Raw genomic sequence first — 72,089 nt, 5'->3', positions numbered from 1 at the left:
CCTAGGCCTATTTAGGTACACTTGCCCCATTAGGCACCACCTTAGGCCCACTTAGGCACCCTAGGTCCATTTAGGTACTCTTGGACCATTAGGCCCACTTTGGCACACCTTGGCCCACTTAGGTTTACCTAGTCTTGCTTAGGTCACCTTTTTGGCACATCTTGCATGTCTCACGTGGCTTGCATGACTTGCATGGCTTGTTTCTGTAAAATCACATGACTTGACTTTTTATTATTGTGGACCCCGCATTTTCTCGATGCGTTCCCACTCGATGGCGAAACTCGCTTTTTATTTTGTTTGGTGAAAATTTGATTTTTAGAAAAATACTTGGAGTTGCCACTTATTTTTGTTTTATTTTTAAAGGGATAAACAAAATAAGAAAGAAAAACCCTAAGTGTGACTTCTGAAGAAAAAAACGGGTCTGTGAAAAACCGAGTCTGGGTCCGGGGGTCAGGTTACTCATTGGGAAGGTACGGTGGTGAGCCGTAGCACCCCTCTAAACCCGTATACGTACGACCTCTAGTAAACGAATTGAGGAAATTGTGGCAATTAATTAATTAATTATGGATACCAAGAAAAATAATCAATATACAAGTCATGGTGAAAATTAATATGCACAAAAACGATGATGAAATCTAATTACAAAAATACACAAAATAAATAATAAGAGGATTATGCAAAATGATTTATTGAATTAAATAAATAAAAGGTATTTAAAAAAAAAAGTTTTAAAGAAATTTCAAAGGATTCTATTAAATATGATTTTGAATTAGTGATTTCCATTTATTTACTTATAAAAAAGAATCAATTTATTTTCTCAATTTCAATTGTATTCAATTTTCAAAAAAACTATTTACACTTATTGTATCAAAAGAATTTATTACAAAATTTCAATTTGGGGACAAAAATTATTTTTACTTGCTTTTACTAGAAAATAATGAATTTTTACAATTTTATTTACAAAAGTATTTAGATTCATTTTCATTTAAAAGAGTGATTTTTATAAATTATTTAAAATGACACAACTTTATTTGCAAAAGAAATTTTAATTAAAAGGAAAAACAAAGATTTAAATTCTCTATTTCTGAAAAACACTTTTAATCTCGTTTTAATTAAGGAAAAAAAAGAATTCGTTAAAAAAAATATTTTTAGACAATTTTACTAAAAATTAATTTTTGGGACAACTTTATTTACAAAACAATTTTTGGGCAATTTTTATTAAACAAAGAAATTTTTTAACAGTGTCATTAAAAACAATTTTTCGAATTCTATTAAAAACAATTTTTTTTTTTGGATTTTTCTAAATGCATTTTTCTGAATTTTCATAAATGGATAAAAATAATAATAAAAAAAATAAAAAAACTTTCTTTTATTAAAAAGGATATTTTGAAATTAGTATTTTATTAGAACATATTTATTGAATTCTTCCTCTCATTTAAACAAAATTTCTAATTTGTTCGATGTTCAATTCTGTACACACTCAATAAATATAAACGAACAAATATTTACAAGAGTTAATTAAAATAAAACCAAATAAAAGTGGTAAATAAAATATGTGCCCAAATAAACTTACAACAAGCTCCACGTGTCATCAATTCGTACTCAGCCAACAAGATTGCAGAATGGGTCTATGCAAAAACAAAAACAGCGCAAATGTAAATATCCAGAGATGTATAAAATCCCAAACAAATATTCAAACCCAAATCTCAATTTCAAATTAGTCCCATAAATTTTGTCAATTTAAAATGAGCCCAAATTACTATAGGTCTTAACCCAGAACATCCAAATTAATAATCAAAAATACAAACACAATCAACCAAACCTAAAATTGGATAAATTAAAATAAATTCTACTAGACCTAAACTTAATATTTTATAATATAAGCCTAGTTTAATATACACCACAATTGTCCTATGTCCAAATTAAACAATTTAAATTGGCCAAGCCCATATCAAATATTCAAATAATCCAACAAATCCCACCCACATTATGGGCCCCAAAATCCACATCAATTAACAAGCCCACATAAAATAAAACACATGGTCAAGAGAAACAATATTTCAAACCCAATCCAATAAGCCCAAACAAATAACAATTTAACAATAGGCCCAAGTCCCAATAAACAATATGCAATTGATATTATCTAAATATCCTCAAATTAATCACCAAATACAATATGCCCACAAACCCAAATTAACAAATTTCAAATTAATTCACCAACAATAAATTAAATCAAATTATGTATTAATCTACCAACAACAAATTAACCCCAAATTTCATATTAATTCAACAATCTAAATTTCATAAACAACAATTACTACTAAAATAAATTAAAATAAAAACAATAATAATAATAATAATAATGGGAACGGATGAGATGGGAAGGGGGTCACCGGCTGGCGGTGGCTCGCCGGCGGTCTTGCCGGCAGTATTGGATGATTTTTTTTAAGAATCACAAATAAAATAAAATAAAATAAACTGAAATAAAAATAATAAAATAAAAAATAAAAATGGAAGAGGAATGGGGGAGCTGGCTGTTGGGTGCTTTTGGGGAAAGAAGAAAAATGAAAAAATAAAAAATAAAAATAAAAATAAAATAAAAATGGGGGTCGGCTCTCTTGGGAAAACAGGAGGAGAAAAACTAAAAAAGAAAAAAATGGAGAAAGAGAAGAAAAAAATGGGGGCTGGTTGTGGGAAGAAGAAGAGGAATGGAGGAAGAAAAGAAAAAAAAAACCGGTTCGTTCCCCGTTTCCAGAGGGAGTAGCAGCCAAAAAAAGAAAAAAAGAAAACCACCCCCCCCCCCCCCAAAAAAACTCTTCAATGGCCGGTCGCGGCCAAAGAAGGAAAAAAAAATCAGAGTCAGGGGGTTCGGCGTGTTTCGGTGAGGGAAAAAGAGGAAAAATGAGAGAGAAGAGAAAAAAAAAAAAAAAAATGGGGCCAAAATGGGGAGAAAAACAAAAATGGGGGGAAAGGAAAGTGGGGGGGCGTGGGAAGAATGGGAAGAGAGAGAAGAAAAGGGTGGGATGGTTGGGGAGTAGGAAGGAGAGAGGAGAGAGGAGAGAGAAAAGAAAGAAAAAAAATAAAAAATAAAAATAAAATAGATATAATAATAATAATAATAATAAAATAAAAGTATTAGTAATAAAATAAAATAAAATGATATACAAAATAATAAAAGTTATTAAATGGTGAGTGGGCCAAAAAATATATGTAATTGGAAATCAAAACTATGTTCAAAATTAATGTAAAGATAAAATTGGGACAAATTTTGGGGTCTACAATTATATTTTTGTTTATTTTATTTATTATCTTGTCTATTTCCTTCTTGATTTTATTTTCATATCATTTTTTCACTTTTCCATTATATTTGTCTTTACTTATTTATTTTAATTTAATAATTTTGTTTAAATGTTTTTATTTTTATTTTTATTTTATTATTATTATTATTATTATTGCTTTTACTCATTGTTATTATTATTATTATTATTATTTTGTTTAATGTATTAACTTTGAAATTTTGTAGGAAGGTGATCTTAGGAGAAATATTCGGTATGCTTTTAGGAAAGGAACGAAGGTTGGTCAAAGGGAGGATTTGGAGCACATTTTGGAAAGGAGTTGGGTTGACATTCTGGAGGATTCTGAGCATGTTTTTGTGAAGTTTTGGGAGCTGACCTTTGAACGACATAGAGGTCATGGATAAGGAATATGAAGATTTTTTTTTGGAAAGGTGGATCATTCAGCAGTAAAGAGGAGGATAATTTTATTTATTTATTCCTTTTGGGAGATGAGATTCCGGGCGAGGAGGAGCAGAAATTGGGAGGATTGACAGGATATTTTTTGGTTGAATGAGGCTGACTTTCGAGGAAGATACATGGAGCGCTTTATTCAAAATGGGAAGCAACTGAAGAGAAGGGAAACGGGAAGAAAGGCGGAGACGGACCAAGAAGAATCGGGTGAAATGAGCAAAATGAATTTTTGGAGTAGGAGAAAGTGCAGTTGCACCATTGAGAGGATTTCCGAAGGAGTCGCACCATTTGAAAGACAAGAAAAAATACAGCAGCCCCATTGAGGGGAACTCTCGCCAGTCACACCGAGATGATGAGGGATCTACACCTCCAATTCCAACCACCATCCTTGTTTCAAATACCATTCTCTGTATCCGTTTGTGGTTTTTTCATGTTTGCTCTTCGTGTGTCTCCATTGGTGTTTTTGAAAGTGGGAAGAGTGTGAATTCATCTGGTTCATCTTTGTTTCTCTCGCAACCTGATTGGAATATGGGTTTTTCATGGTTTTGAGGGAGCCCATCATGGAATTGGAACGAGTAATGTAAAACGATGGGACCAAGAGGGAATCATGGAGAACGGTGTTGACCCTGGCTTATCAAAGCTTGGATGTTGTTTATGGAGATTTAAGTCTCCTCTCTATGTGTACAAAAACACTTTTGCAGAGGATATTCATCATTCAGAGACAAATGAGGATATTATGGGGTGTTGTCTTTCGTATTCTGGAGATTAACATTGATACCACTCCTTAAATATGTGTTTATTGTGCTCAAATTAGATGACAATGGTGAAGGTGGGATTTTTGCTTCGTATTCATTGCTCTGTCGGCGTGCCCGGGTGAACTCAATACCCAATTGCCAGCTTGCTGATGAGGAACTGTCTGAATACACAAGGGACGATTTTGTATTGCTCGGTAAAAATTTCGGTTCAAGCCCAAAATTGAAATTGGAGAAGTATAAAGCGTTGTAGAAGTGTTGGGTTTGGAGCTTTCAATGTCAAAAAAACATCACCTATATGTACAAGTTCCAGTTGCTTGTATAATACTGTGCAATTGGTTTGTACACCATCTTCCATTGGAATCCCTATGTTTATCAAGTTCTCTCCTCATACTACATGTAGAAATTTTTTAAGAAAACCCAAAGTGGAGGTTGGACGTCACTGAGTAGAATTCTCTTATGCACAACAGGGTCGCTTGGGACAACAATTCATGGCCCTTCATTGCATTCTTCAGCAAAAACTCAAGTTTGTGCTAGATGGGGACGACAATGGAAGACATCATGGCAGTGCTTTAATATCTGGATTTCTTCTTCATGGGGGTCCAACGAGTGGCCTTGTCTATTGCTGCAGATATGTGCAAGAAACTCCCTCAAGATGCAGCTAACTTTGTGATGGAAGTTGTCCCTCTATTGACAAACCTTCTACAGTATCATGATGCTAAGGTGTTAGAACATGTTTCTGTTTGCTTGACTCGAATTGCTGAAGCGTTTGCTTTATCTCCGGATAAATTGGATGAACTGTGCAATCATGGACTAGTTGACCAAGCTGCCTTTCTCACTTCCACCAGTAATTCTGGGATGGGCAGGCATCCCTTAGCACACTGACGTACACGGGGTTAATCCAACTTCTTTCTACATGTGCAAGTGGGTCTTCTTTGGGAACCAAAACTCTATTTCTCCTAGGTATCAGTGGCATTCTTAAAGATATATTATCAGGTTCTGGTCTTGTTGCAAGCATATCTGTTTCACCTGCTATAAGTCGACCACCTGAGCAGATTTTTAAGATCGTTAACCTTGCAAATGAGTTGTTGCCTCTACTTCCAAAAGGAATCATTTTTCTTCCAGTTAGCTCCAATCTTCTTGTTAAAGGGACTCTTGTGAAGAAGTTTCCATCTAGCAGTTCTGGAAAATAGGAAGATGTCAATGGAAATGTGCCTAAAGTTTCTGCTCATGAAAAACTATTAAATGATCAGCCCGAGCTTCTACAGCAATTTGGAATGGACCTTCTTCCTGTTCTAATACAGATCTATGGATCCAGTGTGAATGGCCCTGTTCGCCATAAATGTTTCAGTTATTGGAAAATTAATGTACTTCAACACTGCAGATATGATCCAGTCTTTGATCAATGTGACGAACATATCACGCATGGAAAGATCCTCAAGTCTTGGTTCCTATCCTCCAAATAGCTGAAATCCTGATGGAAAAACTTCCTAGGATGTTTTCCAAGAAGTTTGTGAGAGAAGGTGTTGTTAATGCTATAGATACATTAATTTTGGTCGGGTCTCAAAATGCAGTTTCTGTTCAACCATCTTCCAATGAGAATGACAATTAATGATTCTATAACTAGAACATCATGGTCTAGGCGTTATAAAAAACGTGATGGTAACCCAAATCCAGATGTAAATTCCTTGGAAGAACCCAAAACTTCTATTTTTGCAACTATTGGTCCACCTCAAGTCTGCGCATCAATTCTTTATCCACGCGGCTACCACTTTTAGAGAGACTCATTCACGCACCATAAGAAGGGCATTTTCTTACACGCAATGGGATTTTCCTTTCCACACACTGCCATAAGCAAAGTGACAACATCCTTGAAATAGTTGGTACACAAACGAGTCTCCACAACTGCATGAGAGAACACACACACATCCGCATAGAAGAATAACCCCCCGGAATATCACGCTGCTTTGAGGGAGATAAGGTGTAACGACCCACACCCAACCGTGTAGATATTGTCTGTTTTGGGCCTAATGGGGCCCTCACGGCTTTAAAACGCGTCTACTTGGTTGAGAGGAGTCTCTACATATATAGTGTCAGGAACATTCTCCCCTATCCGATGTGGGACATCACAAACACCCCCCCCCCCTCTCCATGCAGACACAACGTCCTCGTTGTGTCCCATGGGATTACGGGGCCAAACAGACAAACACCCCTTACGGGGTCAAACAAACCCCCACACCGGGGTCGGGGATCGGCTCTGATACCATTTGTAACGACCCACACCCAACCGTGTAGATATTGTCCGCTTTGGGCCTAATGAGGCCCTCACGGCTTTAAAATGCGTCTACTTGGTTGAGAGGAGTTTCTACATATATAGCGCTAGGAACATTCTCCCCTATCCGATGTGGGACATCACGACCATCACACCCTTAGAGTGGGTCTTGGGGCGTTACAAATGGTATCAAAGTCGATCCCCAACCCCGATGTGGAGGTTGGTTTGGCTTTGTTTGTTTGGCCTCGCAATCCCATGGGACACAACAAGGACGTTGTGTCTGCATGAGGGGGTGTTTGTGATGTCCCGCATCGGATAGGGGAGAATGTTTCTGGCTCTATATATATAGAGGCTCCTCTTAACCAAGTAGATGCGTTTTAAAGCCGTGAGGGCCCCATTAGGCCCAAAGCGGACAATATCTACACGGTTAGGTGTAGGTCGTTACACAAGGACTAGCCGCATGATTCTCCAAGCAGGGAAGAAGTCTTCTCCATGCAGCCGCACACTTCTCCATGCAGTCACAGTCACATTCCCAGCCGCATGAAGGACCACAGAGAACCACTCACCATGAAACAAGGAGAATGAAGGTTCAATGAATGATAATGGGGGCCCATTCATTAATCATGCACCATGGGAATAGAGAGATCAATGCTGCTATTCTTGAATCTCCACACATTGATAAATGGTCCACTTTAGGAGCAATCAGCTTCATGAAGGAAGATATCAAAATATAAAATTCTCCAACAGCACACCACTTTGGAGAAGAAAGCAGCCCACACCTTTGGGCTTTGAAACCACCCCCATGCATTGCTCTAAAATGTGAGTTCACATTCTTGAACTCGTTTTATTTTAGTTTAAATTTATCCATTCGATTCAAATTTATTTTCTCTTGTTATTTCAATCCATTGATAAAATTGCTTTTGTGCTAAAGTTTTTTTCTATTTTTTAAACCTGTTTTCATCCATTTTAATTAGTTTGGAATTTTTGTTTTCGATTTGGTTTTGGTTCATTTTGTTAGTTAGGAAAGCTTAAATTTTATTTAATTTCATTTGGATTTTTCATGTTAGTTTGAAAATTTGAAATTTTGTTTTGATCTAGTTTTGATTTTTTATGATAGTTTGGGAAGTTATGACCTTTGTTTTAATTTAATGTTGATCCATTATTTTACTTTGAAAGTTATGATTTTGTTTAATTTAGTTATGATTTATTATTTTTAGTTTGAAAAGTTAGAATTTTTAAATATTTGTTTGGATAATTCTTGATGATAATGAAAAAGTTAGAATTTTTAAGTGTTTGGATTTTTTTTTTTTTTATGATAGTGGAAAAGTTAGAATTCTTAAATATATATATTTTTAAATAATTCTTGATGATAGTTTAAAAATTAGAATTTTGATTAGTATTAGTTTTGCTTCGTTCTTAGTTGGGAAATTCGTAATTTCATTTAGTTTAGTATCAATTCATCTTTTAGTTTAGATGCTATCAAAATTCTAGTTTATTAGTTCAATTGGTTCCATGCTACTATTTTCATATCCTAAGTTTGTTAATTTTAATTCATGATTCATCCTTTTTAGTTTATAAATTTTAAAATTTAAGTTGGTTAATTTATTTCATTTTGCGTTGATATATTCATATTTAAAAAAAAAATTATTGACTCTAGTTTTGATTGATCCTGTTTTAGTTGATAGTTTTTTTTTTTTTAGAATTTTAATTAGTTTGATTGGTCTCATACTATTTGGTTCATGTTTGAAGATTGTTAATTTCAATTTTCTATTAATTCTATGCTTTAGAATTGTAGTCAATTAGTTTAATTTATCCCCATGTTATCATTTCATGTTTAAAAACAATTAATTTTAGTTTTTGACTGATTTTATTTAGTTTATGTGTTTGTTTTCTTTTATTTAATTGATTAGTTTAGTCGATTGTATCTTGTTAGATTTATGACTTAAAATCGTCAATATTAGTTGATATGTGTTGTTAGTTTGTTTTAAAAGTCAAATAATATTTGCGCTTGATTGATTTTATCTTAAGTTTAAATGTTTTTGAAAGTTCCAATGCTTGTAAGACCTAAAAGGTTTTGGTTTATCACTTTGGTCATCCTTTGTCAAATTCAATTTCTAGAGGCCATAAGAAAATAATGAAGATTGACCTCCATTCTCACTACTTTAGTTTGCTTGGTTGTCAAAAATTCTACTTTGTGATTTTGTTTCTTTTATTTTGCTTGTTTTTTATGTTTGTGGTTTTCAAATTAATTTCTTTTATTTTAAAATAAAATACTTTTCTCAAAAGATCCCTTTGAAAATCTATTTTAAAAATTCATTTAGAGTCCTTGGAATCAAAATCTCTTTTTCTTAAATAATGTGCAACCATGTTTTGATCGGTTCACATCTTTTTCAGTTTTCAATAAAAGCTACGGTTTTGAGCAAGACATGAATCCAAGCTTGTGGTCCCAAACAAATGGGATAATTCTATGCTAGATTCGTGTATATCAATTAGGGAATTGGTGAAACCCCTACATAAGAAAGTTTTTCAAAACTCATCTTTATTGCCACTTTTGCCATTTGTTGAAATCATATCTATCTATTTTTTTAGGAGTTATATGCAAGATGTATGTGGTAATTGATGATTTCGTACACTTTGATCATTTTTGATATGCTAATTAAATAACAAGCATGCTAGGATTTCTATATTTTATTATTTATTATTTATTATTTAACCCCTCATGTCTCACGGAAGCACGTTACGAGTTATCTATGCTATCCAGGTACACCCCCTATCACCCACCTTTTAAATTTTGTGAATATGCTTGTCACTATGAACTACACCTATATTTAATAGTGCTTAGGTGTCTTGATATATATCTTTCATTGTTCTATTATTTCTAATAAATTGTATGTTGAATGATATATTATTTGAACTAACTTTGATGTCTTGTGATAGCGCTTAAGAAGCAATCCAGGTACGCACCCTAAATCTTCTTTATGATTTGTGATTGGTTTTCTTGTTTAGCATGTTATTTTTTTGGAAATCACCTTAATCTACCTAGGTACCCTCAATCAACCAATTAATTACTACATTCCCCTCAACTTAATCAGTAGAAACCTCTTTAGGGTTTTCTTTCTTATTTTATTTTTCCTTAAAAAAATAAAATAAGTGGTGACTCCGACTTTTTCCAAAACTAATTTTTCACCAATAAAAAGCGAGTCTCGCCGATTGAGTGGAGGAGCACGTGAAAAATGCGGGTCCACAAACATCATCACTGCTCGTTGTTTCATCATAATTTGTGGGATAAATCTCATGTTCCTTCATAATTGCCTCAAAAGATTCTCCCAAATACATGAACATATCTAGTTGTACAACGCCCATTACAATGAGGCTCTCATGTACTAGAATTGAATGGAAAAGTAGGTAATAGGTAGAAGAACCTTTGGACCCTCAGTCCCTTATACTAATGTGGGAGTGTCTTAAAGTGTTTTCCAATCTATATCATGTTTTGCCCTATTACTCATCATATAGTTTTCTTCTAGAAATCTGACATTTGTGCTAACAAATACCTTCTAGTTGACCTGACTATAAAATTTATACCTTCTCATTCCTTTTAGATAGCCCACAAAATGATGCACCTCAAACCTTGCTTCCCATTTTTCTACCTTTGGTTTCAACACGTGTTGGGCACCCCCAAATGTGAATGTGTTGCAAACTAGGTTTGCGACCTTCCCACTTCTCCATGGGAGTTCAAGGTATTGACTTGGAAGGTACTAGGTTGAGAAGGTAAGTCATAGTATCCAAGGAATATCCCCAAAAGGATATAGGAAGTGATGAGAAACTCATCATAGATCTCACCATGTTCATCAATGTTTGATTTCTTTTTTCCGCTACTCATTTTGTCGTTGAGTTCTAGGTGCACTCAACTAGGATATAACCCCATGATCCTTAAGGAAATAATCAAATTGAGTAAACATGTACTCACCACCTAGATCAAATCGAAGTGTCTTAATACATTTACCCAAACAATTTTTTTATTGTGCCTTGAATTCAATAAATTTGTCCAAGGCATTGGATTTCATATGTATTAAGCAAACATGACTAAACCTTGATTAATCATTTATAAATGTGACGAAATACTCATACCCTCCCCGTGCATGAACATTAAAAGGCCCACACACATCAGTATGCACTAACTCTAAACACGTTTTGCCTTTATATCATTCAGTAGTAAAAAGTCTCTTAGTTAATTACTTTCTTTACAAGATTTGCAGACTAGAAGATCTTCTCAAAACAAAGAGTATAAAATTTCAAATTTAACCAATCTTTGGATCCTATTTAGATTAATATGACCTTGGCACAAGTACCAAAGCTATGTTTGATTAATGCTAGGTTTTATTCTTTTAAGTGAGATAAGATAATTCTTATTACTTAGCAAAATAGATAATGGAGCGACATGATTAAGAATATCTATTAGTGATCTTAAACATATAAATGAATCATTCAATTTAATAAAAAACCTATTTATTATATATATATATATATATATATATATATATATATATATATATATCAATGAATTTATTTACATAAATTAGAAACTAAAATTAAATTCTTTCTAGATTTAAAAGAATAAAGACAATCTTTGAGTTCTCAAAGACAACTATCATCTAAGATCAAGGTAGTGTCTTTCACTGCCTGCACAACAATCCTCACTTTAAAAACTAATGTTGAGTACATTTCCCTATCATGCAGGCTTCTCCTTAAATGAAATTCATATAAAGAATTATAGACATGATTAATGGCCCTAGAATCTATCCACCAAGAATTAGTGGAATCCACCACTAAACATGATTCAATTAAAAATAAATGATGAATAGCTGATTGTTTCTTTAGGAAAACTAAGCACTCATTTTTCTAGTAGCCTTTCTTTCCATAAATGAAGTAGTTGCCCTAATCCTTACTCTTCTTCTTCTTACTCTTGCTCTTGAACTTTTTCTTTTTCTTGGTAGCCTTAAAAGTGTTTTTCTTTTTTTGGCTAGAAGAACCTGAAGAACCCTTGACCGTTATATGAATGCCCCTCTAGTCCTTGAGAATTCCCTCAGGCGTTTAAAGTTATCTTATCAATTCAAGTAAGCTCATCATCAACTTATCCATAGTATAGTTGAGCTTAAACTGCCTAAAAGAATCTAAAAATGTCTCTAAAACCATGTCAACCTCAATTTGTCCATCGATATCAACTCCAAGGATTTTCATCTCGTTAAAAAGTCTAATCATATTAATCATATGATCTCTAATGAGAGTTCCTTATGACATCTTAGCATTCACAATAGTCTTATTGACAACTTATCTAGCTAACATACCTTTGCCACCAAACATCTCATGGAAACCAAGAAAATTTTCACAAGTCGTTGGCATAGACACATACTGATGTTGCAACACATTCTCCAAAGATTGAAGTATGATACACTTAGCCTTTTGATGAGCATTATGCCAACTATGATATTTATCCTCCTTTTCTTAAGTTGAATGTTCATTAGGGGTAGATGGAGCAAGTTCTTGAGTTACCTACTTTAGCTCTTTTGAAGTGAGTACAATGTCCAAATTCCTTTTCTAATCCACATAGTTTGGATCAGTCAATTTATTAGCAGTGAGTATGAGATTAAGCGGATTGTACAACATGATAATTATAATATAAAAGTAAACCATACATTAATTAAAAGAACACACACAACATAAATAAATTTAGCAAAATATGTAGAGTTTTGAAGACTACATGTCTATTTGCAAGGTATCCTAGTATCATAAGAATCAAGCTCATGTGAGGTGGGTCATGACCTTATTACTAGTTAGAGACCCTCTTGGATTGATCTCATTGCCTTAACCATGAAGATACCTAAGGCAAGATCAACGTACCTTTTTCTTTGGCCCATGGACTATGTAAGTGAGACCACGTGGGGTAATTCGACCACTTCATATCGAATGTTAAATTAGAATCTTATACATAAAAAGAAAAATCATATTTTATAAAGACTTGGAAATTTATGAGCTCTTCCTTAAAAGGAAAAAAAATTTATTTATAAAGATCTCAAATTGTGAGAAGATTAACAAATATTTTGGTAACCTTCGTAAACATAAATTATTTATTATGGATTTTTCAAAATTAACTTATTTCTTTAAATTATAGCCTTGTGCATAAAAGGAAAAGTCTTATTTTATGAAGATTTGGAAATTTAGGAAATCTTTCTGAAAAAGAAAAAATTTTATTCTTAGAGATCTCAAAGTTTGAGAAGATTTTAAATGAAATTAAAATCTCTAAGAATCAATTTTGAAAAAACAAAGAAAGCTCTTATTACCTTTTTCAACTTGTCTTTTCCTACAATAAAAGATTTTCTAATCAAGCACATTCCAATTTAATAAGTTATCTAATTTAGAAAAATCACATGAAAATTTATTTTTTAAGAATACCAAAATATTGAATTTATGCTTATCACATGCCATAGAACATATATAACATAATAAAAGGAAATAAAATAAAATATTTTCCATGGCCTAAGGGATCCTATTGTATATTTATTAATTAAATTTGGATAAAATTCAATTTAATAAAATTACCATAATAATCCTATAATAAAAATTAGGGTTAGAAATTAGAAAAGCAATCCCTAAAATTTAGAGAGAGGAAACCCTAAACTACAAAAATAAAATAAAATAAATGCACATGGATTGTATGTAGACTACTACACACAAATTCTTACCCTACCCCCATTCTTTTAAGGGTCTTTCTCCATGAATGACTTCTTTCTTCTCTTGGGTTACATAGATACCAAAACTTGATTTTTACAAAAAAATAAAAATAAAAATCCTATGCTCCTTTTGAATTCGGAGCATACAACCATCTATGAAAAAGAAAACTTTTTACAATAAAAAGTAATATATGCTCCTAAACGCAGAGCTTACAACCCATTCTAAACAACAAAATGGTTTTTCATCAAAAATAACAATCACATATGAATGAATAAAAATCATTCGTTCATCCTTGAGGCCATGGGATGAATTAAATAATCTTGCAAAACCAAATTAGCACATCTAAGAGCAAACCTAACATGGAAGAACTAACTTAGGGCTCTAATACCTATTTCTAGGAATGTCATATTGTTCTATTCCCTAGCCCTGAATCTAGTAAGGTGTATAAAATCCACCTTGGGCTTCTTTAAACCTAAAATAGCGAAATATATGACATCAAAAAACCATTATATTAATTAGATCTAGAGAATAAAAATAATATACATTCAATTTGGATATCCACATATTGTTTTCAAGTTGATAAAATAGTATAAGAAGAATCTAAAATCGTAGAAAGCATTGTGTTGCTCATCTACCCGGTGTTCTTCCACTCAATCTATCCTCACTCGGATCTAGACATGAGAAAAGAGTGGACTTTTCTCTCTAGAAACTCTTTGGAAAATGATAGAAAAGTGTGTAGGAAACCTTAATCCCAAGGGGTTTTTATAGGGCTCCTAATTGACTTAAGTGATTAGGTCACCTAATCCAACTCACCTAGGTCCTAATTAATTAATTAGCTCTATTGGGCATCAATTAATTCAATAGCTTGGTCTAAAAAGGCAATTCATAATGTCTAGTGCAACCTTACGTTTTTACCAAAACGCTTTTATATACACTTATGAACTTGAAACCTAAAATTTTCAAAACAAACAGGCTACCATAATCTATGAGCTCTAATGGGGACCATTAAGACTCATAGAAAAATACCAACTCTCTCATAATCCAATTTTGAAATTAATTCAACATTTCATTAAAGAGAAGAAACTACAATTTAGTATCCTATGTAATTACAATGAGGCAAAGTTCAAATCCATGACTTGCTATCCACTACATGTAGACTCCCCATGAACTAGTGTCCATAATCTAACAAGATAGTGTTATCACCTATCAAGATTACCACTTCAGTTATTGAGTTACAAATCCACCTATTTATATGATCAATTGACATACTCTAACTCCAATGAACATATGTCAAATTCCACTAAGTGAAATGCTACGATCGTAGTCTTGTAATCACATGTTCTTTAGATCACCCAAGATGATACATTTTCTTAATTCCATGAGATATCATAGTGTCCCTATTGAAAATATTTATTGCCACTAGCCTCTATCAATAGTAACTCAATCCATAAGAATATGACCACATTTGGATCTTGCGCACAAGTTGAAGTTTTTTCATGACTTTGGCATAGGATCAATATCCCTTAAAATTAAGAGTCCATGTTGTATAATAACTTAGTGAATTATGACTATTGATAACCTTACATTTGATTCACCATAGATCTAATCCAATGCATATGCACTTCCCACTAAAGTGTCATCAAGAAACAATTTTAAAAAATTCTAAGCTACCTAAAAGCCATCCCAAGTGAGGGTTTGTTTTTTAAGAAGAATGATTATCTTCTTATAAAAGCTTATACTATGTAAACCAGCCTGGTTCAATTCATAGATCAATTACAAGTTATTGTACTTTTGTGGGATGTAACTTGGTTACTTGAGAAGCAAGAAGCACCCTATTGTTACATAATCAAGCATTGAAGCTAAGTTCCATATATTAGCCCAAGGAATTTGTAAAGTATTATGGATTAAAAATCTTCTCAAAGAGCTACAACTAGAGCCTAAATGATCAACAACTAACCACATATGACAATAAGGTTACTATCAATATTGCTCACAACCCAATCTAACATGAGAGAATAAGCTTGTGAAAGTGGACAAATACTTCATAAAAGGAGAAAATTGAGAGTGACCAAATTGTAACTCCTTTTGTGTCTACTAAATAACAATTGGCCAATGTATTTACAAAAGGAGTCATAAACGCTATACCTAATTCTGCAAAACAAAAGCTTGGAATGCATAATATCCATGCACCAACTTGAAGGGGAGTTTTGAAAAATATGAAATATTCTTTCTAATTTGATCATGAGCTAAAATCGCATAATTTTAAAATAAAATAAAATCAGATCTATATACTTAATAGTAAGATGGAAAAGTTAGAGCAATTGTAAGAATTTTCTTTTATTTCCTTAGTGACTTTCCCTTTTTTTTCCTTCTTTCTCCTCTAGCAATATAGTTTGTATAAATAAGTTACAACTCAGTCAAATCAATGACAACAAATTATTCTGAATTCTAATTCCAACTCTCAACAACACATTTTAGGTTCATGCTAAAGCTTTCAACAACAGGCCCGTGCAAAGAAATGTGTGTAAATGAGTGATGCTGTAATTGACAAGGTGTTGTTAAACATCAAAGAACTAAACAAAGCAGTTATAAAATGTGGCAGCACAAAATGTGGAGACCATAGTTGTAATGCAACAGAGCAGCAGCATGTTACAAATTTGATTGGCCATTTACAACTGCATCCTGTTATATAAGTCCCCTAACAGAATGGTTCCTTGCCTCTAACCTGATCCTCTTCCAGGAGGACAATGTGCCACCTTAAAATGTGCGATTCGACTTCCAAGAAACTGCACCTACAGCTTTGACAAATTGTACATGGTGTCCTGATTGATGGGCTCAATGTACCAATTACGTTGTGTACTGTTAGGATCTGCTGCAGATATATGTAAGCGCCTATTGTGGTAACCATAAAGGGTTCTTCGATGGCCAATGCTAACATATGTTATACCTGCAGCTTCAATTTGCTGGTATAAGTGAGCCTGCAAAATACGCACAACCATTAGAAAAAAAAAATGTGAAGAGCTGCTATGCTAACATTACTTAAAAAGACTCGGTCTTTTTGGCCTAATGGAGGCAAAACTAGCAAGGAGGCAGTTATGGTCATTACTTGAAATGAAGTGCACAAGAAGAAAGCATCCATATAAACCAGGTATTGTTTGGAACTTGTGGCTTGAATTCTAGCAATAATTTCTGGACTCAATTGTCATTTCTCCATTTACAAACATTTCATCCAACATAATACCTTGTCTATGGTCTGCAGCACTCTCCAGAGTTCTTATCTTACATCTTGTAAACAATCTAAACCAAGTCTTGTTTATCTGTTAATTTCATCCTTTGCCACCTACAAAAATATTTCTTTCTGATGTAGTAAATTAGCATTTTCCCTGTCTGAAATGTTCAATGTTGTGGGCTTCGCTACGAGTAGGAGTTAACCATATTTATGCATAGTGCCTGGAAATCTATTTTGATGTCCATAGTTCATACTTCAATAAACTGGGAAGGTACTTTACCTGAACAAATACACTTTGACCTTCTAAAATAAAGGACAATAAAATCAGCTGCATTTGTCAGTCCATGGACCAATTTGGTCACAAGACATGCATAGTAGGATGAGAGGATAAGAAAAAAACGTCTGTTCATACCTCATTAGCTTCATCCAAGGCGCTGGTGGATTCATCTAGTAGAACCAAATTTGGTTTTGAAAGCAGGAGACGTGCAAATGCAAGGCGTTGCTGCTCACCAAGGGAAAGAACACTGGACCACTCATATGTGGAATCTAAACTATTAAAACGAGAAAGTATATAGCCAAGGCGAACGTCCTCTAGAACCCGTATTATATCATCTGTTGTGGGCTTCCTAGGATTTTCTCCCTCATTTTCCAAGGTAGATACCCCCATCAAGAAAGGAAGAGTGCCTGTGGAAAAGTTAGCAAGCACTATATATCTTAAAATAAGAAACTTGAACAATGAAAAAGTTAAGCAGCCAACATCATGGAACGGTTCCCATGGCTTGAAGAGAGCAATCAATCTGCCCATAATAGTATATCTTATGTAAACTAACTTCAGGACTAGCATGCTGTATAACATAAAAGATAGGGGCAAGCCTCATGTGCATCCTAAATACCAACCAAAAGAAAACAAGCTTTGCAAACTGGAAGTAAACATATAGAAAGCAATAATGCCCTGCCACCAGTACCTCAAGAATGTTGCCACTCAAAAAAACACCCTAAAAGTTTATTATAGAGAGATAGGTATCTCAAGTTCCAGACCTTGGAACCACCCATTTCACGCAAGTGATGGAGAAGTAATGTATGTATGACTTCCAAGCTACTAAACAATGAATAGGCAGAAGCCTGAGGTTCTCCTCCTTGCTTTTGCATTACAACACCAATCAGGAATCGTTGTCCTTATGCGAACCATGAGGTTAATGGTACCAATTTTGTCTTCTCCTGCAGTCCAAGGGATAAATGCCACTCTAGATGCAGCCACCTTCCATACTTTGCTTCACCAGAAGCAACTTTCACTACCTTCCACTATGGCGTGGAGTTTTCACCACAAAATTACAATTACAACTTCTCCAAATAAAAAATTTTCCCCTCCTCACCCACCCACATCCTTCACCACCAAACTCCCAAGCATCACCTCTCCAAAGAAGGATGTTTCCGAAGGTATTCCTATTTCTTCTGCACAAAATTCCGCCAAGTTAAGGCCACCTGGAAGAAGCAATAGGAAAGAGACCTGGAAATTGTTTGCGAAGGGGAAACCCTCACACCATTTATCATGCCATAAAGGCACTTTTCTCCACACCACAAATGCACTCACTTTGAAATCTTCCAAACCTCTTATTGTGACTTTCCACATCTTCATCCCATACAGATTCTTCACCTCACAACTTCACCAACCAGGATCAAACTATCCATTTTTGCATTTCACAACATTCCTATAGAATACTCCTTCCTTTCAGAAGAGACAAAGTTGCTTCAATAAAGTCTTATTTGCTCCACCAAATGCTGGATCTCTAAATCATCATTTCTTATGTTTATCAACATTATCCTGATCAACTAAATGGATCTAGGCTCCTTTAAACCTCCCTACCATAAGTTCATTGAGGTTTTAAGCTCACTACCACCAAACTAGGCTGGGAAACAAATAGAAATGAAATAGGTACAACAAATTTATCAGGTTGAAATCAACAGAAACCTAAGAAATAGGTGGAAAAATATTGACTAGGCCAGAATCTTTGCAACCACGTAAGGTTCATGATTACTTTTTACAGCATAATACGCACAAGAAAACTGCATGTGTTAGTTAGATTCAAGTTCATTTCTTTAGTGACAGAATTCTTTTTAATAACCCTGACAAGTTTTGGTAGTAGTTTAGAATCTATTAGAGCAAATCTTTCCTATTGGAGCTTTGTTTGAGCCTGAAAGGTCATTCACATCCACATTAACAGTTCTGCAATCTTCAGTTGATTGAAATAAGAAACCTTTTTATATAGAGAGAGTCAGGAGTTATAAATCAAAAGATTTTTCTTCTTTCAAACTTCTATTTATAAGAAACTAACCATCAACTGTCCCTTCTCTCTAAAATTAAATTTAAAACTACATACCATCTGGTTCATCACCATCTGTCACGGGAATTACATCTTCTGCCCATGTAGGATATAGCAATTGTTGCCGAAGTGTTCCCAAAACCATATATGGTCTCTGAGGAAGGAAAAATATGCCTCTAGAATCTTTGTTTTTGGGTTGTTCAACTCCCGGATATGTATCTTGTGAAGGAGTTGCTTCAAGAGGAGCCGCTCCCAGCAGAGGATCTTCATCACCTTTCACAGAAAATGTGATTTTTCCTCTTCCAGTACTCCAAAGACCAGCCAGAGCTCGTAACAAAGAAGTCTTACCACTCCCACTAGGTCCTGTTACCTGTTAATGCAGCTATACACAAGTGAATAACTGCTTCATTGACAAGTTTACCAACCTAGGATGGAAAATGTAAACAGAACCACTAACCAGCAAATGATCCTTTTCATATATCTCCAACGATAAATCCCAAATAAGTGCAGTTTTACTTTTTGGTGTCAGGAGAGTCAAATTCTCAATGTCAAGTAACTTTTGACACTTATCCATGGCCATAGATCCATTAGACTCCAACAAGGTCAAACTTTTTACATCATCGTACACAAGATTAATTTCTTCTGAAGGGTCAGAGAGATCTTTAGAGCTGCTGTTATCCAGAATATCATCAAATTCACCTGCATACATGGGAGGTATCAAAACAGTAATCATGGTAGGTATTTATTCAATTCACCTGCATACATGGGAGATATCAAAACAGTAATCATGGTAGGTACTTATTCAATTCAAAGACATCTAACCAACAAAGCATTAAAAGTCATGTAGGATTACTAAACCAGGAACTGGTACTGACTACATCAAAATGCTAGTGTGCAGAAACAAAGCCAGTAAACCATGAAATACACACATACATAGTGTAATATGTACTTAAAATTCTTGAGGATTTGGATTGGCAGGAAAGCAGAACAAACATTGTACATGGCCAAAGTTTACACAGAAGAGCTCCGATTCATGACATAATAAAAATATCAGGATATAGGGTTTCTGAACTAGCTTGAGAAACCTGATAAACTTTATTGGTCCTAATGGTTTAACCTTTTGGGTCAAACATAGTTATAAAAGGCACACTTAAAGCGCACCTAGGCTCAAGGTACAACCACTCCTTAGTTATAGCACCTCGCTTGCCAAGACATGCTGCGCCTTATTGAAGAGGTATGCCTTATCTACTTTGCTCTTCCTTTTTAAACACTTTTATTCTTGAAATTTCAAATTATATATTGAAATTTATATAATTTCATTACTTTTTTATTGAATATTTCTTTTAAATGTTTGGAATCTTAAATTTTTTACTTATTGGATTAGATTTTGAATCATATTTTATAAAATTAATATGCATCACAGGTTGCATTTCACTTCACTTAGGCGTGTGCCTTGTGTTGCTCCTTGCACCTAAGTTGTAGGAGACTTTTGCACCTTAGGTGCACCTTGCGCCTTTTAAAACTTTGTCAAATTGGTAGAGCTTAACATGGGGAACATAAATTATTTTGGAGAACAATGATATAAAAGGCAAGGACAAACAAGTCATTGCAGAAAGAAGAAAAGCCACATGAAAACTACAAATACAATGAAAGCAATAACATAGTGGCATTACAAAGAAACAAGATCAAGAAGGATAAAATGTTTAAATTCCTACACAGCCAAAGCCCTCTTTAGTCTACAAATCCATTTGAGTTAACCAACTATGAATCCCCATGAAAGTAGTGGCCATTAAAAGGAAAATATCTAATAGTTCCTAAAAAAACACATGTAAACAATAGGCTGCCTTATGGTATTCCGTTTATAAACTAACCTTTAATATTTAGTATTTTTTAAAGGACCCAACTCTATTCAAAGCTCCAGAACTAATACTTTCTATAACTAACTATATAACAATATTTCAAGAGATTTTTTCATTTAATTATATTACATATTGTGCATATCATCAAATAATAGTTCAACAGTCAATCACAAACCTACAAAAGTCAAACATCATTATTGTGAAAGAAAAAAAGAAGATGAAAAAACCTTTCTCTGCTTATTTGGATGCAAGAGGATCCTAAGCTCTATAAGAAATGAATTTTCAGGTAGCCAACCTAGAGCTCAAGCTTAAGTAAAAGTTTTTTTTATCTCCATTAGAGTTATTATCGAGAATACTAGTTCCTTTTTCCTTTTTGCTCCTTCCAATTGCAATCAGCGCTTTCCATACCAAGCCCAGCCCTGAGAAGTAGTTAAAGCTTCTAGATTGCTGTGTGAAATTCCTATAAAACTAAAATAAAAGAAATAATACAACAGCTATAAAGCTCACCATGCTTTATGGCACAAAAGTCTCTACAGTGAACAAAAAACATCTCTACAAAATGAGCATAATGTACTTATTCATGAGAAGGTATAGGTAACCCCCATGGAGGACAACAGGAGATATACTCACCTAAGATGTTCAGTTCATGTTCAACTAACTGCTCTAGTAAAGAAGAATAATATGAGTCAAGTTGGAGGAGCAACAAGGAAAAGAGTAAGGCCTAAAAAATGTTGGCCAAGGTGGGTAAGAAGAAAAAATCATGGCCTATGATCTAATTGAAGATATGACAACAATAGAGCTAAGCAGCAAAATAGGATTCACGTCATGAATCAGGTAGTTAAGACATGAAGCTTTTAACTTGTTGCTACCCCCTTTATATGTATAATCATTTGAACATCTATATTCACAGGTCAATAATAAAGTGAACATGGCCTAATAGTTCCTTGATCCATAATGACTCATGGTAAAGGCCAAGCATGTGGTGGTGACCAAGAGGCCTTTGGAAAGATGAAAAATGATAATGTAAAGATCACTATGCAATTTGACATGACAGAAACTATTGAAGTGGGGTCCACTGGGCAATATGCATGAACTGCATCAGGCCCCACCAGACACTGTATATAAAATGAGTCTAATAACACCTTCATCCTTTTCTTATATTCAAAAATAATATATTTAAAGGAGCATAATAAAAAGGGGACCCAACCCACATGCATTAGCCACTTGCACAAGAAGTATACAAGGACTACCAAAAGAACATAATCAAAGAAGAAATCCTAGAGCACAATGTATTTTCTCAATTGAGCTGTTGGAAAATTTCCACCTCAATCAAAGGTGGGATGGCTTGAGAGTCTTGATTTCATGGTCAAATCTAAAGCTAATGGAACTAGTTATGTGTCCATTACACAACCAGTGGAAGCCACCTTTATGGTCTCAGTGTTTTAAGAAGAATCGATGAATGAATCAAATTGTAACATGTGAGTAATGTACTCATAATCTGCCATGAATATGCATAAGGTGTTTGTTGATTGATAATATTCATCCTAATCCTAACAGAAAAAAAGAATCTTGTAAAAGAACACCTAGTACTAACCTTCTTCAAAGAAAGGCCTAACCTCACAAAGAAAAGAACTCCCATAGATTTTTTATTTTATTTTACTTTTTGGTTGGGAACTTCTGGAGATTTATTTGTAGAACCTCAAGAAAAACTTTAGAAGAAGAAATTTTTGCAGACCCCGATAGAGATTTCCCCCAAGGAAATACTAAGTTAAAGATCCAGAACATGTTCAGAACTATCCTTCAAGGGAGGCAGCTATAAAGTATAGACTCAAAAGTGTTGTCTATAGGGCTCTTCGTGACCCTGTCACTTCTATGACCCTCAATGTGCTCCCCTCAGTTGCCCACACTCCCTTAAGCCAAGTATCTTCATTCAGACCTCACTGGTAAAGGGATATGTTCTCACTATAATGCTAGATAATCATCTTGACAGTGCAGCTTACAATGATTTTCTATATTAGATTCCCCAAACAAAGAACCTAAACAATCTAAAACTATATCTTTTATAAGGAAAATATACTAAAAAAAGGGGTGTATATCACATGTATTTGCAAAGTATATGAGTTGCATCTAGAGAAGAGACAAAAGAAAAGAAAGCCATGAAAGCCTCATCTCAACTTCCCTCCAATTTATCAATTAAATCCAAAAGGGACTCTCTTATCCATCACAGATTTAGCCATCCATACAAATAGAGATTGTAAAAGAGTCCTCCATTTTTAGTCTCAAATTTTCTTTCACCTCAAAGATTCATCCATTCTTTCAAGGGGTTTTCCTTCATCCACTTTTCCTATTCCACCTCACAAGCTTGCTATACCTGATAAGAAAAAGCCTACTTCAATTATATATATATATATATATATATATATATATATATATAATTAAAACATGCAGATGGACTTGGCTTCTCCAATTTAAACAGGTTGGCTTCAGAACTGGATCTAAGAGAAGATTCATTTTTGGGTCAAACAGATAATTATTGTGTCTATAAGTTGTATTGAGTCAACTTAGAGTGCAATCCAAATATTGACCAATTACCATGACTCTTGAGGTGGCTTCTGCAACTAGTTTGAAACCCAGACTTGCCCTAATCTATGTTGCATGGGTTTGGGTATGAGTGTTGGATGTGGGCATGTATCTAGGTGTCTAATCCTTTACAACTCAAATTTTAGGATATGGCGACTTGACTAAAAAGGATCCAAAAAATAGGCACAGGTAATGGGACACAAAAAATTTTAATTAAAAATAAACTGGAAGTGAATATATCCTATTTAAAAGCCCTCATCTTTTCCCTCTATTCCCTTTTTTTCCTCTGATTCCTAAATATTCCAACAAAAATTCACTTTTCAGCTAACTCTTCTTTTTCTTTAATGTAATTATTAGTAAGAAAGTTCAAAGAATAAAAGAATATTAATGAAAAAATCAAATAGCCACACCCAAAAATAAAATAGGAGTGCCCAAGAAGAATCCCATAAAATAAAGAGTTTGCTTGTTTTTACTTTGTATTTTCTTATATTTGATTCCTTGTAGTTTTGTTTTTCTTTGGTGGGAGGATTCCTCATCCTTCTCTTGTACATCCTTTTTATCAATATATTCCTTTGTCGTTTCCTATCAAAAAAAAAAAAAGAAGAATCCCATACCCACCCCCGTGTCATCTCATGTCAACAAGCATATGTTGGGTGAAATTGAAGGATCCGGGTATCACAGGTCCTGATTCATCTACCTTACTGGAAATGAAGTCAATGTTCTTTTACTTTTCTCTTTTATACTACTAGTGAGTGTGAAATTAAAGAGCATGGAAAAGAATAACATGGAAATATAAACCATAAGGCATATGTGCGATGATAACAAAGATGCATTAGTTACATCCAATATTAAAAGGTCAAGAAGCTCAAGCAGAAAAAGCAGTATTTTTCCTGTTAAATATAGATATTGATACAAGCAAGACACTTCCACTCATGTAATACTGCTAAGCATCAAAAAGGAAAATCAATCTTTCATTTAGAATTCACATAACATCAGATCATTCACTGACTGCAAAAGTGCATACTCGTTATTGGAGATAATTTTTTCCTGCACTACAGCTATTATCAACAAATGAGAGCTAAGAGAAACAGCTTTCTCCTTCACTATATTGCAGACAGCTAGCTAGTATGGATGAGCAAAATGGAATAAGAAAATTGACAACTCAAAAAACATTAACTGAAGTAAGTTTGTCCCAGGACAATATTAATGCAATTTAATGTTCAGAATGATAAGTATCTCAATTATCCAGTGAAAAACAGATCCATGTTTTCTGTATATGTTGTACTTGATTTTATGTTTCAACCTTCTCCACAAAGATCACTTATAGGATGGACCTAGAAAATCTGTTCACTTAGTAGCAAGTTAAGGAACTAACCAATCTCCTTTCAAGTTTATTTGGTTAAATTCAAACAAAACATGCAGGAGATAAAGGAAAAACCAAATACCAAGTCGATCAATGACAGCTGAGAAGGCACTTATCGCCTGAAACTGGTATACAATGAGGGAAAAATCACCAAGGATGTGATTGAAAGCAGATACAGACTGATTTATGACACCAAACTCAATTTTTCCTGAGAAATACATCGGAGCAACAACTGCAGCTGGAAGAATCTGAATAAGGTAGCGGTAGCCACTGGTAAAGAATTCTAGATTTCTAGAAGAAATCAACAATTGCTGCAAAATAGAAAATTTGAAGTCAGATGGATCATATAAAGATATAAAGGTATGTTGAGATAGAAGCCTTGTGACATTGGACCCAGAAAATGTGTCCAGTAACATAACCTATGCATACCAAAATAACAAAGTTATTAAAGACAAACAAGAAATCAAGTCTGACCTCTATATTAACAGGCAGGTACATGCAACCAAAAAAAAGTGCAATTTAACAATCTTCAAGTGTCAAAATGCCCAAAAGAAGACGTCAAGGCTGTATACTCTTTGGTACTTTCATTATTCTGAAAAATGATAATTACCCTTGTTTATTTTGGTTGTACATACATATGTGAGTAGGTGGGTTGGGGGGTGGCAGTGGTGGTTGATGTTGGGGGTGGGAGGATGACAAACCTTTTCTTGCCATTCTTTGGGACTTCATATTAGGACAATTAAGAAAGCAACAGGTGATTATGCAATCAATTTATGAGAGTAGATGTTCATCAAATATCTTTCCCTTGCCAATTTACAAAAATCTTAACTTTATTAATTTCTCACATTCTCTGCATGCCATGTGTCTAGTTTAAAGCATGTGGGTGGCTCAGACAAGCAAGGAGCAATGCAACTGCACTGGATGAACTGTTCCTCAAATTAAACTAAGCAGCACCAACAATAAAATCTAAGAGAAGCCAGAAAGATGTTCAGCATGGCCAAAAAACCACAACAACCAGATCCTATGTGCTGAAACCTTATGCCTATCCATCTCGACAACATAGTGTCACATAGACAAAGCAGTTCTCTGCTAGCATGACACCAAGTGTCTTCCATATCCACAAGGAAGCACCACGTTGCCATCTCCATACCTTCTTCCATACCAACATATTGCAGCACTGAGGCAAGGATGCCCACCCACCATGCATGCCAAGGGAATTCCCCTACTTCCAACTCCAAGTACAGGTCACACCTTGTGGATCTAAGGGGAAGGCTACTTCGCTTCCATTATTGGGAATCAAAATTCCTCTAAAGAGATTGCCTCCTAATGATCACATGCACCCCCTCAAATGTTATTCATCTTTCTGCATTTAGAGTTGGACTTAAGAACAGAGGTTTGAGTCTGTGGGCAGGGGAGGGTGAATGGGCATAGTACATCTAGGTGGTAAAATCAGCCCTTCACCACCGAGTGCATAGGAACTGGTTTGAAGATCTTGGTATGTCAGCTTGATGTGAAGGCTCACCAGGGCTGAAACACATTAAACTTGTTTTGACTAGAATGATATGTAGGGGGGATCTGCCAATCACTGGCAGATTCAAGTGGGGCTTAGAGGGGGCACAAGCCCCCCCAAAAAATAAAAAATTCACCATGCAAAACTAAGTTTTGATCCTATGACCTCAGTTTTGGAGAGAAATTACCTCCCACCCCCCGAAATGCAATCTCTTTCATTTTGCCCCCTCTGGATCCTATTTGTAGCTCCACCCCTGCCACCAATGTTTGTGAGGCACATGTTAGCATAAAAAACATCCACATCATCACATGATGAGTATTGAGACTACTTCATGTTCCAATTTTTTCAGCAAGAAGAAGACAAAAAATGCTTATGCTCCCTGGTTCTCAAGATTCTCTCTAAATCTAGGACTCTCGATATGTAAGCTGTCGTTCTCCAACCCACCCCCTTCTCAAACTTGGACATCTCATCATTCCATCTTACTAACCTCCCCTCACTAAGAACTATATGGGACAAACTTACATTCCTTGTCATACAAATGTTCATGGTCCAAACCATAAATAAGAAGAACAGAACTCCAATTTTACTTCACCACTCTTAAATCAATGTATCGCACAAGAAGGGCAGGGTTGGTCAGCTCTTTGAGCAAACTCTTGGGTTTGTAAGTTTTGTTATGGTCTCCATGCATATTTCCTACACGCCAAGGCTGCACCATATTTAGTGGGGTTTTTAATATATTTTCTCTAGTCTTAAATGACTGGACTTCGTGGAGAGGGCACGGATAGTTAGCACTTTGTGTGGGATTGTATTTTTTTTTTAGCTTTATTAAAGGTCTCCATATATGCTTCCTATATGCCAAGGTTAGTGGAATTCTTATTATATTTTCTGTTACTTGCCTACTAGAAAAGTCATGTAAATGATGGGACCTATCTCTGGCCCATTGTGTATGGATTCATCAAAGGGGTACCAAATGGGAAACTGCCACCAAAGACAACCAACCATGTACCAAATCACATATTGCAAACACATTCAACCAGTCATGCTGAAACATTTTAACCCATTTCTCGTAAATGGAGAATAAAGCTTCAAAAAATGACTTGATGATCACAAAACATCTGTGTTCCCAAAAGTATCCAGTTTCTCAGGTCATAACATCCATATGGATATTGAAGTTAGCCAGAAGAACTCCCACATCACTGATGTTTCCAGTCACACAGAAGAACTCATTTACTGTTCCCAAGATTGCAAACAAAGATAAAATCAGTCAAATATCATCACAATATGACATTGAAAATAAAAATAATGAGAGAAAAATTTGAGAATGAAACAACCAGAAGAGTGTTAAAATACAATGTAATACTATTACCATGTTAAAATGACCCTCAAATAAGAAATGGGATTGAAGTGCTTGCAATCGAATTGAAAGGAAATATGAAAACTAAAATAAAGGACTTAAGAGAAAATGACATCCTCAAGGAAAAAGCCTTTGACTGCAAACAGTGAAATCATAATCATGGGAATGCATATAGAAGAAATATAAGGGATCCATACGGTTAAATTTTCAAAAGCACTCCTGAAACGCTGAATCAGAAGTTGCATTTCACTTTCCTCGCCACTATAGAACGCAATTGATTCAGCATTTTCACGAATACGCACAAGTCCATAACGAAAATCTGCTTCTTTCTTCTCTTGCAAGAAATTTAGGTTTACCAGTCCCTGAAATCACAGATGAAATATTTCCTATTGACTGGAGTAAGAATATGTTCTATTGCATAATGTTTCACTGCAAATTCAAAATAATGATTTCAAAAAGGTAGGAAAATTACCCTTCCAAGAAAAACACTAATAGCTGTTCCACCAATTGAATATACAAGAAGTACAACAAAAAGCGGTGGGTAGATGCCATACAGGATGTTACTAAATGATATCAAGTCTACAGCAGCATTAAAAAATGCCAGAGAGAATGAAAGCGCTGTTCCTGTGAAGGAACTTAAATCGTCAACAATCCGCTGATCTGGATTATCAATTATGGATTGGGACTGTATTTTGTAGAATGTCCAATTCTTTAGATAGCGTTCCATGTAATAGCTTGTCATCCAAGATCTCCATCTTAAAGCAAGAATTTCTCTGGCATAATCCCTCAACACAAAGAACTGCAAGACAAAGATAATGCAGCAAGCAATATACAAATTAGAAAGATCAAAAGCACATGAAACTGAATATGAACCCAATGATACTATGAAAATCGCCTAGAGCCGTCATGACGCTATGAAGCAAAGGAAAAGTAACAGAACTAATATGGTCCCGTATATTCATTAAAAAAAAGTAACAAAATATTTATGCATATAATCAGCACTTGCAAAAGAAATGCCCTCCAAAAATATGTTAAGACCCCACTTGGACCTTGGAAAGAATAATGGAAAATGGAAATGCTAAAAAAACCTAATAAAACTAGATTCCTTTCTCAAGCAATTAAGAGCATGTTTGGAATGCTAGAATTGGGGACGGGCATGGGAAATCCATTTCGTTTAAAATCTATTACTGTCTTTGAATGACTTATTAGAAATGTGAAATAGGAATAAAAAATTCATTCTCATGAAACCAAAACTAACTCATGTCAAGACTTGAATTTCTCTCTCCCACATGGTTTTGTGATTCATCTCCCTTTCTCATTTCTATTCTCTTACACCTAGTGCACCCTTTCAGTATTGTCTTTTCCTGATTGTTTCCAGAATCCAAAGATTGCCTAAAAGAGACAAGCATCATCTGCTCAGGATCTGATAGCATCGAAGATGTGCTTCAAATTAGGCTGCTGTCACCGCTAAGACAAGCAGACACGTGGTGTTGACTTGCATACTCCCGGATTTAAACATCATTTAACAGAATCATGAGTGGTCACAGACAGGTGCCAAGTTTCATTACATTAACCTTGTAAGAATGACAACATGAACAAATTTTTGGAAAAAAATGAAATAATCAATTAAAAAATCCAGATAGAAGCTTTACACACCTTGAGTTCAGTTGTTCAATTTTTTTTCATATTTTCTCATGTATTGAAAAAAGTTGAAAGCCAAAAATGAAAGGATAGAAAAAAGTCATTTGCTCAGCAAATATGGCACGGCCGGCAGCAGTTAGTAATGAAGGAAAGACTCAGCGAGCAATACCTAAGAAAGTGCAGCAATATATGCTCACCGGAATTCCTCCAGCAAAAGCGCCAAGATAGTACAAGAGTTGCTTGGTGAACTGTTCTTGGTCCTTATCTTGCATTGGCCAAACAAGTAGATGCAATTTACTACCAAATCAACATGTATCAATAAATAAAGCGAAGGAGAGAATTCAGAAATCTCACTGGCGAGGGCATTGTAGAAGTCGCGGCCCAGGAAATTGAAACCGACACTGATCCCAGTGGTTCCTAGAGTGAGCGCAAACACAGCCGCCAGCTGCAATCTGGCTTGTACCTTGTCGTCTGACCACCAGTACGGAGCCGCTACTTTCCAGAATCTCCTGAAAAGCGTGGGAATGTCAGGGGCCTTTCTCTTTACATCATCCTCCTCCTCCTGAGACAAAAACCCATCCAAATTAAACAATGCCAAGAAGCAGGAACAACATCAAAGGAAAAAATAGAAGATGAAAGAGACCTTTTCGGGCTGCGGAGGTGGTGAAGACGGGGAAGAAGCGGTGACAGCAGCGGAAGAAGACGTGATATTGAAGTTGTCATCAAGAGATAAGGATGAGGATAGGAATGTGGATGGGTTTTTGGAACTCCTCCTCCTCCTCTTCCGGGGAACGGGGGACATGGCCACAGCTGGAAACGAATGGGAGAATGCGAATCTGAGTGGTTTGGTGAAGTGGCTCAGACTCACGCTATGGTGACTGGAGAGAGGGTGTGGAATTTTTCCCACTCCCACTGCCTGTGTTCGAATCATTTTTCTTCGTCCCCTTGTTTTTTAAACTTCCTTCTTCTTGTTGTTTTGTTGCCACGTCTTCTCGAATCTCCTTCCGAATTCGGAATAGCGCGTCTAAAAAAATTAATACTTCTGCCTCTGGAGCCTGCAGCCTGGAGCTGCTACCTCTGATTCAGGTTCAGCGGCTTCTCAAATCTCAACCACGCTTCTTCCCAGTTATCCCCAAGGCAAGAGGCTTAGCGAACCCAATCATGCCACGCCAGGTCGCCTCTTCGTCTTCGTTTTTCTACTGACCAGCTCACCTCCTCTCTCTTAAATTCCTCGTTTTCAGGTTTGAAAATGAAATAAAATGTAAAACAAACTGCACCACACCTTTTCATTTGAAGAACTTGGCCTAATCTAATTCAATTCCATTCAGTGACCAAAAAAAACATACTAATTAATAGTAATTACAATAATATCACTATTCCACGTCTCACACCACACAATACCATCCTCTTATTGTGCATGCCTGGGAGGGGGACTCTCGTTGCATATTTTTTACTTTTCCCTTTAAAAATAAATAAATCGAATTAGATGCTGGCACATTTCATGTCCCTTCTGTGTAGTGTGTACAACCAGAAGATTTGATTGCCGCCTGAGTATAGACTATAGACTATAGTAAAGAAGATAAAACCATCGCTATTTAGGGCAGGCTCACATGCATAAAAAAGGAAAAAATAAATGCAACTTCTGTAATTTATCAAAGATATTAAATAATGCAGTAAAACAATCCACATACCGTAAACTGAAATTTTGTATAACGCTTTCGCTTCATATCTTGGTTTTCTGGTTCAAGTGCTAGTTGCCATTACCAAAATCCTCATAGTTTGGCATATTAAATAAAACACATATAGAATAATTTATGTGTATACAAAAATGCCTTTCTGTTATTTCAAAAACATAAATTCCGAAGCTCATCCTTATGATATTGGAAAAATACCATGAGATCAAATATGAATCTACTCCAAAAATCTTTTTACTCTCATAAGACCCCCACACATCCTTCAAAGAAAAACACTAAAATTATTACAATGTGACAATAAAGCTTCTACAAGGCTGATTAGAAAAAACTTGGCCACAAATTTACGTAAAACACGCCATACATGATCATTCATCCTGAAACATCAAGCATACACTACCCAATTAGTAACAACAAAATCTACTTCCCATCATTCATCCCAACAACCTCACTGTTCTTCTTCTTTAGCAGTTTCATCCTCTTTTTCGTCCCCATTTGCTTCCTCTCCAGCAGATGTGGATGCTCCCTGTGATGTTGCCATGGCCATGACCTCTCCAGGGGGTGGGTGATCAAATTTGCATGTTACCCCATACTTGCAGGTGCCAGTCTTCAAGTAGAAAGGGCAGATAATTGTACCCTGTCAAAATGTTGCACCATGATTAGTGCTTTTGTGCTTGTTTATCACAAGAAAACAAATATAAGAAAGTAGACAGTGGAAATAGATCTGCCATTCATAATAATAAAAACAAAAAATAAGTAAAAACAAAAAACAAAATATGGATGGTTTATATTTCCTCTCATTGCTGAAGAGTCAAAGCAAAAGGCATCCTTGACACTCCAGGGCCCTTTAGCCTCAAGGGAACTGATCTGATCTCAGTCTATTGAAGTTGAAATATGGATGCATGTGTAAAAGACATCTAAATGGTTCAAAGATTTGAAAGACCAACTTTGTTAACAATGCACAAGAAAGATTTATTCATTTATTTATTTATTTATTTATTTCAAGTTCACCTTTGTTATATCCATTCTTCCATTTCCTCCCTCTTCATCATAAAGGGCCAATTAGATACCAACACGGCAGCCTAGAGAATCTTTCTTGCTGACACAAAATACTTCTCATGGGATATCTCAAAACAGAAAAAGACTACTCTTTGTAAACTCTTCGATGCAGTACTAGTTCTCTGACAAATTACAGAAAAGGTGATCATACTATGGGAATTGAAAAGAAAGGAGTACTTGGTGTTCCAAATTGTTCAAATAATTAACTACTAAAAATTGGGCTTCTATAAAAAATTCTACTACTTCTTCAGCAAAGCACACATTATTTTTTTTTATAGGATCTGTTAAAATTCTACATTACATACATTGAAGACAGAACACCTGCTAGTTCTCCAATAGCAAACCCACTTGAGCAAAATACACTGTACAGAAATTTATTAAAAGAAAAAAAAAACTATAAATCAAGAAGAATGGGATATCCTTTGTGTTATAAATAATAGAAATCCAAACCCCTGATATACTCCCAAATGTAAGACCCCAAGATGGGCTAAAGCTAAGGGAAGCCTATTAAGCAACTTCACAATCAAACAGGTGAGTTGGTCAAGTCCTCTGTCACAGATACTAATAAGAAGGTCAAAGAACAAATACATCCACACAACTTTATAAAGCTTGTTTCTCGAAAATACAAGCCTTCCTATCACTCCATATCACACAAAAAGTGGCTAGTTGTGCGTAGCACCACAGAACCTGTGCCTTTAGTCCCTCCGGCTGAATAAATGAAAAGCCATAAGCAGCACATTTGGGATTTATATTGGGGCTGGCCACTGAATGCCCACCATGGCAAAGAGAAACTGCCAAAGGTCACAAGCAAGGGGATGATGGAGAAACAAATTACCAGTAATGTCTCCAAGAGGTCTCTGAATCTGAAGCATACTATTGGTCTACCGTCTTGTAAGCAAATCAACAAACTCCTCTTGATTAGATTTTTATAGAAATCAAAGGGCTAAGATACCCACAAGGTAGCCCAATTGGTCAGGGCAAACACTGGGAAGTGTGGTCCCAATAAGTGCATATGGTCCTGGGTTCAAATCCTACCACTAATGATACCCTGAATTTACCTGGTATTGTGGGGAGGTCAACACCCCGAGGTTTGGGTCCCCATGGAGAGTCCCAAGGGCTTGGCCATGGAAGGCTCCTCGATTATAAAAAAAAAAGGGCTAAGATGGACAGTTACAGCAATGAGATTAAGAAGTCACTCCTTCCAAAAAGAGTTACACCAACTTAGAGGAGAAGAAGGCCAGGAATGGTCCTCCTAGAATATGATTTTATATCCATTCCCAATAACATACAAAATATGAGGAAGAAGGCTAGAGACCTCAGGGAGATAGTTTCCACTAGCTTTGTTGAGTAGTCTTAACCTTAGAGTGGGTCTAAGACAACCAAACCTAGTTTCCTAAATCAAGGAAGAAAAAAAGGCTTCTAGGCAATCATCCCTAGAGTTTGATAAGCAAGCACATTTAAAGAAGACAATCGCACACCCTTAAATTCTTCTTTTTTTGTTCTTTGTGTGTGTGTGTGTGATAAGAAATGTGTGGAGTGTTGCAAGGATCTCCTTGTATTTGCCATAGTTACATCGAAAGAGGCGTTGGTGGTGAATTAGTGGAATCAATCCAACGAAGGGTGTTTCTGGAATCATTACTTCTCTGTACAAATGATCGATTGAGAGATTGAAGATGTGGAGCTTTTCGAGACTCCAAGGCAAGGCAGTGAATAGGGGAGGAGATGATATGATTTGGTTGGAGTCAAAGAGCGGAATTTTTTTCCATCAAATCCCTTTAGTTGACCTAGAGCAGTTCCATCGGAAAGATCATTGCCTTCCCAATGGGTGTTGTTTGGAATTCCCTGGTTCCACCTAAAGTGAGTGTTTTTGCTTGGAAGGCAACTTGAGGAGGGGTGGACATTGGCCAAGATGTTTCCTATGTCATATCCAAGAGGAATTGATTGACCACATCCTTTTGCATTGTAGCAAGACGAGGGTTTTGTGGTAGGTATTGTTTTCTCTTTTTGGAGTGTCTTAGGTGCTATCTTCCTTGGTTAGAGGGGTCATCTTAGCATGGCACAGCTCCTTTGTCAAGAAGAAATGAAAAAAAGGAAAGGAATAGAAAATCTTATGAAAATGAGGAGTTTTCTGATCAAAGATTGAAAAACACTTCCCTTAGTAATTTGTTGTCTTGGACTAAGTTGTATATAGATGAAGACCCAACATCCTTAATTGACTTTGTTCATCACTTGGGTTCTTATTGAGGCACAGAGTACCTTTTTTGTTGTCCCACTTTCTTCTTGCTTATGCCTTTTGGCAAACGTTGCATATGTCTTGTGTACTCTAGTGCACTCATTTTGGTGCTCTTTGTATATAATACTCTCTTTATTTACCTATAAAAAATATATAAAAAATAAATAAATAATTGGACCTCCTTGTTACACACCATCTAGGTGCCCTAATATGGCTTCCCCTTGCACTATAACACCATCTCTTTTGCCATTAAGGCACATGGTCAAGCATCTTCTAGGTTGAACAAACAAACAACCTCCATTCCATCCTTAATTGATGGCTTCAAACCTCTAGGTAGTAAGAAACACTAACCAATTGGCTACCATAAGTTTCAGTTATATTTCAAATTTTTCTAACTTCTAAAAAATTTTTGTCTCGCACAACCTGGACTACATTCAATTTGAGCAGCAGTTGAGCCTGTAAACCAAGCCATCACAAACAGTTGATGCCCAGTTTGGTTCTGATGACCAAGCTTTATTTAGTAGTGGAAAAAAATTTCAAAAACTAATGGTTAGATGTCTAATCTGCCTTAACATGCTTTTCTTATGCTGTATAAAGATTACCAGTTAACTGTAAGAAAACACATTGTAAATGTCAATTTAATAAAAATAAATAAATAAAAAGGAGTACAGACGTTTAAGAAACATTAACAAGCTTTATGATACTTGTATAAATAGTACAATTTAAAAAGTGATCATACACAAGAAATAATTCATGTAAAGGAAAACACAAAAATACATTCAAATCTAGGCAAAAGCGGAATAAGAAAAGAAACTATAGATTTATTAGAAAATAACATATTTCCTTTGCTTTAAAAAAATGATTCAACCTTTCTGTGCATAAGATGTGGATATCCTCTTCCCACAATTTATGTATCAGAGAGAGAGAGAGAGAGACTCCAAGTATAATGCATACCTCTCTCCTAGGAAAACCTGCAAGAGTGAGCCTAATATTTTGTTGTAACTTTGTAGCTGTTGGTGCAGATCGATCAATAGGGTGATGAAATTTGCATCTTTCCCCAAACTTACATTCTCCAGTTTTCATATAAAACTACAAGAGAAGATGCAAATGCAGAAGACATAAGACCAATTGCCCAAGTAGATTGATCATAAATAAAAACAGATGTCATCACAAAGTAAAAAAATAATCCCACAAGAGAGGAAGCAAAGGCTTAACTATATAAAGGTTTTAGATAGCCATTTAATATTACAATTGAACAATAAAAAAGTTGAAGCCGTTTAAATAGGTCAAGAAGAAGCCTTGAATGTTAGAGAATCCTTTCCATAAAACTCAGACTTCCGTAAAAATAATAATAGCTTTTCTGACTGAATATTGACATTCAGATTTTCAATAGAAAAGAAAGGAAATTATAGCAATTAATTTACCATTTTTTTAATAGGCATCAATTGCATTATCAACGCCTAACAAAAGGATGCACAGAAACATACATGATGTATATAAGGACGCCAAAAGGCAAAAAAAATAAAATAAAAAAGCAAGGGGATACACACAAAACACCATCCACGCCTTACTTAGGGCTGAACCACTCTACAAAGTTCACCATGGACGAGGACCAATCTCCCATATACACTATGACCCACTCCAAAAAAGTCCATATCAACATGTGGCAAAATTGGTGATCAACCACAAATTTTCCAAATAATAATAATAATAACAATAAGAACTAAAAGCTCTCTCCAAATGGACTCTTCAAATTACTTCTCTAATAAACATTATGGCATGCCTTGTAGAGTTACATATTACAGGAGAGTTCATTCCAAGATAATACCAATAATATGATAATATAATCACATTTAGGAGTATTCAAATGAAAACAAAGGGCAAGATGTGACCATTTGCACATATGCCAACCTGTTCTTCCAGATAAAGATTAAAATCCAACTTGCTGGTTTTCTATAAGAACTATTTAAAGTGAACTACAGATAAATTCAGGAGTGAGAATCCAGAGGAAAACATTAGGCATTCCAGACTCACTTCATCCATAAAAGTAGCATCAGTTGGAATAAAATTAGAAAGTAAATGAAGGCATACATCACATTCCATCTGTCCAGGTCTTTGAGGGTAAATAGTGGGGCCCACCCCCATCTGCAAGAGACAAACAAATAACATGCATCAGTAACTGAAAAAAAAGTACCAGAGAACTTTTTTTTTTTTTTTTTGATAGGTAAAAAGTGCCTAAGAACATTGAAAAAGAGAATTCCAGAAACCAAAATACATAGAACAAAATAAATAATAACATAGTCTATAAAACCAAGACAGAATTACATAGAACAATTGATAAACATAATACAAAACACTAATTACAATGCCATTGTGATTCAGAAACTTTGACCCCACAAAGAGTTCAACAGATGCAATGCAATAATCTCTTCTCATGCATCAGCAAAGAAAGAGGGAAGTGCTTATATGATGTCTGTCCGATATAGTTTTGTTACCGTTTGCGAAAGCCTGGGGTCAATAGGATGAAGAATAGATGTGACTGGATTAACCACTCCAACATTCAGATTAGCTGCAGGAGAGGCTACAATAGCATGGCCTATTGCAGCAGCTGGTGGATTGATTGCTGCACAACAATGAAGCAATGAAGCATGAGTATTGAACAACTTTTGTTTGAACAGTATCAAATCATGTATCTGAAGTAGAAAAAAACGAGAAATGAGACATACCATTCCTGTCTGGATGATTGTAGCGGCAAGTGGCACCATATTTGCAACTAATTTACAGAAGTCAAAAAAATTTAGGAATGTTAGATCATTCTTGTTTTCTCTCTCTCTCTCTCTTTTTTTTTTGTCTTTTTGAGATAATAAAATCCTGTATTAAATATCCAAAAATTCACCTGCCAGTTTTCAGGTAGAACGGACAGTCAACTTCACCCTGCAGGACGCAAATGGCAAGTGATTACAACAGATGAAAAATGGAAGCCAAGAATATGATTATGAATTTAAAACTAAAAATAATAATAATAATGATAGTAATAATATAGTAATTATTATTTATTGCTATAACAACAAAAACAATAACAAAGTCACTTAGCATTATGAAGGTCAAAACCTCTCACAAGAACATGTTGTAGTCTTAGTAAGAGGGGAAAGGGTTAAGGATTTACTCAGTGTGAGATATCACATCATTCAAGGAACCTAGATGCTACAAGTTTGAGAAGGAAAGAACCAAGATAGATATCAAGCAGTGAAGGAAGAAAATAATATGTTCTTGAAAGAGGCAGAAAACAAACTGAGGTTGCTTCTCATAAAGTATGGATATATCAGAGCTCTAACATTTAATAAGCTATTAGCACAGCAGCAAACAATGTCAGATGAAGCTGATCAATCCAGAATACAGCAGATTAACCTGATTCAGTCTATTGCTCAATCAAGAAAATACCATGTATAAAAGCATCATATTTCTTGAAGCTAGTCGATTCAGAGTACATCTAACAAAGCATTGTTCACATTAGGAAATATCATGGTTCAAAGATACTCCCAAGTGGGCTTCCTCAAGAAGGAGAGCACCATGGAGGTATGGTCAAAGGATGCAACAAATACAAGACTTATCAAAGAAACTTGGGCTCTACTTCATCTCGAAGCAGAGATCAATTAATTAAGAGGCGAATAGCCTGGTTGAGAAACGTGACCCTTCTTTTGTTAAGAATGTAGAGGAATTCCTCCACCTTGATTTCCTGGTGGTTAGGTTGTTTAGTGGTTTTATGTTCTGGTGTATATATTGATTAGGTATCAATTTTACACCATTCCCTTGCTTTCAAAAAATCTCCCCTGCTTTATATTTCTTTCTTTCTGCTAATACTCAGAATTCCTACTTCCCATCCAAAAATAAAAACAATAATACGGACAAATCATTAATTTCTTATAACCTAGTCGTGTTCAAACTACCCTAAAAGGAATAAGTGACAATAGAATAACAGATAGTGAGAAATACAAGAACCAAGGAAAAATCGACGAGACAATTATTTTTTTTATAAATTGTGAACATTTCTCAGAAAAAAAATAATAATAATACTAATGCTGGAATTTTAATACATATGTAAATAAACTAATGCATATGATCCTTAGAAATTCCTCCCTGTTACAAGGGGTATGCAATGGACAGCCCTGAGAAAGATCCCAAATATGCTGCTCATAGCTTCTGGCCCTATAAGTAAAAGAATCCGGCTAATAGCCACTTTTTGGGTGACCAGAAAGGAAAGCCAATACTTTCAAGCAGAGACGGAATTCCCCTATAGAGTTGGGGGATCATAATTCATTTCTTGACATATTTATGCATGTCTATGACCAAGGAGTTTGCTGGCACTTCAATTAGTTTGCTTTTGCTGGATTAGGAAGCTGTCTGATAGAGACTCCCCCTAGGATAGCTCCATTTGGATCTGACTTTTGCCCTTCTTTGAGTGTTTTAGGTTCTGGTCACTACGGTTGTTGTGCAAAGGATATGTTATCCTTCTTTATTTTCTCTGTATTTGACTTTAACAAATTCCTTTTCATATCAAAAGTAATCTGAAACCAATACTAAAAGGAGCGTCAACAATCTCATCTATTCATGAATTAGCCAAAGTTAGCTCACCAGTCTCATAGGGAGTCCTTTGGAGTTATGTACTAGCGCTGGAGTGACTGAAACAGGTAGCTTCACATCCCCAGTTGTTCCAGCACCCTTGGCTCCTGTTTCAGCCTGTTCACCATCAGCATTATTTTTTCCAGTTGATGCTATTTGTATATCTTTTGGGTGATGAAACTTGCAGGTGGCACCAAATTTACATTTCCCAGTCTTCACATAGAACTGTTTAAGTTTAGACCATCCAGAATACCCAAATTAGCAAGGGAAGTAGATAAACCTGTCCTGCAAGTGAAAGGAAAAGGGTATTACCGCACATGGGAGCTCAGAGGGCCTCTCAGGTAAAACAAAAACATCAGTATTTTCTGGAGCACCCTGACATCAGAGTAAGCCATCAGGTTATCACAATTAAGGAGAAAAACCCACATAATCTTAACAGAAATCTCATGCCAATAGCACCTACCAAAGAAATTATTTGATCTTTTGGATGGTTAAACTTGCACTTATGACCGAACTTGCATTTTTGTGTCTTCATAAAGTACTGGAACACATCAACAAGGAAATTAAGTATAGAAGCTAATGAACTCACAGGGGCATTTAAAGAAATTGGCACAAAAACCACTAGTTTGCACTAAAGCTTACTGGACAATCTGGCTCTCCCGGCCTCTGGGGAAGGAATTCATTTGCAGCAACAATTGGAACCTAAACGAACAGAAATAGATCATGTCTCTGTCATAACAATAGAATGATTATATTTGTAGAATTGAAATACAAATAGAAAATAAAATTAAAACAAGAAAAGACTGGTAAAGATACCGTACAGTGAAATTACAATTTCAGAAACATAGATGTTAAAAAAGTCATTCTTTCTTACAAAGTACTTTTTTTTATAAATAAACGAAACAAATATATTAAAAGCATAATCTGAAGGCACACCAAAGTACACAGGTTGTATACAAAGGAAGCCTACATTCGTCCTTATAAAGTACACAGGCAGACTCTTACATTATAGGCATAAAGTACAGAAATAGATTCCTAACAAAAGAATCATTTTTTTATAGGTAAATAAGGAAAAATATAGTAAAGGCGCAGAAAAGTACACATGACCAACCTACACCAACAGACACACAACCTAGAGAGGACACAAACTCCCCCCTAAACCCAACTGCAACCAAAAAATTCCCTCAAACAAACTGGCAAAGAAAAAGCAGCCTCACAAAATAAGTGTTGAATCCCAAAAGTTCCTCCCTCTTCCCCTTACTGTGAGCAAAGAACTATTGTAATTAACCAAGCGCTCTAGTTTTAGAATTTCTCTCTTTTCCTCTTTCCCCTAGAGACCATAACCCCACATCCTCTTCTTGCCTCCATTTTCCTTAGAAGGGAGTTGATTTCCTTTTCAAAACCCTCAACTGACATCCCCATAATGGTATTGAAGTTGTCAATTAAACTGAGAAGGCTATCAAGGTTACACTCCTCCCCCAACCAAACGCATCCAGACTCCACAACCTTAGAGAGCTCCAACTCCTTAGCCCTGACCGCCATCTCCTTACCTGAAAGACGTTTTGCAACACTCCCTAGAAAATCCAACAAACTGCCATCTTGAAGCATTATCCTTAGCAACCGACATCCAAAGCCCAAAGGCCCCAAGGAGTGCCCTGCCTTTCACTAAAACTCTAGATCACCACCAAAATCGAGCGACGTAGCAAAAGGAAGGGGATGAGGGGGAAAAGATGGCCTACCTTCAAAGCATGTCACTTTTGCCAAGAGGGTCTTGTCGACTCTCGAAACCCATACTGCTTGACCTTGAAGTGTCTCCTTTATAAGGGGATCAACGAAGGTTGCCATGGAGATCAAAGCACCTCCCACAGAAGGATACCACTGACTACCCTCTTGGGCCTTTAAACCCACAACACTATTCAAGGGGTTGCATAAAAGACCTTTAGGCTGGTCTTCTAAGCATGGCCCAATCTCAACAGGCCCGCCATAGTTCCCTCCAACAGGACTTAAGAGTTCTGTTATGGGCTAGCCCAATAAGTACTTGCAAGGGCTCCCGACACCCACATCTAAGATTTTAGAAGACCTGGGACCCAACAGCCCACTAAGTTCACAAACTTCTCCAAAACAGACTCCCTCTGCCATTGTGTGCGCTACAAGACTTGGCTCTAACTCCAACCCCTACAACTCTTCCACAGCACATTTCCTTTCGTCTCTCTTCACTCTCCCTATCACATGTGCACTTCCCACTCTTTCATTCCTAACCTCTAGATTTTGCAACTCCCTTTAGAGACCACTCTTGTCACCATGGCAAAATTTCCCACCAAAGTTGGGCGGCATAGACAACTTCTCTATCCACAACAAACAACTGGCTTGACGTCTTCCTCACACTAGATTTGATGAGGGTCCTAGCCCATTTCAAGTTACGTCTCTCTGTCGTCTCCTCATCCACTGCCACAAAACCTCCACAAGCATCGCCAAGCCTCTTGAAAAACTCTCTTCCCCACAGATGCACCGGTAGACCTAACACCCTTACCCATAATTTACCCACACAAGCATCTTCTCTAAAGCGACCAACATCTAGCCTCCGCCATTCCAAAAGAAGTCTTCTTCCCTCAAATAAACTAAGCCCTAAACGCAATATCCTTTCAGCTTCTGAAACAACTTCAAACTCAAATAAAATGAAAGAGCCTCACAACAAAGACAAGTGTAAATCACCTTTCAATTCCCAAGAACGCAAAGCCCACAATTTCAACAAATCCAACACTGGCACACGGTCTGAAGAAACGTCCCACTTCCCCACCAGACTCTTTTTGAGAGGCACCAAATTGCACAAAACCTCTATCTTGCTCTCAATCCAAACTGCCTCACCAACCTCCCCCTTGCCTTTGATCAAACCCTCTACAAAGGAACCATTCTCTAAAATGGTATCATCTCCTTTATCCTCCACACGTTGAACCAACTCCTTAGAAACCTCCCAAGTAGGCACAGGGAGAACCTTGATGCTCCTTAGTTTGATGGCAAGGATCTTCCAACCCCCAAAAAGAACTTTTCCTTCTGGGAAAACTAAGGAGAACCTTTTCTCCTCTATAGACAAAACTGTAGTAAACAAGAATCTTCCAGCTTTGTTGTTGTCCATCTCCAGCTTATAGCCCCTTCCACCTTCATACCACACCCTTCTAAATGGCTACCTAAACTTCCCCTCATAGCAAGCTTCCAACCCTTCCAGTAGCCAAGCAAGAACCCTCTCCCCAAATCTGATCCAAGAAGAAAACCCCCAACCCCTCTCCACAATCTTCTCAACCTGCTTACCTTTTATTGACTCCATTGAAATCTCAAAAAGATTTCCATTCCACTCCAAACCAGCATTTTCCTCCAAGAGGATCCAAACCAGCATTTTCCTTCATTCTCTCTACATTTTCCTAGCGTAAAGACTTGTCTTCTTCCCAGTTTTCAACTATTTTTATGAAACATTAAAATCTAGCAAAAGAATCACAACTGACGGCAGAAGAGCAGAATGCTTACAAGAAAACATGCTAGTACAAGTACAGAGTTAAAAGTTTTTGGCCTCTACCTAAAGTGGTTGAATCCAGTAAATATGCAAATTTATTTTGCAAGTAGTTTCCTTGGATATAAATGCAAAAAGGGATGTCGCCATGTAGTACAGTAGATAATTTATGGCATTCACGTGATAATATATATCTAAACAAATTGTTAGAAGCAAAGAACTCAGCAAAAGGCCATGATATTGAGGGGAATGGATAATTTCCATGTATAGATGTAAGACCAAATCAACCCACACTGACCTGGACAAGATTATAAAATAAAATCTACCCAGATTAGAAACTCCTGACTACTACCAAGAGTTTCATAAGAACTTCAACTTACCAACAGGGTATTCCAAATAACAAAGAATGTTGTCATTAGCATAACTAAACCTAATAGACATTATACAATTCATATTAGATAATCCAATTCAGAAATTCTGAATCAAGTCCTATTAGAATGTAACACTGAAAATATTGGCATGTATAGGCCCAAATCCATCAATGTGCTAGTTCACTCTTGGACATATTTCAGGGTGTTTTACAGGATTTGTGCACCAGGAAAATCCTAATGAACAATACATCATGTCTTTATGTAAGCTCAACATGCCATACTGCCTACTAAGTATTCAAGCCACACTTATAATTTGTGCACAGTGAAATTCTAATGAACAAATCAACAGCAGCAAATTTTATTTCCAAAAACCCCATCATGCTGATGTTTCAAATATATTGACACCATGGCATTGTGATGTAACAGTTTATGCCAAGATATTGAAATTCTAATGAACTAGTGACTATGCAGCTACACACCAAGTGAGTATCATAAATTGACAGTCCCATGCATGGATAAGGAATCCATTCAGTGGACAATTGTTGAAAAGTCTTCTAATCTATGTTACATGAAATTGGGTGCAACATGCAAGTGCATTAATTGGTATCTCAACCACCATATACTGGAATACAAGGATATCACAAATGTTTTTTAAGTATCAAAAACTGGGTAACCATCTTGCAAAGGTAGTTGTTCAAATACAAGGATTAATTTGTTGAACACTGATATCATTTTTTTTTCTCGGATAGGCAAAGAAAATTTTATCAGAATATTGCCTAACAAAGAGCAGTGAAGAGGAGGGGCGGCACAACCCACTTATGTGGAGGGTATAAGATAGAGCATCAAGAGGCGAGAAAAACAAGACCTACAAGGCCCTAAAACACCGAGGAGTCCCCAACGGGTATATAAAATAAAACAAGGAGCTAGCATCAATGAACCGATGGCACCATAGGAACATGGTTGAAACAAGAAAAAAGATTGAACCAAACACTCCACCCCTTCAAACTGCCAAATAGTCCAAAAATGGAATAACAAGGTGATTCTCCAAGCTTTATGCCTTTAATTCCCATGCTAACCCAAAAAGATTTCTTTCACAATGTTAAGAAGCACTCAAGAAACCCCAAATATAGAGTATAATAGAACCCACAAATTCTATGGTTTCCCACAATGGGTAAGAAGATGGTTAGTTAATTCCTTCTTTTCATCTGCACAAAAAACAAATATGTCGAAGGTCATCCTCTTCTTTGAGTTGATCCAAAGTCAAAATTTCACCCCACACAACTCATTGAATAATTTTTTTTTTTGATAAGTAAGAGATTGTATTAATAAAAGCACAGAAAGTGCGCAAGAGTATATAGGTCATATACAAGTAAACCAAGCAAAAAATAGAAAAGAGGGTACAAAAATTACTCCGTCCCTTACCCAATACCCAATCAATCTATGAAATCAATCAAATGCGTATATCCACCACCTATATGCACCCTAACCCACATAGAGAAATTGTTTAGGAATAAATTTTTTAGCCTTTGATCAGACAATTCCTCACTATCAAAGTATCTCCCGTTTCTTTCCTTCTAGATTGTCCAGAAAATGCAAGAAGGAGCAACTCTCCAAACCTTAATACGCCTTTTCTCTATAAAAGACCCATGCCACCCTATGAGAGCTTCCCTAACTGACTTAGAAATAACCCACTATACACCAAAAATTGAGAACACTAGCTGCCATAATAATTTCGCTTTGTCACAATGAAGAAGGATATGATCTATGGATTCTAACTCCTCTTTGCACAAAGCACACCTATTGGCCAAAATCCAACCTCTTCTTTGAGGCTGATCCAAAGTCAAAATCTTTTCCCAACAAGCCTCCCAAGTAAAGAAACTCACCTTTGAAGGAATCCAAGGGTTCCAAACAATCTTTAAAGGGAAAGGGATAGTACCACCAATCTCTAGCTAAGAAACTCACCAGTCTCAAGAGGGAGGCTTCATTACGGGCTTCAAAGTAGTGGGGAGAGGTGGAGAAGGGGTTCATGTCTCTCACTTATTGTTTGTAGACAACACTCTTCTCTTTTGCAAGGATATTTAGGATCAGCTAAAGTTTTGAAAGTGGATTGTGACTTGATTTGAATTGGTGTCAAGTCTTAAAATAAACTTGCAGAAAAGTGAAATTATTACAGTGGAGGGCATGGACGACGCAGCTGCTCTATTTGGATGTAAAGTAGAGAAGCTCCTAACTTCTTATCTAGGCTTATATGTTTGAAAATAGAACCAAATTTCTGAAATAATAAATCTTGGTAAATCTTTTCCTAAATTATCATACATAAGTTTTTTCTTTTCTTTATTTATTTATTTATTAAATTATTTATTTGATAGGCAAACAAGTATATCATTAACAGAACTAAATTCTGGTTGTACATTAGCCCCTTTTTTTTTAATAGGCAAACACAGAAATATATTAGAAAATGGCACCTTGAGGCTGACCCAAAAGCATACAGGGGGGTATACAAGAGGCACCTTAAGGCACAAACAAAAGAAGAGAAGATACAAAACCATCCCTCAACTAGCACCTAGCCAATCAAAAAAACTGAGTAAAGGAAGAGGACCTTCATTTACAACCGACTTAGTCCACGACCAAAGATTACATACAAAATAATTTTTCAACCTATGAATCGAAAACTCCTCATTATCAAAAGCAATCCTATTTCTTTCCTTCCAAACCGCCCAAAAAAGACACAAAGGGGCTGCCTTCCACACCTTTCTACGCTTCTTGCCCAAGTTAAAGCCACACCATCCAATAACGGTATCTCTAACCGAAAAAGGAAGGACCCAAGTAACTCCAAAAAGAGCAAACAATAACTCCCATATAACTCTTGCCCTGGTGCAATCAATAAGAATATGATCAATTGACTCTTCTTCCTCACAGCAAAGGAAGCATCTATTAGCAAGAATCCGGCTCCTCTTTTTAAGCTGATCCAGAGTAAGCACCTTACCCCAAGATGCCTCATAAACGAAAAAGCTCACTTTAGTAGGCACACAAGGACTCCAGATCATACTATTAGGGAATTGATCAACTCTTCTTGAAGCTAGAACATTATAAAGAGATTTAACTGAGAAAATCTCATTCGTAGTCTCTTTCCACAGCATTCTATCTTCCAAAAGAGGATTAAGCCTCCTTCCCTGGATTGTCAAAAGTAATCTCTCCACCTCCCAATCGTTGAAGGGCCTAGAGAAACTAGGACTCCGGACCCCTTCCTCTCCCGAAGGATCCCATAACTCCACTACCCAAGCCTCTTTAGAGTAAGCAAAAGCATACAATGAGGGAAAAGAATTACAGAGGGCGAAGTTCCCATACCAATTATTTTTCCAAAATTTCACACTTCTACCATTCCCCACAGAAAAAACGACTTTGTTTTGCAAACGAGCACCTTCCTTCCTTATTTCCTTCCAAAAGCCTACTCCAAAACCCTCCCTAACTTCTCTAGTATACCAACCCCCTTCTTCCTCCCCGAACTTCCTACTAATGACATGCCTCCAAAGATTCTCCCTTTCATTTGCAAAGTGTCAGTTCCACTTACATAAAAGGGCCCTATTGAGAGTAGACAGACGTCTAACTCCCAAGCCACCCTTCCTTTTGTCCAAACAAACGGTATTCCAATTAACTAGATGAGGCTTCCTCTCCAAAGCTCCCCCTCCCCACAAAAAATCCCTTTGAATTTTTTCCAACCTTAAACTAACCACTCTTGGCATTCGAAGTAAAGACATCAAGTATATGGGCATAGTTGACAATGTACTACGAATTAGAGTGATTCTCCCTCCTTTGGATATAAATTGCCTTTTCCACATGGCAAGCCTTTTCCGAAATCTCTCTTCCACCCAATCCCAAACGGCCACAGAGTTGTGATTCGCCCCTAAAGGGATCCCCAAGTAAGAAGATGGCAGCCTTCCCACTTTACATCCAACCTCGAGAGCCAAAGCCTCCAGATTCTCCACTCTTCCAATCGGCAAAATTTCACTTTTGTCCAAATTGATTCTCAAACCTGATATGGCTTCAAACCACATCAACAACCAGTTTAAGTAAACCATCTGATATTCGGAAGCTTCACAAAACACTAAGGTATCGTCGGCGAACAGCAAATGAGAGACCAAAGCCCCATCTCCACTTCTTCCATTTACTCTATAGCCTGAAAGGAAACCCCCCCCCCCCCCCCCCCCTCCCACACAGCGCTCTAAGGATGAGCCTACTAAGAGCCTCCATCCCGATCACAAAAAGATAGGGAGAAAGGGGGTCCCCCTGACGCAGCCCCCTTGAACTGTTGAAGAAACCTGCCGGAGTGCCATTGACCAAGACAGAAAACGACGCTGTGGAGATGCACCAGGAAATCCACCTGGTCCACTTCTCCCCAAAACCCATACTTTGCATTACAAACAGCAAAAAATTCCAGTTTAAGTGATCGTATGTCATCTCTCAATCCAGCTTGCATAACACCCTACTCTCATTTCGTTTCAACAAGGAATCTATTGCCTCATTGGCAATAAGGGCAGCATCGAGAATCTGTCTTCCTTCAACAAAGGTGTTTTGAGCTGAAAACACCACCTTTCCCACTACCTTCTTAAGCCTGTTAGCTAACACTTTTGTCAACAGTTTATACAATCCTCCCACAAAACTGATCGGTCTGAAGTCTCTAAGGTCCTCGGCGCCTGCTTTTTTTGGGATTAGGACCAAGAAGGTTGAATTCAAGCTCCTTACAAATCCACCATGCTCGTGGAATTCTTTCAAAAAACCCATAACCTCTTCTTTGACAAAATCGCAGCAAAACTACTAGAAACTAAGGGGGAAACCATCTGGACTAGGAGCCTTGTCCCCGTTCAGATCTGAGAGTGCAGAGCAAACCTCTTTCTCTGAAAATACCTCATCCAGTCTAGCTGCTTCCTCAACATCAATCCTATTAAAGTCCAAACCTTCCATAGATGGGTGCCAATCACCCAGATCAGTCAGAAGGTCCTTAAAAGCTCCAACCACACCCCCCCTTAATTTCCTGCTCCTCAGTTAACCAGGTTCCATTTATTTTAATCTTAGACAAACAGTTTCTCCTTCTATGGGAATTGGTCATCTTATGAAAGAAGCTTGTGTTTCTGTCACCCTCCCTCAGCCACACTTCTCTTTATTTGTGTCTCCAAGAAACCTCCTCCATTAGAGCCCATTTCTCGAAATCCCCCTTTGCTTCCTTTCTAGCTTCCAATTCCTCCATTGATAATGGACGCAGCTTCTCCTGAGCATCCCAGAAAGCCACTTTGTCCAAAGCCAATTTCTTATTCACTCCCACCTTCCCAAAAACATCCTTGTTCTAAGACTTTAAGATAGCCTTCAAAGCCTTCAATTTCTCTGCAAGAATGAAACTAAAGGATCCATTGAATCTTAGACTTTGCCACCACCCCTTCAGTAGATCCTTAAAACCCTCCTCCTTTAGCCACATGTTTTCAAACCGGAAGGGGACAGGCCCCCTTCTAACCCCTCCCTCATCCAATAGGATAGGAAAGTGATCGGACACTGGCCTAGGAAGAGTACACTGCACTACCCCGTTAAAGTGGCCCTCCCAATCCTCCGACACCAAGAAACGATCTAGTCTGGACATAGCTTGACGGTTCAACCCTCCGCTCCAGGTGAATGGACCCCCCTGTAGAGGGAGATCCCTCAAGTCCAGGTCATCAATCACTTCCGAAAATCTTCTCATTGAAGGAGACACCCTCCCTCCTCTTCTACGCTCATTCGGAAATCTGATCATATTGAAATCTCCGCCGATACACCATGGATCATTCCAAAGCCCACGGATGGCCCCTAACTCTTCCCAAAACAGTTCTCTATATCTTTTCATAGTAGGACCATACACTCCTGAGAAAATCCATCTGAAACCATCTTCGCAATTCTTGAACCGACAGGAAATGGAGAAGAGACCCACCTCCATCCCTACCAGCTCCAACACTCTGTTATCCCAGAAAACTACCACCCCTCCAGCTGCACCCCTAGCATTCAAAGATCCCCATTCTAAAAATCTCCCCACTCCTAGGCTTCGCACCACCCCTAAAGACATCTCTGTCATTTTAGTCTCCTACAGGCAGGCCAAGTCCACTTTTTGGGAACTAATTAAGGCCTTAGTTAATTTCCTCTTATTTCTGTCATTTACCCCCCGGACATTCCAAGATAAAATCTTAATCTTCATTTAAAACACTTAACTTTGATTCAACATTAGTTTCTGACCATCAGAAGAAAGTATTTATCAAAATACATTTTAGGCTATCTCTACATCTAAAAAGAGCTGCTATTTTTAGTGCTAATGCAGGATACTTTATTTCAATTTTAACAAGCTTTATTGTATTCCCAAACACTTAAAATCTTTATAAAATTTAACCAGTTAAATTGCATTTCTAAGACATTTTCAAACCAACCAAAACTTACCTTGACAATGAAACTTTGAATCATTACCATAAATATTGGATTTACTAAAATAATTGTTAAATACATATCTCTTCACAAAGGAACCCTCTATAATTATACTCGCAGAAAAAACCCCTATATTTATTTAAAATTAAACAATCAGAAAAGTAATTTGTGAAAAGTAATCAAATAAATGCTCCTTGCATTTTTGCAGGACAATTGTCATACTACTTTATTTTAAAGATAAACAATCAATTGCTATGCAATTGAATTTTCAGAGAAAAAATATTTGTCAATGTCAAAGAGTAGAACTAATATAACTTATAAGAAAGAAAATATTTATAACCAAATTACGAACTTGATTAGTATGAAACAATAAATTAGCAGGAGGAATAGACAAAAAATAATGCCTTCTAAAACTTAATACAAACCAAACTTTCTCTAGCCTTAGTGGCCTTATTGACCATTTGTCCCAAAGCATGTCAAGCTAAACATTGATCACAAAGTATGCAAGCTGTAAGAAACAAAATTTTCAAAAACATAGGGAAAAAAAAAAAAAAACTCAAAGCACAAATAAATGATACACCAAAACCATTCACACAAGAGTTGCATAACTTAATCCGAATGCATACTTGATATTATAGGATTGATTCACTAATCACTAAAATGCATAAACCCATCATAATATTGAATTTAGAGACCTGTTGTATAAAAAAATAATATTTGTATCTATAATATAATAAGATATCACTATTGTAGAGATAATAAAATAGCAATAAACCTTCACCTCTTTCCAATCTGGGATTCCACCCTCAGGAACCCAAATAGGATGGTCAAATTTGCAGCTATCTCCAAATTTACAGGTTCTTGTGAGCATATAGTGTGCACAATCCTTTTCTCCTGGCCTTTGTGGATAAATAGGTAAATTGCTGGCACTCTCGAATCTGGGGCGCTTGGCTAGAGAATTGGTAGAAAACCAAGCTTCACTTTGCCCAATCGTGTTATGGGCACCCAGAACAGATGGATGGTAGAGCGCTATAGTAGATAGTAGACCAAACATATGTGTTATTATATAAGTATAACTTAAATATAATTTTAAATTGGTGTAATAGATTTACTACAAATCCATAAATACAATTAAATATCATAGCAACCATATATGGAACTAAATGAAGATTAAAAATTACAAGTTTACAGGTTTAGGCAAGACATATGATAAATAAATATGTAACTGGATCAATAGGTTCTAAAGTAAATTAAATAGTATAACTGAAAATGGGACAATTTCACTTATACACTAAAATTAACAAAATTTGTTCTAATTATTAATATTTGACAAATCCACACAATTATAAGACATAGGTATAACACATTAACATATATTAACAATATTTATAATGCAATTAAGGATGGAATCCACCGGGTTAGCAAGAAAAGCTAGATCATTGTCTTCCTGTGCTCCCATGCAAAAGGTTGGATGTGCCAGTAACACCAAGTTAAGAGGACACCTGGCTGTTTGACAATAATGGTGTTTGAATAATTATTTCATTTTCAATATATCTCTCAAAGCTGCTGGCTAGTCTGTATCTCATCAAGCTTTGTTTTGTAGTAACATAGCAAACATCAATTTTTTCCTTTTTGGAGCAAACGTTGCTTTCTAGAACAAACTGCATTTCACTAGTAAAAGCCTTTGGCTTTGATATAAAAATAACTATCAGTAATAACAGTGATGGATAATCTCCGGTCATGCACCCCGTTCAATTTTGATCCAGGGACATCTGGGTTCTCATAGATCCAAAATGTGGGAACAAAACAGAAACTCGCCTGAGATATCACTATGCCCTACTTACCTCAAATAAATTGCATTTCCAAAATGAGAAATGTTGAGTTGTAAGACGAAAGCAATAGACAATAGAGCAGAACGATGAAACAAGGAATTGAATAGACCTAGGAAAAGAAAATATATATATATCAAACCTTCAGAAGACCGCTTGAGGCCAGCAACGAGGGGGTCGACAGAAGCACCAACATCAACACCGTGCGTCGACACAGAGGCACCAATTCCGCCAGGAATTCTTGAAGAGAAAGCACCGGCGCCACCGATATCGGAAGCAGAGAAGCGGAGGCCGTCGAACATGGAAGAATGACGCTCGGTAACGGAATAGTAAGAGGGATCGGAAGAGAGATGATCGGAGGAGAGATATCTGGAAGAGGAAAGAAGGGAAGAATCGGACAGAAACGGATCTGTGACAGATCGAGAAGGATATACGGAGGAGAGATTGGATGCTGCAGCTCCGTAGCTAGGGTTGTAGCCGTAGAGTTGATTCGCCATTGCCAAATCACAAGTGAGAAGCCCTAGAGAATGAGACCAACCACTCCTCGTAGTTGGTACTCGGGAGCAGTGGCGGATGATGGGAAATGATTATGAAAGCAGTTGATGATTCCTTGATGGCGGTCCGACTTGTTCGGATCGGTTTCAAACCCAGCCCGAGCCGGTTATAAAGGTCACCCTTCGATATAATGATAAATCTTTTGCGGATCAAAAGAGAACAGGCATGTAACAATTTCGAAGTAGTTGTTAAAAATCTCAAGGTTTTTTAAGTGAGCTTAGGGTTGATTTTTATTGTAAAATAAGAGAGTGAATATTTTCAAAGATAATAACATTTAAAAACAGGATCGAGAGAGACAGAATATTAAATTTGTTGATATTTAAGCCTTAATCCAAAAATGTCATAGTTATTTTTAATTTTACATTGAGACAAGTCATCTAGGATACATTCAAACTATCTTTTCTAGATCGTTTTCTTTTTTAAGAGACTAACAATCTATCACCTCTTAAAGATTGCTTTCTTTTTTGAAAGAACAATAATAGATTATCTCTCAAATATTACTTTCTTTTTCAAGAGAACAACAATTGATTCTTAACATAAAAATGCATTTATCAAATAATATACAAAATTTATTGAAATTTAATTTTTAATCCAAAAGTATCAAAAGTTGTTTTTTATTATACATTTTCAAACTTCATCATTTTTAAAAAGCCAGAAGTAAGATGATATTTTTCATAAAATAGTAGTCACTCTCCTTGAAAAAAATGATTCTATAATTTTTATTTTTATTTATAAAATAATAAAACACCTTACATCGAGGATCATGTTAGAAAGATAATTAACTATTTTTAAAGATAATATCTAATCATACCACACGATAGAATCAATATTTCATCTTATTTTAAATGGTATTATGAATCAATATTCCATCTTATTTTAAATGGTATTTCAATCCTTTATTTGATGCACTAAAATAAAGGAGAGAAAGAAAAACAATCTTATAAGATAATATAACCAAACCATTTTGCATACAATTTAAATGCACACAAACTTACCAACTATTTCTTTCACCTTTTAAAATGAATTTTCTTAATAATATTAAGAGTGTGTTTGACAGTGATTTTAGGAAGTGTTTTTAGTTTTTGTAATACTTTAAAATTTTTATTTTTCAAGTATTAGAAATGTTAGAAACACTTTTCAAAATCACTATCAAACACATTCTAAATTTCAAGTTTTCATTTGAAATTTATCAAATGAGATGTCCCGGCAAGTTTTTATTATTAGAACCAACTTAGAAAGTGTGGTAATTGCATATACATGCCATAACAAGTGATAATCAAATATGTTTGTTCAATTTCTTTAAAGAAGGTAAATATTGACCAGGAAAAATGACCATCAACATATACAAGAACTAATATAAGTGAGCTCAATTCCAACTTTTTATACAATTGAACATCCAAGATCAGTATCTTGCTCGATTTAAACCCTCTTTTACACCTACAGGAAAAAAGACAATTTCCAAAATGAATTGGATAATGCTACTTAATTCAATTAAACTAAATAAAGTATCTCTCTCATTTTCAATCCCACATGTTATATTAAATTATACTTCATTGATAAATTAGTGGCATGTCATGTACATAATGTAAAATGAAAGACATTTGTGTAAAGTGCTTTTAGGGAAGCACTACAACATCTAAGATGATGGTTATGGTATTATTTCTTTAATAATTATTGAAAGTTATATGATGTAGTTTAAGTAACACCTAGAAGGAGTGGATTATTTGTCAACACAAAAACACGAGAACATAAGATCTTTAATGTGGAAAACCATTCACACAACATGTAATGTAAAAGGTATAAGGTTAAAGACTTTAAATCATCATTCTACTGTTTGAAAGTACAATAGACAATGTTGTCTAGTGGAAACTATTCTTAAGTCTTACTCTCCAACACCTACATTGTACTTCACTTCCACTACATAGTACTACGTGTGCTCCTAATGGATCTAACCTCAATGTAAATTTCCTTTTCAACCTAGCAAAAACAAAAACAATTGTCTTTAAGAGTTTTAGGAATAGGAAGATAAATTAGGTTTTTCCAAACATTTGCATCAAACATAAAAAAAAAAAAAAAATCAGGTTAAGTATTTATAAGCCTCAGAATCTAGTAAACCAAACCTAGAAATTTCTTTAAAAAAAAATAAAGCCTTTTAAAATTGAAAAAACGAATCTCCACAAATTTGGAGAATTTTATCATGACTGTTGGAGTGATTGAGCAAATTTTTAAGACCATTTTGAAAATCTATTAGCTCATTTATAAAATCATTGGCCTACACCTTACCTTAATTATATCAGATTTGTTTTTCTTACACCTTTCTATACTCCTGTGTCATCCCAATTGATTATGCAACAACCTCAAGTCTTCAATAGAGAGTAAAATACAATCTAGAAAGATCTTAAGCCAAAATGAATGGAACAAAATTATCAATCTTAAACCATATAGCTTAATGTATTAACAATATCCCATTTTTGGCAATTTTATGGCAAAATACAGATTACATAAACCCTTAGATACTCTCAAATGGAGTTTACAAATCTCTTAAAAATCACTCATCTAAATCAATCATTCCTTACCAATCATATGACGATCCAAGACACATCCAAGAGTGAACAATCTAAGCATACTTGTGACCTACACACTTATCAACAAAATACTAAGGTAAAACAATGTGAAAATAAAAATATAACAATAATTGAATCAGAACATGATAATAATGAATGGATGTGATACAAATAATGCACATAAAAGATACTTAGCAATCATCATATTTTCTCCCCATTTTTGTTGCAAAATAACAAAGACATGTAGGATATAGCAGTGAATGCAAGCAAGAGAGAGACAAGTAAGCAAATAAACTTCATATATATATATAAAGTTCTAGATATAAAAGAAACAACGAAAGTACATCCAAAACAAAAACATAGTACAAAAGAAAGTGGGTCAATCAGTTTTAGCAACAATCCAAAAAGAACATATCCAAAACAAAAAGAAGCAAAGTCTTGGGATCAAAAGAAGTCAATGGAGCAAAACTAGAAGCATCATGTAACCTCACCTAAGAAAAAATGGGTAAGAGATCCCTTATGACATAATCCTCAAACTGGAATTGGTAGGTGTTCATATCATCCATTTGGATTTGCAATCAATCAAGAAAAGTAAGGATTTGTTGCATATTAGTCTCAAGAGTGGGGTTCGTGGGGGCTGCAAGGTGAGACGTGGTGAGCTTGCTCTCCCACAACTATTGTGCCTTCTAGGTGTGGGCATTGGGAACTCATCACCTTACTCCAAATGTGGATCCTACTCCATCACACAAATATCCTCCTCCTCTTAAATATCTTTTGTAGGAATTGACCAAAAATGTGGCTCACATGCTTAGATCACAAGCTCACATCGATGAAAGCATGTCTAACTATCGATCAATCTTGAGTCTAATATCCACCAAAATCTGAGAGATAATAAGTGCAAATGGAAGGCTATCGTTGTGAGTTGGCTCATTGATCACCTAGGTGATATTAATCAGTAGCCTAAAGAGAATGGGATGGATAAAACGGGCAACCTACCGAGGAATTTAAGTTTGGTGGGATGACATGAAAAAAAGATGAAAAAAAAAAACATGGTGAGGACCCAAGTTGGCTTGGTAAAGTCAACCATTAAGATATAAACTAGGAGATGACATGGTTTGGCAAAGAGAGTAAAGGGAATGGTAGCAAGCTTAAATCACATGAAGGCTTGAATCTCAACAAAGAAATAAGGAAGGTCTACCTTAAGAGGTGGTAATTTGAGGGCCCAACAGATAAACTAAGAGTGATCAAAAGAGTATGACCATACTTAGTCACACAAAAGGCAAACCTGAGCATCACAAAGTGGATGTTCACATAGAACATTCAAACAATGTGGTGATAAGCAACCCTAAATAGGGATGTGAAAGACTCCCACATTTTTTCTTGTAAAATACAAGGAAAAACAGTGTTCCTAAAGGAGTTTAGGGTAATACCTTGCTTGATCTTAACCCAATGATTAAGCAAGTAAATTACTGTTCTTGAGTGTCTTGGGAATGAAAATACCCGACGAGAATATCAAAAAAGTCAAAGTGGCCTTGCAAAGTGAACCCCATAGCAAACTCACGAGATTGAGGCGCTAGAGGTGACTGTCAAGGATGCCTACGACTAGATATACTGACCCTAAGATAAGAATATGAAGAAACACAAGAATCGAAGGGCCACCTAAAAAAAACTTAACCACTGGAAATGCTCAGAATGTGGTTGGGAAAACTCCTACAAACTCAAAATGGAAGAAAATCGACTGAAAAACTTCTATAAGACAAATAGACAAGAAATGAAAGCATGGGATAGAGCTTAGGCAAAATAAATGGGGAAAAATGAGCATTTGAAGGCCTTTCAAGGTCGTTGACATGCAAAGAACCACTAGATACCAAATTACCTCTTAAGCACTTAGAGCACTTAAAGGGTACTTGAATGACTTTGAGCACTTAAGCACTTGAAGGGCCCTCAAACCTAAGAGTGCTTAAATGCTCCAAAGAGCACTTGAGTGCTTCAAGGAGTGCTTAAGTGTTAGATGTAGTTTACTAAGCATAAATCACAATGAGAGCACTCCTTTGAGTGTCCAAAAAAATCCTTTTTGATGTGAATAGCCCAAGACTTCAACCATTAGTCACAAATCTTTATTTCAATTTAAAAACTAAAGTCTAAATCCATGATAACTCTGGAGGGGGAAAAAACTAGAGATAGAATTATCATGACTTTGTTATATTCCAAAGATTAGCTCTAACATGTTTAGTTGTTTTTAGATTAGAAGGATTAATTATTTGTTAAAGGCAGTAAAACTCAGTTAGAATAAATAAAAATAAAATATGGATAGAAGTTTCCTAAAAGATTTAATGAAATAAATCAAACATGAAGAGTTTCATAATCCAAGTGTCAAATCCTTAGAGAAAGAACATTATAAAATCTAAGGAGATTAAAGTCAATTTGTAATCAAATTGATCATATGTCCAATATATGAATTTGAAACTTAGATTTTTATTTTTGAAAATAGATCTCTTAAACCAATTAAATCTGTTGGTTAATTTTGATTTTCAATTTTATTCAATCAATAACTTATGTTCATCTTAGCGATTCGAACCTTAGATTTGTTAATAGTAGAATCAAATTGAAGTAATTAATATTCAAGGTCTTTTCAAGAATTACTAGTATTTGGGTAAGAATTTTAAGTACCTTATCTATAGTGAACTATTATAGAGGATTTGTTCCTATTAATTAAATCTTGAAAACATAAAAGAAGCCATAACTTTTTTACGTTCTTGATACTCCTCTTTTAGAAATCAACTTAGCCAAACATGGTGGAGGATTTCTCCTTACAACACGTGTTTGTTTGCTAAGAAAACAAAATAGAAAGATAGAAAAGAAAAGAAACTAAAAATTAAATGTGGATTGTTGATAACCTCAATTTCCACTTCTTTTCCATTTCTCAAGCTAATGGTTTGTTCTCCTTTACTTAGTTTCTTTCTTGTAAGGTATCTTTACAATGAATTTGTTATATGAATGCTTGCACTAGTATCAATCCACTAAGAGTTTGATGGTATATCAACTAAATAGAATTCATAAAACACTAATTATTGAGTTTTACCTTTCTTTTCCAATTAAGACTTAAAACCAAAACAATCTCTTCTTTTGTGCACTTTCTTAAGACAAAATTTATATTGTATCTTATTTTCACCCTTTTGCCCATTATAAGATACATCATTATTTTACTTCTCTTTTTAAGTCATACATCTTTTAAAGGATTTTTTTTACTTGGAATTGCAATAGTGATAAGTCATACAAGGTTTTTCCATTTTAAGCATGTTTTCTGATTGAGTCACTCATTTTCCACTTATCCTTTTGTGTATTATACTTAATTTTAAAAAGACCAAACTATGAAGGAAGGAAAGTTATTATGAAATGAACAAGGAAACTTTTAGAAATTGTCTTGTTCATTTCCTCCAATTGAAAAGTCATATCACTCATTTTTATAATGTGCTCACGTGCACCAATATGACTATCATATTTCAGAGTACTTATCAAGGACTTGAAAGTTCATAAGAATTGCTCCTCAACTATAACCAATAATAATTGCAATATGTTCCTTTTTTTAAAAAAAAAAAATCGCCCCATTTAATTGTTCAATACTAGACAAGTAGCTTGTAATAGTAATAAGATTCATTGCTAGAAAATAAAATTTAATTCATAAAAATTATTTCTATCTCATGACAATTTTAGCACCATATTTTAAAATAATCTAAAAGTTAGATAGATATCATATTAATCATAAATATAAGAGATCATATCATAATTTTTTCATTGAATCGAACTATAATCACATAACATAAAAAGTATATTATTATAATGCTTCCATTGAATTGAATTATAATAATTTATAAATCATATAAATATAACATAACTATTAAAATATTGAACAATAAAGAAGTTTAATACCATGGATAAAAAACTTAATCAACCTTTTATAATTGAGTTTTTATCATATAATCAAATATAATAATAAACCTTTGCTGGATTAATCAACAATTATTTCATAAGTTTAATAACATATAATAAGATTAATCGTAACAAACAAGTAAATCAACATGCATACTATATAAAACTATGAATTTTCATAATCACATATTTAAATTATTAATTATAAATTTATAGCTTTTATATAAAATCATGCAATAGATATAATTAAAATTATAAAACAAAAACATTAAAATATATATGTTGATACATCATTCATATGTATTACATCCTATATATTTTAATTATATCAAGCAATAACCAAAATTTGAAAAATATGTTTTATAATCCAAAAATTAATTTGCTACCGATTGTAAAAAAAAAAAAAGCATGATCATCATCTGAAATAGAAATAATTTTCATGGTGAAATGTCCCTTACTGGGATGAGATGGTCCTTAATGCCAAAGCCGAAGCCAATGCCAAAGTGGATTCTTTGATGTTCACCTGAAATATTAGTAAAGAGGTGCTTCTTATGCAGTTTCTAACTGTTCTTTGGGATGACTTTGAGTCAATTGTGGAGCCTACTCTTCATCTTACTCCAGCTTTTTCTAATAGTATTGATGCTTCTTATAGCTTCTGATCCTTCTTGGCCCCATTCATATTCCCTAAAAAAAAACATGAAAACTAACATGACTTCAGCAAGGGTTTTGATGTGAAATATTGATGCTCTTTACCTAGGAAGGAATATGGCTTCTGATCCTTCTTGGCGCTATTCATATTCCCTATAAAAAAAAAAAAATGAAAACTAGCATGACTTCAATAAGGGTTTTTCTTCACATCAAATGTAGAATGATTCAGGAGATGGGTATCAACTTATCGTTAAAAAAACCTGCTCATGTTACCTTTTTCTACTGGAACCGCCAACTTTTAGGTAATTATTATTCCATTATTTTTAGTATTTGTACATTCATACACACCTAGACATAAGCATAAGCCACAGCCATGTCAAAAGGGGAAAAAATACAAGAGACTAAGCCGTGCCGGTAACACCCAAATCTGGCTTGTCACCACCTTCTTCTTCTTCTTGTTGGGCAGCGGCACCAAAAACAGGCCCGCCTTTGCCAGCAGCATCCTCCACCTTGTCCTGAAATTTATCTACCTTTATGCCCCCTTCATCTTCCCTGGACCGCAAATCCAACTTCGTCTTGTTCTCTTCTCCTCCCACTGACTCATATGTGGTTGCTGTATATGCCTCCTTTGGCTGTGCGCCCTGTGCCCCAGACATACCTCTCAGCTTTCCTCAGTTTTCCTCAGTTTTGCCTTTACCCCATTTACCTCCTGCTTGCAACTATTTTATAGTTGCAGGACCTGGAAGGCGGTTTCTTTTAGTGACTGCACGTGGCAGCCATGCAATACCCTTGTGCTAGGTGTGATCCATGCACCAGTATCACTTGGCAACAGCCTGTTGTTTGCCCTAGCTCATTTCAAAAGATTCAAGTCACCATTGCATCTTAAATTAAAAACAATTCTATAAATTGGGATTTGTTCATCTCAGTAACTCTGAACAAAGCCAAAAGTTTGGAACAGACTTGTTGGACGCTTCTAGGCCTAAATCTGACCTTATTTCCTTATGTGACACGACTCAAAAGGGTGTCAAAAACTTAGGTAGATGTCAACAAATAAAGTTTGAAATGAATTGATCAAAAGAAAATGGATGGACATCATAGCATGGTCTGCACTGCCAGGCTGACAAAGAAACCTAGTAAGGCGCCTGCTAGGACTTCAACCTCAGTGTGGCCGACTGTTTCTTTCAATGGATTGATAACTTTCTTTGATCCTTCTTCAGCATCAGTATCTAAGCCAGAAGACATCAGAGTTGAACTGGTTTGTCTCAGCCTGTTGGGTGATCTAGCTAATAGAGTGGCATTTGTTCGTTTGGGTGCAGGAGAAGTCTCTATATTTGATGATGGTTTTCCCGGTTGAGTGGTTGACATATCATCTCCATCATTACAATGAAACCGTGTCTTGGAAAGTGTCATGTTTATGGTTTTTGCATGATTGCCCACTTCCCTTCTCACTCCCTGCAAAACAAAGGATCTTCTGTCAGAAATTAGTAGTTTCAGTCAAAAAACCCATTATCTAGCCATAGAAACAAATGCCAAGAACCTATTCTTGATCCATCTATATTTAGAAACAAGATAGTTTATACCCTTTTTTCATCATTAACTGTACTGCATGGAAGGAGAGGCAAATGACGGAATTTTTGGCAAGAGTTTTTGGTTTTCATTGATGGGCAATATTTTCACAAGTATTCCACTTTGGTTTTTGAGTCTTGCAGGTTGTACTATGAAGCAACTACACTGACAAACCATGAGTAGCATATTTGATCAGGAAGGTCTTAATTAGCCTGGAAAGTGGTTGATCCAAAATGCTCTGTTCATGTGTAAAAGACACTGAGATTGTTGATGATCTCCTCCTAATTGCCGCTTCTCTAGGATATTTAGGCCCTTTGCCTAATCACATTGGACAGTAGCTGTGTCAAGCGGAGATCAGCCCTGAACCTCTTTGTTTTGTTCAAGGTTGATGCATGCTCAATGTTTTGGTCCAAGAAACGAAGGCAGATGTGAGGAGAATTAGAACACAAAATATAATGCAAAACAGAAAGGAGCCTCCCCTCAATTTTTTTCAAGGTGCTAAAGAAAATTTCACCAGAACAAATTAGAACCATGCCTTGGAAAAGAAAGGTAAAGGCTGCATGAGATGGCATTGAAGAAGGCAAAGGCTGAACGAGGTGTTGAAATCAAAAGTGGTCTTAATGACCACATGAAGTTTGCCTTTGGTTTGATCATGATTTAGGTTTTTCGGTCTCTTCTTGTATGTGATTAATATCCAACATGCTTTGATTTTCAACATGCAATCTTATGGCTCCCCATGCATACATTCAGATGAGATTAATCCTAAAAGTTCCAAATTAGTGCAAGAAAGAAGAAACTACGAGAAAAAAAAACCCTTATTTTTGGTTCAAATGATGGGAAAATCCATAAATCACCTATATGCACATAACACTTCTACTCCCTCTCTCCACTCATCACCTTTTCAAATTGACACATTGCATGTACCCATTACTTGACAACATAAAAAAGAAGTAAGGTAGTATAGATTCAACGATGTTATTTCCAAATCTTCAAGTAACCATATTTATGTTATGGATCAAGATACGTGCTTCTATCTTTAAATCCTGAATTTTTAGAATATCATGAAATTTCAATCATGAGGTAATCATGAAGGTAGTGACCAGCTAACTTCAGAGCCTCCACAAACTAGTGTGGGCTTCTTGCTTCTAAAGGGATATCCCTATCTCCTACCATCAATTTACCTTATTATGGTGATTATGTAACTCTGATGACATACACTTCATAAACCTATTTGGCCAATATACAAGGCAGAAACTCCTTCCAAGATAAATAGTCTTTGGAAGAAGGTTTCATGGAAATACCAATAGCTTAGTGACAAGGATAGATGATCCAAAAGGGTTGAGATCTCCACATGTAACTCCAATATTCATGCTTCTGTTGCCAACCACTAAACGTTAAAATGAAATGAAAAAGGCAGATTGTGACTACCAGTTTGCAAACTGGCATAATCCATAACAACTGTTTGGGGCTGGCATTTTAGTGATGATCTTAAGCCTTGTAGAAACCTATTACTTTAAAATTATACTCACAATTGACATAAGCTGAGAAAATCCTGAATCTAGCAAGCTTAAACACCAAAAGAAGAAAATGAAGTCAAAAAAGCGGAAGAAAGGTCTCAATTCTTGATAGATAGTGCATCCTCAGGGAAGCACCAAGCATTCCACCGGAACCCCCACAGTCTCTCTTCTCCCTTTCCCACTTTTTAAAATTTTGAATTCACATGAAAGTTCAACCTTGGCAGTGTCGATGGAACTAGACTAGGGGCTAGGTTTAGGGCAATCTCACCTAAAAAGGAAAAAAGACCAAGAAAATGAAGAAAAAAATTGAAAATGAAACCGGAATTTACAACATGAGGTTCAATTTATGTCTATAGTTTTTTTTTTTGATAGGTAAAAGGTTCAATTTATGTTTATAGTTCCATGAAATGATAGGCAAAAAGGATAGAAGCAATGGCTTTCCTTTTCATCCAATTGTAATCTTCCCTAGATGTTTCTATCTTTAGACCTCCATTTCCCTTGCACAACTTTCTTTCATGGGATTCCATAGCAAGGGCAGGAAGATAGAGCAAATGGTGGCACAGTTCTAATTCATTGTCAGGGGAGCATGGCAATGATATTCTCCCCCAAAATCACGCACAAATGCACAACATGGACACCATTGAGAGAGAGCCTCTAAACCCGAACCCAGAAATGTTACTTATACTTGTTTGGAGTAGCAATTTTGTTATACTAATTGGCTTTCAATTTGTCAATTCAGTATTGTAATCACAAGAATGAATCATATTCTAGGCCAATAATGTATGGGTTGGTATGGAATTAGACAAGACATAGTGTTGCCATAAAAGCATATTTTGAATTCAGTATTGCAACCATAATAATATCATCACATTCCAAGACTGCCAATTGGGTCCCCTGATTTAAAAATGACCTCTGCATTAAGGCAAACAGTCGACTATGACAGTGCTGAAAGGAAACAGATAATTTCCTTTGATAATCAAATTGCAAATCAGAAAAGAAGATAACCAAACAAAACTATAATGAAATGCCATGTAAAAGCGAAAGTACCTGAGCGTCATACATGACAAGGGAAGCAAAAACAACAGCCATACCAAAGATTGAGTCAGAAAAACCCCTGCAATTATCAAACAAACAGATAAATACAGATGAAAGCAATCAACAGGAACAACGAAGACTCTACATTGCTGCTGCTTTACCTTTCAAGAGCGAGCGACGTTGCAGCGGCCACAACCGCCTATTCAAAATCCACCCACCCATTCATCAATATTGCCCGTAATGAATCAGAAAATAACTTGAAAAAATCAAAGATTAAAACACAAACACATACAGATGAATGGGTAGAAGGAAATCCCCCTGGTTGAATGGCGGAACCAAGATCGAATTTGCGGCTGTAGAGAAGAGAGGAAGTAAAGGGCTTCGAGAGCTGCCCTATTGCCGCCGAAATCCCTGCTGCTATCAGAACCTTCAGGCAAAAACAAACAAATAAATACAACCCGTTTGGATTTCGTTCTCATATTCCCAAAGCTTCTTATCCAATCCATACTGGAGACCAAGTTGTCAACTTTTCACCTTGTTGTGGGCGATTTCAGGGAGCTGATCGAACCCGGGAGAGAGACAGACAGTGGGAGAAACGAAGGGTGATGTAGAAGAAGGTTTGGGCTTTGGGAAGGAGAGAGGGACAAAGGAATTTCTCTGGTAGGCCGGAGAAGTGGGCACCATCATCGTAGTCATCGTCGTCACCATCCCACACTGATGAAATAACATCTTTGGCTTCCACCTCTACCACTAGGTCCACTACCAGCAGCAGCAGCAGCAGCAATTGGTGTCTCTGTATGACCGCCATCTTATTACTGGATGTGTTTCATTTTGTTTGGCCGCCATCTCTTACCATAATCTCTTGTTTTTTTCCTCCAGAGTTTAGTCTTTTAATAATTTCTATATCTAAAAAAAAAGTATATTTTTATTTCCTTTTATATTTATGAATATATATTTAAAATTAAACCATTTAAAAATTTATTAAATGAAATAATTACATAATATTTTTGCACAGTTATGGAAGCCAGTTTCAGTTTCTCCTCACTGGCATTTTATTCTTTACCAACTTCAGGTACTCCACTTTCCAAAGAAACCCAAACGTTACATTTTATTAACTTTTTAAAATTTTTAATATTTTAAAAATTCACACAAATTTTTATTTAAAATCAATTATAAAAAAACAAATATAATTCATTCATTTTCTAATGCAAATAAATAATTTCTTCATTATATGTGGATGTTTAAGAGTAGTAAAAACGTACATGTGCCTTAATTGTTATCAATTTCCAATTAATTTTTCAAACTTTTTCAATTTTTTTCATTAGATACCAATAACTCCTAAACAAACAAGACTTAATACGTTAAGTTAATGATAAATGCAGTAATTTGTACAAATAACATAATCATTATGGACTAATTTTATCCTAAGAAATTTTGGTATTAATTGAGCTAATTTTTTTTTAATTCCAATTTATTTTTAAAAATTACTACTCTTTAATATATAAAGAATCCCAATACATTAATTCTTTTTTATTTATAATTCCTTTGCCCAAAGAAATTAACATAGTTATTTTAGATGAATTTTGGTTCAAGAAATTCTAATATTAATTTGTTTAATTTTTTAATTCATTAATTAATGTGTCTAACGTATCATATTTTGTTTGGTTTGGAATTGTTTTACTTAGGTAGTATTTGTTTTTTTGACTTTTTACTTAAAACAATTTGTTTTCAGAATTTAGGCTATTTGTTTTTCTACTTTTTCATTAGTTATTATAAACTTTTTACTAAATAAAAAAAGTCAAAATATGTAGCTTTTTCTAAATAGAAAAAATAACATATTAATTTTTTTATTTTTTAATATTTAATAGAAATAAAATACTACAAAAATAAAAAAAAATATTTAATACTATTAAGTATTAAAGCTCTATTTAGAATTAAGTAAAAAAACAAACACAACCTTAGTAAAAAACTTTTAAAAATTCATTGAGGAAGTTGTAAGAATTTGTTAAATTGTTAGAGTAGTATATGTTTGAATATGGGGTGATACATATTTGAATAGGGGCTAGTAATTTTCCTCATTTGTTTACTCATACCTAATTTTCAATTAATTTTCTCCCTAAGCCAGTAAATACCCAATCAAATGAGGTTTGATGTGTTAGATTCGTCTACGAATCTTGTAATTTGTAAGAATATTTTAGAACTCAAAAATTAAGCGAATAAATACCAAAATTATCCCTGATAACTATGCTAAGTTCCTTTCTGTACATAAATACTTTTTTTTACTTCTTTCAATAGGAAAACAAACATCGAATCAAGCAAAAGTTGATATGTTAGATTATTTAACAAGTCCAATAATTTAAAAAAATAATTTAGAACTCAAAAATTGAGTCAATTAATACTATAATTTCTTAGAACAAAACTAGTTAATAATAATATTGTTAGTTTCTCCTCTAAAGCAAAATTTTCATGAGAAATTATGGTATTAATTTTCTTAATTTTGTAAGTTATAAAATATTTTAAAAATTACAAAATTCATTAATGAATTCAAACTCATTAATGGTGGTATCTTAGAACTATGCAATGAAAGTAATACCAATTTTTAAAAAAAGTTATATCAAGTGTTGAAGACGGCCTTAAAGACCTAGAGATCTTCTACGCAATGACTTGTCCTTAAACTTTAACATAGAGATGGTGGAAATATCTGAAGGTGGAGGTTAAGGTTTTCTCTTGAACGTGAAGGAGAATGAAACCTAACTTTATAAGGGATATTTTTCCTTTTTTAGTTCATTATAGAAATTAGTGAAGGAGAATGAAACCTAACTTTATAAGGGTTCCTATTAAAGTTAAGTGACTTTATGTCATTTTGGGTTTGAGTCACTTAATTTAGCCAAAAAAGGAACCTAATTGTTTAATTAACCTAACATTACTTTAATTAAACAATTGACCCAATCTAGAGAAGTTGTCCACTAATTTCTATAATGAACTAAAAATCAATTTAACCCTCATAAATTGAGTCAACAAGGTATATAAGCTCGAACAAGGACCATTTTTACTCATAGGATAATACCAACTCCTGTATAATTCAATTATGAAGTTGATTCAACATCCTACTTCAAAGAGTTAACTACACTCTAATACTCATTATAAATTACAACGAGACATTAAGTGTTCATGCCTGTGACATTGTAGGAAGAGTGTAAATGTGAAAAGGTACTTTAAGTGTTTTACCTTGTCCCACATAGGAAAAAGATGAACATCTTTAGTGGGTTTATTAACTAGCTTACTTTCCTTAGCCTAATGGGCTTGTGGAGAGGTGTAGGAGAGCCTCACCCACCCATGGGGCCCACACCCATTTGAGTGGTGCTTTGGGCTGGTTGGACCAGAATTCCTTAATGCCTGGGGTACGCATGTGAACTTGGTTAATTTTTACAAAATTTAAAATAAATATTTTTTTTTTCTTACAAGTAGAGCCATGTTCCGATTACAATTATAGTCTCGTTGGGACTATGTTAATTGCCTATAAAAGGATGTCACCCCTCACTCTCTACACACCAATTTCGAGCACTTTGCAACATTCTGTTCATCACTGTTCTTATTGCATTCATTTATCTATTTGGAGGAATATTTCAGAACCCGAGCTATATATGTCTCGCTTACAGAGTGTACCCAATGCGAGATTCACTAGTTGTTGAATCCTAGAGGTAGACCACTGGTACCCTAGTACATCGAGTTAGTTTTCGAGGAGGGTGGATCTATTTTAAGGACAATGCATTGTCATGCCTCAACCTATCATCAATAAGTTTCCAGTTCCTCATTATGTTATTTGCTTGTGTTTTTTTGGGCTAGTCCTCTATTTTAATACCCTTAAAACAACACCTATGACCTGCTATCTATTTTATAAAGTCTTCCTATGAACTAGTGTCGGTAATCTAACAAGGTGAAAGTTATTAACCTCTCAAGATTACCTCTAAGATCCTTGAGTCCCAAATTCTCTTATAGTGTAATCAATTGACATATCTTAACTTACTAATGTTATTGTTAAGTTTCACTTAAGAAATTATTATAATCATAGTATACTTGAACACACATCCTTAAGATCACTCAAGGAGATACATTGTCTCCATCCCATGAGATATCATGATGCTTTCATTGAAAATACTTATTATTACTTGCTTCCATTAATAGTGACTCAATCCATAAGGAATATATTATCACATTAGAATCTCATTCATATGACAAAGTCATTATTAATTTTAGTGTAAACTTAATATTCTTTTAAGGTTGAAAGACAATATAACATAACAATTTGGTGAAGTTTTAGCTACTTGATAGTTTTATATCACGACTTACCGTAAATCTTATTCAATGTGTTACCATACATATTAGTGCACTCACCATGAAAAACTCATCCGATGGCCAAGACCAACTATCTTTCTAATCATAAGATAGTGCACTATAACCTCTAATGAGTTGTTTAAGTCCATGAATCGACTATAAACAAGTCATCTACTTGTAAATAACTCATAACTTAGATCTTTTGTATAACTTCAAATGCACCAAAATCATGTACAATATAAGAGATATAAGTGAGAATACTCATAAGGTATGATGCATTGAATAAGGATAAATTAAAGTCCAATTTGAACTTTATTAAATAAATAATGAACTTTGAATTTATTATATCATGCTATGCTTTCAAGTATTCTATTCTACCCATTAATTTCATTTTACTCAAAGTTGGTATGCGTAGTGAGAAAATTTGACAAAGTTAAAAAACTAATAAAAAATTTGTTATAAGGGCATATAGCACTTGTTCAAGCATCTACCATCCTAGTTTACATATGCACTACTACATCAATTGAGGAAGGATTTGTACCTTAATTTTCTTATAATTCTCTCACTTTGAAAAAGGGCTTAAAATCAAATGAGATTTAATTCATCGGAAACATTAACGAATATAATAGTTTTTAAAAATAAGTTGAAACCAAAAAATTGATCTCTCTCTCTTCTATTATGTAAATAAATTCCAAATCATATGAAACTTTATATGTTTGACTCTTAACAATCCTGATTATTTAAAAATAGTTTGACACTCAAAAATTATATTATTACTATTATTATGATAATTTGGATGAGGTCTATTCAAAATACTTGTAATTGAAGAGCAAATGTATGTATGTAGGGGAGAAAGTAGATTTGCATTTTTTAAAAATTGTATTTGTTTTTATAATTGGCTTTAAATAAAATATTATCAATACCTATTATTTTTTGAAATATTATTATTTATTTTTAACAAAAAATATAATTTATACATTTATTAAGATATTAATATCTATGCTTTACAATTTTTAGTAAAATACTATATCGTACTTTTTATAATTTACTAAATTTATAGTAGTTATTATCCATTTATTTTATATTTATCTCTCACAATTTAATATATTTGGATAAATTAATTAAATACCCCATCTTATGATTTTCATTCATCTCCTATCACTAGAAATAAGAGAAATGTTTGATAACATTTTATCAAATTAATGATGGTCTTTTGTGTTTAATCAAATTTTGAGGAGAAGGGAGTGAAATTAACTTCTAAATATAAATTTGTGTGAAATTTTAGAATATTACAATTGATTGTTAAATTTTTTAATAACGTTATTATTCTTTTTTTAATATAAAATATAATTTTAATATTTATCTAAAAATGGTTAATTTTAATTTACTTCTTTTAGGTTTTGTATAAATGCATTAAGCCATCATTTATTTCAAATTTTATCTCTTAGCACCGTTATAGATTTATATCAAATATAAAATTTACTTTTTAAAGAATATAATTTATCTTTTAGAAAATTATTAAACATATGTTACCAACTCACGAAATTGAGGGAATATAATATACAAAATATAATAAATTTATAGGGGATTTAAGTGACAAAATTTAAAATCAATAGTAATTTAATGTATTTACACCAAATTTTAGAGTTGAAGTGAAATTAAATCATATAAAAAAATTGGTGACCAATTTTTTTTTTTTTTTTTTACAAAATTGGGAGTTACAATACACCAAAATAATAATAATAATAATAATAATAATAATAATTTGAATGAGAAACAGCTAAGTTGAATGAACTTGGGAGTTTTCATTATTGCATTATTGGCATACACAAAGCCAAGTAAACGGGTAGGAGTTCAAAACTTTGATTTATAATAATAATAATCTCATCAGCCTTGTTTGAACGAGAAACAGATAAGTTGAATGAACTGTGGAGTTTACATTATTGCCATACACAAAGCCAAGTGAATGGCTAGGAGTTCAAAACTTCGATCTTTTAGGCAGCCTTGCTCTCAGTTCCTCAGCCACAGCTTCTATGAACTCTTCAGTGTTCAGATACTGAGCCCTAGTAACCCTACAAAAACAGGAAAGTTTATTAGGAACAAAAGATGTAGAGCAGTAGCAAAACATCTACACAGAATATCCTTTTGAATGCACTCACTTAGGCCCGTGAATAAGAAGTGCAAGATCCTTAGTCATCTTCCCTGATTCTACAGTTGCAATACAGGCTGCTTCCAGTTTCTCAGTAAAATCCAATAGCCTAGCATTCCCATCCAACTTTGCCCTGTTCACATTCGAATACTTATCATAACTTGATCACGACACATCCCTTAGCAAGCAAGGTACCGTAACTAGGGAGTGGTATAGCCTTAGGCCTAAACGCGCTATAAGGACACCTTTAACAACTATTTACCCAACCTCGAAAACTGAAAATTCCTATTCTGAATATTTTGATACATTAAAAGAATGGTTCGGGAACTCATTTATACCTGTGTGCAAGACCCCTTGACCAGGCAAAGATAGAGGCTATGCTGTTTGTGCTGGTTTCACCTCCTTTCTGATGAACCCTGTAATGGCGGGTAACTGTGCCATGTGCTGCTTCAGCTTCAATAGTCTTTCCATCTGGGCACACCTGGAATTCAAGCCAACTTCTCATCAATCTAATGTGAGGATACATAAGAAAGCCCATTTGAAAGTGTAGAGAGAAATCAACAGAGCAGATATACCAGTACTGAAGTCATCAACCCAAGAGATCCAAATCCTGTAATGATAGAGACAAAAGTTTCAGATGACTAAAAAAAGAGCATCACAATGCTTTTTCTGTGATGCTTCTAGAGCAACAAACCTTTTCTAGTCACTTCGGCTCTGTTTTTGTTGTTGGAAAATTTAAGGGAAAATGCAAAGGAAAGAAAATAAAGAGCAATAGTACAAGGAAAGAAAAAATAAAGGAAAATAAAGAATATATTTAAAGTCCATAGATTACTTTTATATGTTACTTCAAACTCATTTAACTTGTTTTTCCACTCTATGCAAAGATTAAATCATTTTAAAATGTATAAATCTTTAACTAACTAATTTTAATTATATTTGATTTTGTTTCATATTTTCCATATAGTGAATAAATATGAAAATCATTTTTCTTAACAATTTTTTTTCTTTCCTTGGTACTTTATGAGAACCAAACATAACCTTCATGTAACTCACACATCATTGAAACAAAATGGTACAAACCTTGGGCTAGGAAATCACTCTGGACATCTCCATCATAATTTTTGCAGGCCCATACATAGCCGCCATCACTTTTAAGGGCATAAGCAACCATATCATCAATGAGACGATGCTCATACCTACCAAACCACATAAGTTAGTGTCTAATAACATGAACTGAATTAAATCAGACAGCATCCTGGGGCATGATATCTCACCATATCCCCACAGCTTCAAACTTGGATTTCCATTGAGCTTCATAAACCTCTTGGAATATGTCTTTAAATCTTCATGGATTAGAAAACATTGATAAATAATGAATGGAGGCCTCATATATTTCACAAAAGAAGAAAAATAGCATGGCCCAAAATGATGCAGCCCCTTAGAATAACATGGGTATTCCATGAACAAATCATCTCTCTGACACACACACACAAGTTATGAGCGGATAAGGCAGGGACTGTGATGATTCAGTTAGCTAGAGTGATTGCAATCAAAAGATAAAGTTGATAAAAAAAAAATATATAAAAAGAAAAAATTAAAATCAAACTCGAATGCTTACCTGCCATCATATTTCTTAAGAATGGTATTTTTTGTTGAAAGATAAAGTGGCCACCTTTTCTGGTAAGCCATGTTCATTGAAGCCTCAGCAAAAGCGCGGATGGACTGTTTAAAGAAATAATAATCATATGACAGTATCAAGAGGTCTAGTAAACTTCAAATTGACTTTCAAGTAAGAGAAAAAAGGAAGACATTTGGTGAATGTAAACCTCATCAGTATTATACATTGACAAAGCAACTCCTCCAGCACCAGTAAATTGGTAAACCTCCAATTCTTTTATCTCATTTGGTCCATCAGGCACTGCAAATTGTGTATTAAGATGCCCTTGATTAGAAGATAACATACTAAACCAACACTGGAATAAAGCACTAAAACATATGCGGAGCTTGTAATTCGGCATTGGAGCCTGCAGTTTTGGAAGCTATGCGAAAAATGAAACAAACATTATTCCCTGAAAGCTCACTACTGGAAATAAAAATTTACCAAACACCATTTTCAGTTTTCCGGATCCTTCAATAACGGCATCAGTTGCTCGATATTGATCCCCATAAGCATGCCTTCCAATGCATATTGGCTTGGACCAACCTGGAAAAATGTCAAAAAATTCTATTGCCCCATTTCTCTAATGTAGAGTTAGAAACAATGAACAGGAAAAATCACATCACTAAAACCTGGGATGAGGCGAGGAACATTCTTGCAGATAATTGGTTCTCTGAAAACAGTACCTGAAGCATGTTGGAAACCAATTCACAATGTGGGAAACGTAAGAGGGGAAGAATAAAAGCAGGAACTCACAAAGGAAAATTCAATTACCATTTAAAATGTTCCTAATAGTCCCATTTGGACTCTTCCACATCTGTTTCAAGTTGAACTCCTTAACACGGGCTTCATCTGTCAGTCACCACACCAAATGAAAAGGAATCAAACAACAAAGTAAACTAAATAGTTCAATTGCAAGTAAAACGAACGCTGTCATTCCCCTTTGTCAAAGAATGAGTACCTGGAGTTATAGTTGCACACTTAATCGCCACATTATACCTATGACAACACAATAGTGGACAAACTTACATATTGAA

At 35.1% G+C, this 72,089-nt stretch overlaps 5 protein-coding genes across 6 annotated transcripts in view; all 5 read right to left on the bottom strand.

Moving 5' to 3' along the window:
- Positions 1-15,925: 15,925 nt before the first annotated feature.
- Positions 15,926-30,821, bottom strand: LOC100258729 (ABC transporter D family member 2, chloroplastic). The gene is made up of 10 exons (XM_002265848.4): positions 30,000-30,821; positions 29,711-29,918; positions 29,554-29,621; positions 28,188-28,514; positions 27,913-28,077; positions 24,934-25,162; positions 19,507-19,748; positions 19,107-19,419; positions 17,141-17,412; positions 15,926-16,477 (listed from the first exon to the last, which is right to left on the bottom strand). Exons 1-10 carry the CDS (start codon positions 30,285-30,287, stop codon positions 16,292-16,294), a joined length of 2,298 nt encoding a protein of 765 aa, XP_002265884.2. The 5' UTR covers positions 30,288-30,821; the 3' UTR covers positions 15,926-16,291.
- A 441-nt stretch (positions 30,822-31,262) lies between these two features.
- Positions 31,263-51,800, bottom strand: LOC100260359 (zinc finger CCCH domain-containing protein 37). 2 transcript variants are annotated; one of them, XM_002269116.4, is made up of 12 exons: positions 51,239-51,800; positions 50,049-50,296; positions 39,602-39,661; positions 39,423-39,500; positions 39,272-39,334; positions 38,972-39,184; positions 37,236-37,273; positions 37,066-37,112; positions 36,835-36,962; positions 36,431-36,484; positions 35,294-35,428; positions 31,263-31,684 (listed from the first exon to the last, which is right to left on the bottom strand). In XM_002269116.4, exons 1-12 carry the CDS (start codon positions 51,591-51,593, stop codon positions 31,496-31,498), a joined length of 1,608 nt encoding a protein of 535 aa, XP_002269152.1. In that variant the 5' UTR covers positions 51,594-51,800; the 3' UTR covers positions 31,263-31,495. The 2 variants fall into 2 exon arrangements, with proteins under 2 accessions (XP_002269152.1, XP_010645074.1); XM_010646772.3 differs by having other exon boundaries at positions 36,374-36,484; positions 51,239-51,767.
- A 7,267-nt stretch (positions 51,801-59,067) lies between these two features.
- On the bottom strand, positions 59,068-59,449 carry LOC100265574 (uncharacterized). Its single transcript, XM_002269039.4, has one exon. It carries the CDS (start codon positions 59,447-59,449, stop codon positions 59,195-59,197), a length of 255 nt encoding a protein of 84 aa, XP_002269075.1. The 3' UTR covers positions 59,068-59,194.
- On the bottom strand, positions 59,068-63,783 carry LOC100263890 (uncharacterized). The gene is made up of 5 exons (XM_002265803.5): positions 63,446-63,783; positions 63,204-63,338; positions 63,073-63,110; positions 62,924-62,990; positions 59,068-60,245 (listed from the first exon to the last, which is right to left on the bottom strand). Exons 1-5 carry the CDS (start codon positions 63,638-63,640, stop codon positions 59,886-59,888), a joined length of 795 nt encoding a protein of 264 aa, XP_002265839.2. The 5' UTR covers positions 63,641-63,783; the 3' UTR covers positions 59,068-59,885.
- Positions 63,784-69,031: 5,248 nt separating this feature from the next.
- Positions 69,032-72,089, bottom strand: part of LOC100243260 (isocitrate dehydrogenase [NADP]) — a 3,874-nt gene continuing 816 nt past the window's right edge. Inside the window, exons 4-15 of the mRNA XM_002268946.4 lie at positions 72,014-72,051; positions 71,827-71,904; positions 71,685-71,738; positions 71,497-71,598; positions 71,222-71,313; positions 71,014-71,117; positions 70,670-70,738; positions 70,476-70,591; positions 69,971-70,005; positions 69,734-69,876; positions 69,406-69,528; positions 69,032-69,318 (exon numbers count right to left, since the gene is read on the bottom strand). Coding sequence (XP_002268982.1) covers positions 69,225-69,318; positions 69,406-69,528; positions 69,734-69,876; positions 69,971-70,005; positions 70,476-70,591; positions 70,670-70,738; positions 71,014-71,117; positions 71,222-71,313; positions 71,497-71,598; positions 71,685-71,738; positions 71,827-71,904; positions 72,014-72,051 — 1,048 coding nt within the window. The 3' untranslated portion in view covers positions 69,032-69,224. The remainder of the gene's footprint in view (positions 69,319-69,405; positions 69,529-69,733; positions 69,877-69,970; positions 70,006-70,475; positions 70,592-70,669; positions 70,739-71,013; positions 71,118-71,221; positions 71,314-71,496; positions 71,599-71,684; positions 71,739-71,826; positions 71,905-72,013; positions 72,052-72,089) is intronic.

The sequence above is a fragment of the Vitis vinifera genome, chromosome 19 (genome assembly GCF_030704535.1).
Source record: "Vitis vinifera cultivar Pinot Noir 40024 chromosome 19, ASM3070453v1".
Lineage (NCBI taxonomy): Eukaryota > Viridiplantae > Streptophyta > Magnoliopsida > Vitales > Vitaceae > Vitis > Vitis vinifera.
The sequence above is the reverse complement of the archived record's forward strand: the minus strand, read 5'-3'. Positions and strand labels throughout refer to the sequence as shown.

Excerpts from the sequence above, each read along its gene's own strand:
- LOC100263890 (XM_002265803.5), bottom strand. The coding sequence starts at position 63,640 with ATGTTATTTCATCAGTGTGGGATGGTGACGACGATGACTACGATGATG. Across the intron at positions 63,339-63,445 it reads CTGAAATCGCCCACAACAAG|GTTCTGATAGCAGCAGGGAT; the intron begins GTGAAAAGTTGA and ends TTTTGCCTGAAG. Across the intron at positions 62,991-63,072 it reads ACGTCGCTCGCTCTTGAAAG|GGGTTTTTCTGACTCAATCT; the intron begins GTAAAGCAGCAG and ends TGATAATTGCAG.
- LOC100258729 (XM_002265848.4), bottom strand. The coding sequence starts at position 30,287 with ATGATTCGAACACAGGCAGTGGGAGTGGGAAAAATTCCACACCCTCTC. Across the intron at positions 28,078-28,187 it reads TTAGTGTTTTTCTTGGAAGG|GGACTGGTAAACCTAAATTT; the intron begins GTAATTTTCCTA and ends CTGTGATTTCAG. Across the intron at positions 17,413-19,106 it reads AGATGGTGATGAACCAGATG|GCACTCTTCCTTTCTTGATG; the intron begins GTATGTAGTTTT and ends ACTTTTCCACAG.
- LOC100265574 (XM_002269039.4), bottom strand. The coding sequence starts at position 59,449 with ATGTCTGGGGCACAGGGCGCACAGCCAAAGGAGGCATATACAGCAACC.
- LOC100260359 (XM_010646772.3), bottom strand. The coding sequence starts at position 51,593 with ATGGCGAATCAACTCTACGGCTACAACCCTAGCTACGGAGCTGCAGCA. Across the intron at positions 50,297-51,238 it reads CCTCAAGCGGTCTTCTGAAG|CGCTCTACCATCCATCTGTT; the intron begins GTTTGATATATA and ends TATCTACTATAG. Across the intron at positions 37,113-37,235 it reads TTCTACCTGAAAACTGGCAG|TTGCAAATATGGTGCCACTT; the intron begins GTGAATTTTTGG and ends TCTGTAAATTAG.